The 60,948-nt window shown below is 43.0% G+C and overlaps 4 protein-coding genes across 5 annotated transcripts in view; 1 reads left to right on the top strand and 3 right to left on the bottom strand.

Moving 5' to 3' along the window:
- Positions 1-1,263: 1,263 nt before the first annotated feature.
- Positions 1,264-20,679, bottom strand: D2HGDH (D-2-hydroxyglutarate dehydrogenase). The gene is made up of 10 exons (XM_066598622.1): positions 20,627-20,679; positions 17,997-18,289; positions 14,143-14,200; positions 11,529-11,668; positions 10,201-10,394; positions 9,942-10,110; positions 7,147-7,290; positions 6,926-7,068; positions 2,470-2,635; positions 1,264-1,686 (listed from the first exon to the last, which is right to left on the bottom strand). Exons 2-10 carry the CDS (start codon positions 18,280-18,282, stop codon positions 1,427-1,429), a joined length of 1,560 nt encoding a protein of 519 aa, XP_066454719.1. The 5' UTR covers positions 18,283-18,289; positions 20,627-20,679; the 3' UTR covers positions 1,264-1,426.
- A 4,180-nt stretch (positions 20,680-24,859) lies between these two features.
- Positions 24,860-44,245, bottom strand: ING5 (inhibitor of growth family member 5). The gene is made up of 8 exons (XM_066598604.1): positions 44,039-44,245; positions 38,899-38,970; positions 38,135-38,301; positions 36,878-36,989; positions 36,672-36,759; positions 36,450-36,585; positions 35,555-35,616; positions 24,860-34,151 (listed from the first exon to the last, which is right to left on the bottom strand). Exons 1-8 carry the CDS (start codon positions 44,073-44,075, stop codon positions 34,115-34,117), a joined length of 711 nt encoding a protein of 236 aa, XP_066454701.1. The 5' UTR covers positions 44,076-44,245; the 3' UTR covers positions 24,860-34,114.
- Positions 44,246-44,391: 146 nt separating this feature from the next.
- DTYMK (deoxythymidylate kinase) lies at positions 44,392-56,797 on the top strand. Its single transcript, XM_066598611.1, has 5 exons — positions 44,392-44,591; positions 45,951-46,059; positions 50,945-51,035; positions 51,777-51,974; positions 55,341-56,797. The coding sequence occupies exons 1-5, from the start codon at positions 44,462-44,464 to the stop codon at positions 55,455-55,457; spliced, it is 645 nt and encodes a 214-aa protein (XP_066454708.1). The 5' UTR covers positions 44,392-44,461; the 3' UTR covers positions 55,458-56,797.
- A 2,645-nt stretch (positions 56,798-59,442) lies between these two features.
- The window catches only part of ATG4B (autophagy related 4B cysteine peptidase), a 22,895-nt gene continuing 21,389 nt past the window's right edge, over positions 59,443-60,948 (bottom strand). The window contains exon 13 of one of the 2 annotated variants that reach the window (XM_066598597.1): positions 59,443-60,948. This exon is cut by the window's right edge and continues 1,382 nt beyond it. The gene's annotated coding sequence lies outside the window, so the exon portion shown is untranslated. The other variant, XM_066598590.1, reaches the window with a different exon arrangement.

Raw genomic sequence — 60,948 nt, 5'->3', positions numbered from 1 at the left:
AATGCAGCCCCAGTGCATCCTGAAGTGTGGGCAGCAAGTTACTTTAATTCAGGCCTATTCACTTCAATGGGACGGCTATATCCAGTGTCTCACTGAAGGGAATAGAATGAATGTACACATGTGCATCTTTACTTCTAACACTTTAAAACATGACAGCCCTGCATTTTTGTGATTGGTGGGGTTTCACCCGTTGCATCTCCACCAATTAGCAAGTTATTCCCTATCCTGTGAAAATACATGTTTAAAGTTAAAGCGACCCTCCGGTCCTGGACAAACAAAGATGACCGCACCACTTCTCTGACTACCCGCTGTACACTGTACATTAGGATACATTGGTAGTCTAAGACACTACATGCTGCTCTAACTAGGCAGGATTGGCGAATCAAAGCAGCGTGTAGTGTTTCATACAAGTGATGCATGTTAATACACAGTGTGTATCAGGTAGTTTGAGAAGTAGTGCGGTCATTTTTGTTTGTCCCAAGACTGGAGGCTCGCTTTAAGATTACCTGTTTCCCTGAAAATAAGCGCTGCTCTGATCTTTGGGGATTTTCTGGGAGGCTGGAAATATACATCCTTCCCCAAAATAAGCCTGAGCAGCATTACATAAAAAAAAAAGCAATACATTACCTAGCAGGAGTGTTCTGGGTCCTCCTACTGCTCTCCAGAGCTCCAGCGTGTTTGCTGCAGTCCTCGGCCGCCCACAGAAGAAAATGATGCCTCCAGGAAGTGATGGCTGTGATTGGCTGAGCAGTGCTTGAGAACCAATCAATGCAGCGCTCAATGAACCAATGCAATGGCTGCGATTGGTTCATCGAGCACTGCATTGATTGGTTCTCAAGCACTGCTCAGCCAATCACAGCCATCGCGTTGTGGAGGTGGGATTTATGAATTGGCCAATTAATCAAGCGGCTCAACCAATTCATAAATCCACAACGCTGTGATTGGCTGAGCAGCGCTCGAGAACCAATCAATGTAGCGCTCAGTGAATCAATCACAGCTATTGATTTCTGGAGGTGGGATTTATAAATCCCGTAACCAGGAAGCGATCTTCTGTGGGTGGCCAAGGAATACAGCAAGAACGCGGGAGGTCTAGAGAGCAGCGGGAGAGACCACGCTGAGCCTGCTAGGTAAGTATAATAAGACATCCCCTGAAAAGAAGACCTAGCGCCTGTTTTGGCGCAAACATTAATATAAGACAGGGTCTTATTTTCAAAGAAACAAGGTAGTCTCTGTGTAGGATGGTCAATAATGGCATACTCCAAGTAAAACTGCAAAATTAATTATTTAACTTTACAAGTTATATACAATAATTGTGTATATACATTATAAAAAGATAGGCAATATATTGGGGAAGGATTAGAAAACCATCGGAATTTCATTATATCCATTATCAAGTTCACTGCTAATTTAGATGTCAGCGGTTTGATCAGTCAGTTGGAGGGATAGTCTTGTATGGGTTCATGATGCCCTTTGGATCCAGCATACGTTTAATCTGCTGCATGATGTGTACTGCTCCTCTGGACTTGCTGTAATAAATGTGGTCCCTCTTTTTAAATCCCAGTCCATGCTCAGCACTGATACTGCCACTATGCTTAGATGTCCATTCATACACAAATGGCTCTAGGGCCGACATCAAGGCATCACTGTGCGACTTTGCTGTGATATTTAAATGCAAGTTTCCATCACCTGTAGAACAAACATGTGATATATAAAAACAAGTAGCTATGATGAGGTTGGCAATTACTACCGTAACAGATCAATTGTATTGCAGTATAATAGTAAAACATATCCATTAATACAGACCCATCTGGAGCTCTCTTACAATAAAACCTTTTCCTCTAAATGTCATCTCAATAAACTGGTTTAAAGTGACACTTTGCCCTTGTTCCTTGAACAAAGGGGAGTCGGGTTAGATTACCTGCCATTGGTCGTCCATACCACTGCCCCTCCAGTTCGCCAGTTCCAGACCCCATTTTCAGTCATCCAAGATGGGCGTCACAATCTTCTACATACCTATGTACACTCTGTGTTGCTTTGATTCTCTGAAGGGCCAGAGCTGATGACGTGAACAGCGCTGTCCAATCAGAGAGCAGGTATAGTTCATCTATAGTCTAACACTACCAATGCATTGTGTGGATTAGGTAGTCGGAAAATTTTGATGGCCATTTTGGCCTACTCAAAACAGGTCCAAGAGTGGTAATGGCACAGAAGACCAACTGAAGGTAATATAAGTAGCCAGAGGGTCACTTTAATTTAGAGGTTTATGTATTTAATTTTTCCCCATGAGATCAGACATACTGTAGCCAACTTTATTCTTGTCAAGGACTTACGGTTGCCATATGTAGGCAAGTGTCTCACCTGGTTCTGTCAGTGGTTTTATGCTTCAAATGTGTAGGACTATCCTAATTCATAAGTGCATGTGATAAATCTATACCAACAAGGAAAAAGCACTGCAATGAGATATCTCACCTAAATGTCCGTAACCAACTACACATTGAGCAGAGGACCCTAAACGAGTCCTTATTTCTTCAACCAGTGCATAGAGTTTCTCCACTGGCATTGACAGGTCATATTTGTAGACATAACCATCATGCGCTAGTGCCTCTGTGATACGTTCCCGGAGGGCCCAGAGGGACTGTGTGAAAAGAGAGAAATGAAATATATAGAGGGGAAAAAAACAAGTTAAATGCAGCAAAATAGTTGAAATAACTAGAACATAAAAAACTACATGGCTGCAATATTAATTAATACATATATAGCAACAGCATATTCTGCTGTGCAAAGATGGTCATCACCCACATCAGTCCCAGTTCCCTTTCTCCAATGCACAAACATGAAAGTGAAATTTATATTAAGCGAATAAAACAATCAGGTGTTTTTCTGTTTTATTTTGTAACATATGGTTCCTAGAGGTGCCGCCCATGGGTTGATTTGAACCCAAGAACCCAGTGCAGCATGTTAACAGTGCTAACCTGCAGTCCCTCATGCTGGAAAAGTACCTATAAAACTTATTTCTACTATACAATAAAAATACTGTAATGTTTCTGATGTTTCCATTCACTGCAGGCATAAAGTTGAGGGAGTGCTACCCCCCTTCCCTCCCTGCAGCTTAAAAACCCTTCTCAGGGGAATGATCGAGCAGAGCACTGACAAAGTGCTCTGCCCAATCAGAGAATTATGAGTCTGTTAAATTACATCTACCCAATCCTCTCTCTCCCCTCCCAAATCAATGCAGGGAAGAAAGAGGAAGCTGAATACCAAGTGTTCAGTTTACGTCTATGAATGGTAGACTCACTGGGAGTGTGAAAAGTGGGTGCAGGGAGCAGTCTGCGAGAGATGGCGGCATGGGGAGTAGTCTGTGCAGCAGAGGGCACAGGGAGCAGACTCTATGAGTGAGGAAAAAGTCTGTGTGGAAAAGGGGTGCATGAAAACAGTCTGTGTTAACATAGGGGGCATGGGGTGCAGTGAGTGAGACACAGGAGCATAAGAATAGTGATAAGTCTATGTGGAAGAGGGGGGCCATGGGGAGCAGTCTGTGTAACAGGATGACTATAAGGAGCAGTCATAGCGGCATTACTATGTTGGGGTAGAAAGGGGGCATTAATATTGTAAAAGTTAAATTATGACTGTATAGGGAACACGAAAGGAGCATTATTACTGTGTAGGGGCAGAATAATGGGTATTATTGTCACCCCCCAAAAATGGCACTATTGCTGCTTGTGGGTTCTGAGGAGATCACTATTATTCTGTACGAGCACTTTTACTGTTTGGGGTACAAAATATAACACTTTCAATGTGTGGGGGTGACATCTATTTTTAGGAATAACTGTAGTTATGGCACAATTATATCTGTAGTACAGTATTTAGGGGGCACTGCAGTTCTCTGCATACTGCACTCCGCCAACTGAATGTGACTGTTTAGTTGGTGCAATATTTCAGCCTTTGGGGCCCCACTTTTAACCTGTCCCTGTCATATGCAACTGCAGTATTTTCCTGTCATTTACGCATTTAATCGAGTATGCTGACACATTCCTCATAAACATGCGCCAAAAGGACATTAGTTGGCCCACTATACCTTACAGACATAATCAGCACATAGCAAGAAATTCTAGGAGTGGAGTCAGTGGACCCTAACTGTGCACTGCAGACATGACATGATGTAGCCATTACATGGTTCCTGAAGAAGAGATGCCTTATATCAGTGATGGCTAACCTTTTAGAGATTGAGTGTCCAAACTGCAACTCAAAACCCACTTATTTATTGTTAAGTGCGAACACGCGAGGGGGCGGGGCTTATCACAACATATGATTTTTACCTCCGTTCTTAAAAGGACAAGGCTGTTTCAAAATAGACCTTTTGGATGCAGAAATGCTGTGGAATTTGCCACGGAAATTTCCGCTGAGGACATTCTGGAGCATTTCCACCTCGTGTAAACATATCCCAGCAGTGATATTGCCCCCCCCCTCCCCCAGAGCGGCCCTAGCAGTAAGGGTGACCCCCCCCCCAGAGCAGCTTTAGTGGTTATAGTGACCCCGCACAGCAGCCCCAGCGGTAATAGTGACACCGCACCGTGGCCCCAGTCATAATAGTGACATCCCACAGTGGCCCCCCAGTAGTAATAGTGACACCACACAGTGGTCTCAGTGGTAATAGTGACATCCCACAGTGGCCCCAGTAGTAAAAGTGACATCCCACATCAGCCCAGTAGTAAAAGTGACATCCCACAGCGGCCCCAGCGGTAATAGTGACACCCCACAGTGGTCCCCAGTAGTAATAGTGACACTTCACAGCGTCCCTAGTAGTAATAGTGACATCCCACAGTAGCCAGTAGTAATAGTGACATTCCACAGTGGCCCCTGTAGTAATAGCGCCCCCCCCCCTCTGAGACCCAAATTCCCCCCCCCCCATTTCCTCTGCTTGGCGCTGTTGCTGCCACTGATCCTAGGAGCACACTGTGACGTGCTGCCAGACACCTCCTCCCCTCCCCTGCTCTCGCTGAACCAAGAAGGAGACGTTGGAGGAGGATCCCAGCTGCACACTGACATCACAGTGTGCGCCGGAATCAGCGCCTCTAGCAGCGTTGCTGAGTGAATACCAGCAGGGCAGCTGCGGCACCCCTGCAGGTATTTACTAATGTGGTGAGCAGCCGACGGCGGCGAGTGCCAGCTGGGAAGGCTCTGAGTGCCGCCTCTGGCACGCGTGCCACAGGTTCGCCACCACTGTCCTACATGGTGCAAAGTTTAATTGGATATCTGATATTTTCTAGTATTTATTGTACATAAATGGTATTCCCCTTTAAATAAAACCTGTAATTTTTATTGCCTTTGCTCAATACAGATGGTTCTATATATCCTATTGAACGTTGGTGAATTGCTTGTTTTCCGATAGGAATACCAATATGCTATTTACCATTATAACTTTATGGTCAAGTGGGGCTATTGCTGCCTTTTTTGGATTTGTGCACACACAGAAAAGTTTTAGTCCGATACCCCTTACCTACAGAGTAAGGCTAGATTCACACGGATGTATCTGCGCATGCAAAATTTACATGCGCAATACACAGAGAATTGAGCCTATTGATTTTAATAGGTGCATTCACATGCACATATTTTTCCTGCACATTTCGGTTGCGCAAAAAAACAAAACAAACAAAAAAACGCAACATGCTCCATTTTCCTGAGTATTTGCGCACCAAAGATGTCAATGGGGGCTGAGCAAATAAGTGTGCAATGCGCTAGGAGATGTGTGATATCTTGTGTTCTTTTTCCAGCAGAATTACACATCTAGAACTCATTAGACTAATTAGCCATTTTAATCAGTATGTCTTAGTTTGCCACGTACAAATGAACGTGCCTTGCAGTCGCAAAAAGTACAATAGAATAGGATAATGCATGCGCAAAAAAAAAAAAGAATAGTTAATTCCGCACAATCGCTACGCTCACGCGCAAGCAAATACACATACACTCCTGTAAAGGGGGCCTTATGCATAAAAATCACTGTATGCTGATAAGCATCCAGGAATATGTAGACTGCCCTTCCCAGGCACAGATTGGTGGCAAAATCAATTCCTGTGCCATCGGGGCATTCACTTTACTAAGTTAAAATTGGGTTCTTTATTAGGCTGGCTTAACATCTGCATTAGAACCTCCGGACGGAAGTTCCGTCGTACACCTGGCTGCAAATAGCAGAAGAAAAAGTGCTGCATGCAGTGCTATTTTTTCAATTCAAAAGGCGGACAGCTGGGTGGAAAGTGGGGAGACCCCATCACAGTCCATGGGGTCTACCCAGCCATTCCCTGCTCCCTAAACGGAGAAGGAACGCGGACTCTCCAAAGCAGATGTGAAACCACCCTTAGGATCTAAAGGACCGCAGCCATAGAGTGTTTAAAGTAGTCCATACAGGACAGAAGAAAAAAAATTTTATATACACGTTAAGGGCATATTCCGACGTGTGTATATCGGCCGGGTTTTCATGCCCGGCCGAGATACACTGTCCCTCTCTGCAGGTGGAGGAGGCGGGCCACGCCGGGTGCAGTGCACTGAGCTCCCACCCCCTCTACACTATTTGCAATGAGGGGGCGGGACAGGACTGAATTTAGCTCCACCCTCATCCCGCCCCTCCCATTGCAAACAGTGGCAAGGGGCAGGGAGGGCGCAGGAGCTCAGTGCACTGCTCCCAGCTCACCTCCTCCCCCTGCAGAGAGAGACAGCGTATATCGGCCGGGCGTGAAAACCCGTCCGATATACGGACGTGTGAATAAGCCCTAAAGCTCATCTACAAATTAATTCTACTTGGGCTGTTGTAAGGAATACATAGGTAAACTAGGAAGCATCTATACAGTACAAACAATAGAATTACATTGTTTCTTAAACATGGAAAACCTCTATAAGGCCGCAGGTAGCATACTGTAGATAAAGACCATACCATTATTTTACCCTGATCTGTAGCTACGGTCCCCGATGTCACAAATCCAGCGTCCATCGCCTTCTCCAGAAATATATCGAGTTTCTCTTCATCGTGCTTACCACAAGATCCAGACGTTTCCACCAATACGTAGAATGCATTGTCTGCAATCATAAAATACCAACATTAACCTACAGTTATTTACCAATATCTGCACTGCTCATCCCATTGGCATCACTGACCTGGTAAGGGATTAATAAGTTTGAGATGTTTTTGCACAATTCTCATAGACTCCGAGTCCATAAACTCACAGGCAGACAGAATCTCTCCAAGTTGATCTCTGCACAGTGTGAACACCTGCAAAACTCTGCTGAAATCTTCACACCCTGAAGAAAATGATAACAACTATCAATTAAACAGCATATAGTGTTTCTCAAACAGTCAATGGCTTATACCCCAATTACAGAAATAATATATAACAAGGTGCACAATGAAGTAAACTTTTACCTTTATTTGGTCTGCACAATAAAGTCAGTCTTGCAGAAATCTTGCAAAAAGTAAGGGTGCATTACCACTAGGGCATCATATCCACGTGCACGCACAGTTTCCAAGTGTTGAATCCCGCAACGGTTTCCACCCGTGCCCGCAGTCATGAGGCGAAAAATGACACTTTACTCACCTGTCCGGACACTGTGGGGATCTCCTCCGTCGCGGTCAGATCTTCGTTCTTCTGCCCGGCGGATGCGCACAGCTTTCTTTTTTTTCTTGAATCTCCTGTTCTCCTGCAGATACGCGGCACAGCCACAATGACAGCTGTGGCTGTGCTGCGGATATGACAGCTTCTATTGACTTCAATGGAAGCCGTCCCTGCGGGATCCGCAGAAAAATGGAGCATGCTGCGACTTCTTCCCATGTCTGCAGTCTGCACGCTGGAAAAAAATATAAATATCCGCATGCATTAAATTGCCCCGTGGATGCTAATGCATCCCTATGGGTTTCTAGATCTGCAGATCTCCCGTGCAGATATTATAATTGACATTGGGCCTAGTTAATCTCTTAATAGCGAGTTGAGGGGTTTAGCTAAAGTAGTACACTTAAAGGGATTGTCCACTTTGGAAATCCCTTTTTGTTAGAAGGGTCACCTGATAAGCAGATCACTGGTTGTCTCAACAATGTTCCGCCCCAGTATTCAGCTCTTATCTTTGGTATTGCAGGCTAAATTCTCATTGGAACAAATGAAAACTTGAACTGCAATACCAAGCTGGTCACTGCAGTGGGAAAAGAGCTGTCTGCTTTTAGTAGAAGTTAGCTACATGCCTTAGTGCAGCTGATCAGCAAGTGTCCTGATCAGCAGCAAAACTGCACCAAAATCAGTGACAAAATTTGGTGAGGATTTCGATGTTTTTGGTGCGGATTCACAGCAAATTTCACACCTTCAATTGGTGCAGATTTTGAAGTGGATTCTGATGCGAATGTGCTGCGATTTGTTTCCGCTGCAGAAAATCTGCAGCAAATTTGTTATGTGTGAACATACCCTTAAAGAAGAGATTATGAGCAGGTCTGATCAGCATGTGCAATCGTACAGTATGCTTCAACTGTGCCTGCTGAAGCGGGCACCACAGATGGTCTGCCATCCAAGGCCTGTGCCCACCATAAATTGCATAGTACGGTTATTTGGTTACATTATATATGAAGCATTATTATTTGAGCACTGTATGGTTCTATTGTTCTGCCCTAATATTTAGGTACCGTGTACTATATTAACCTGTACATCATCATTATTATTGTGCATCATAATGTATGCTGCTTATAGTTAGGCCCATTTACACAATTTATGACTATATAGCAGTTCGTGGGTGGTTCCAACAGATGGCAGTGTGCAGGGCATCATTCAACATAAGGCCAGCCCTCAATATGTGTTGCTAGTTTGATGAATTTCTTAACAGTAATCCCTATATAGTAAAACAGCCAACATGTTGTAAACTAGAGAATCTGGAAGCAAGTAAGGTCAAAATTAGTAGATTTACACTGATATATAATTTGTATAGTCTCAAATTACAGGGTGCATATGGTGACGGTTTAGGTTGGCATCAGCAGTGGGTAGTTTTCTTTTCAATATATACATTTTTATTTAGTTTTTTTTTAAACTTATTTTTATAACAATTTTTTAACATCTATGTTCCCCATGACATCATATAAGACCTCTGGGGATCATTCACATTTTTTTTTCTTAATTTCACACTTTTCCACTGAAACTGGGGCATCTACAGGAGCAGCATCCATAGGAGCCACAGTTAGAGGGGCACACATCCCCCTGTAGTAACAGTAGTCACTAACAGAGCTGGTCTGGGTCTGCAGTTCAGCCTTAGCATGGGGCACCCAGCGGTCAAGTGATAGCCGGGTTGAATAGTTGAAGTGATACTTCCACTTTCTCTATTCTCATTGAGCACTATGTAACCTGCAAGAGAGCAGAAGCGGTTAAAAACGGCTTTTGACTTCTCCAGGTCCTGACCTGCTCCTGCTACATTGGCGGGATTAAAGTCCACAACCAAGAGCCATACATTTACGGTTCTTAGTCCTTATCGGGTTAAAGGACCACTCCTTGGAAACTTTACTGTTTACCTGGGGTGCAATTGGCATACAGCTCATATTAGAGCAGATAATCTAATTACGGATCCTTTTATTTATGAGTGAGCCACTAAGGTCCTCTGTTGTCACGCTTGACCTGCCGTGTGACTACCTGAATACTCCTGCGTCTGCTGGGTGGATCAGAAGCGCCTTCCTTTATTCATTCCTATGAGAGCTGCAAAGCCAGTTTCATAGGAAAGAATAAACATTGTAACTTTCGGACTGTAGTAATATTCGGCTAGTCAGTCAGATCACGTTGGATGACAGGGGACCGGAGAACTTTCTCATCAACAAAGAAATTAGTAGGTATGTTATCTGTCTCAATATGTCCTGTATGCCACAATAAAAACTCAATGACTCAAACATTTCTACAAAAACATTGATGAATTCATAGAATCAGACACCTTACCTAGCAGGGCTACATTTACTGCACTGGGCTTGCGTGGGCAAATAATAGATAGGGCAGTTATGATGCCTAAAGTTCCTTCTGATCCAATGAACAGCTGCTTTAGATCATAGCCTGTGTTGTCTTTGCGCAGGGAGTTCAGACAGTTCAGAATAGATCCATCAGGAAGGACCTGACAACAGGTAAAAGAGGACGATGAAGGACTAAAAAAAAAAAAAAAAAAGGAGAACAAAAGATTTTAGACACCTATTAAATCTCTTACGGCTTCTAGTCCCAAAACTGTTCCTCGTAGGGATCCATAGCGCAGAAGTCTGAGACCACCAGCATTTGTAGCCAGGTTGCCCCCTATGTGACAGCTTCCCTTTGCTCCTAGATCTAGTGGCATAGTGTAACTCCGTTCACCCAGATACTGGTTTAGCGACTCTAAGACACATCCTGCCTGGCACACCAGGGCACCTAAAATATAAATACACATGATCAATATACAGTGAAACCTCCCCAAATGACCATCTCTTCAGCATGCCCACGTTCTGTCTAGGCAAGATATTTTTGTGCTGGACTTTCAATTCTCCTATCTTTGGTGTATCTTGACCTCCTCTTTGAGGGGACCACCACCTAGACAACTGTTTCTTAATGCATTTGTGGATGGTGGTGTCAAAGAGGTGTCCCAATGATCCCAAAAATTTAGCATTTACTATAACAGTAGTTTTTAACATTCCTAAGCCAAATACCAGTACTCAAATAAGTTATATCAATAAGTTATATCAGTGTATCTCCAATTTATGTTTTTTTTTAAATTCTCGGGTGGAAGACACAGCTTTACTCCTTCTCCCGCTCCTCTCTGGCAAGGCAGCTAATGGGAAGTCGTGGTCGATACTTCCATCTGGCTTCTATTGGACAGCAGCATTGTGATGAGCAAGCAGAGTGGCACTGATTCTCATCATTTCCAAGCCTGAGTGCCATGGAAGCTGCCACTCTGGTTGAGAATCACTACCTTAGAGACATAGCTTGTCACATATACCAAAGGTTGAGAACCTAGGCACTATTAAGATTAGATTTAGAAAGAAAGTGGTTGTGTTTACTATTAAAATTTACTATTGCTATTAACCCTCCACGAAATTACCTATTCATGTTTTGCACACTCAGTTGCAGAAACTAGAATGGCCAATTTCCTCTGTGCAGTATATCTTCCATGAATTACTGACAGCATCCTGAATTTCAAAGGGGCACATTTTCAGAGGCACACATGACTTTCACTGGAGTACCTACATATAGCGCCACAGATCAATATGATTTTTATGAAGGTTCCCTATTATTATTCACAATGCAAAATCTGTAAGCAGGCCCCCAGGTGTCATTTATACTACCGGTGTTTTCCTATGCGGCTGAAGAGCCTTAGGCCTCATCAGATACTAGGACCTGAGTACTACCGCCTCATCCTATGTAGTTACACCCTTGATTCCTGTCACCATTCAACAATTTAGGTATACAATTTACCCAACAACCACTTGGTTCAGTAGAATGTATTTCACAAGATCTCAGAGAATAAAAGATGGCAGAACTGAACTAGAATTGAATCCAAAAACTCACCAGAAACATCATCAAAGCTGATCACCTGGTCCATGAGAGCAGTAGAGATGAGGATCTCATCAAACACAGGGACGCTACCCCCAACTAAGCTTGTGTTTCCTCCCTGAGGCGTTACAGCCAGGCCCCTTTCATTACAATACCTGCAGGCACAAGGAGAGAAGTGGAATAATGTGACTATAGACTTTTTGTAGAAATTAGATGTATTCCAAAGAAACTTAATGTGATTGTTCTCAGCAAGAGAAACGACGTAATCTTGTAGATATGATACCTTTTAATGGCTAACAAAAATACATGATGTAATAATAGCGAGCTTCCGAACCAACGCAGGGTTCTTCTTCAGACTTATGGATTGGATCTGAAGAGGCATGCATATTTATACACACTTATAACATACATACTTATGACAAGGCACAGATATGGATGTGATTGGTTCGCACTTAAAAGGAATTCTGCAACAGCAAACAAACTTTTTTTGTCTAGGCACTGATAGCGGAGTGAAAGTTTTATGGTCCCTAAATTACTGTTGGAGGGGGAAAAGTCAGCAGGCTTGAATTGCTACAAGAGATACACAAACATTTTTAGCTAAACACTGATAAGGGAGTGAAAGTTAATGGTCCCTGAATTACTGTTGATGGGGGTCTTATCTGTGCAATAAATGTCTCACACTTCCCATTCACGCATAAATCCTGGGGAATAATTTAACCCAGTAATCAGCGTGTCAAAGGTTGTTATCAATTTATATTCCCAAATTCTTCTGTGGTTTTGTGACTTGAAACCACCCTTCAAAAACCACAGAATATTGAAGGGTGGTTTCAAGTCACAAAACCACAGAAGAATTTGGGAATATAAATTGATAACAACCTTTGACACGCTGAATACTGGGTTAAATTATTCCCCAGGATTTATGCGTGAATGAGAAGTGTGAGACATTTATTATACAGATAAGACCCCCATCAACAGTAGTTCAGGGACCATTAACTTTCAATCCCTTATCAGTGTTTAGCTAAAAATGTTTGTGTATCTCTTGTAGCAATTCAAGCCTGCTGACTTTTCCCCCTCCAACAGTAATTTAGGGACCATAAAACTTTCACTCCGCTATCAGTGCCTAGACAAAAAAAGTTTGTTTGCTGTTGCAGAATTCCTTTTAAGTGCGAACCAATCACATCCATATCTGTGCCTTGTCACATGTATGTTATAAGTGTGTATAAGTATTCATGCCTCTTCAGATCCAATCCATAAGCCTGAAGAAGAACCCTGCGTTGGTTCGGAAGCTCGCTATTATTACATCATGTATTTTTGTTAGCCATTAAAAGGTATCATATCTACAAGATTACGTGGTTTCTCTTGCTGAGAACAATCACATTTTGCTCTACTGGCTAACACGGTACCAGATCTTTGTTTTCATTATACCAAAGAAACTTGGAATGGTCATTATATATAAGGTTTTGTTCACATGTTTGTCTCTTACATTCAGCATACAACCAGTGTAAATCTTCCAACCTATACTATCTTAGCAAATGTAAGAGGGCACCTGAGCAAGAATTAATAGCATTTATTTACATATGTTAATACAAAATGGAGGCTCTTTTGACCCTAATGACATAGTATGCCACAGACAGTATCCAATCTACTAACATCTAAAACACTTCAGCTGGTATTTCCCTTCATTCATCTTGCAAATTTCTGGCGACTTCTTTCAAAGAAGATGCATCAGTCCATCTACAATAGTAAAAGGAGCGTCATTATTAGCCAGTTGAGCAATGGAAGAATGTTCTATGGAGTGATGAATCACACTACTCCATCTTCACATCAGATGGATCCACCTGGGTGTGGAAAATCCCTTTTGCCCGAGTCTGTTGTGCCAACAGTTAAGTACAGCAGAGCTTCTGTTACAGTCTGGGGATGTTTTATATGGCATAGTGTTGGTCTGTTGGTTGTAGTCACAAGAACTATGAACACGGAGGTGTACCCTACCATTCAAGACAATAATGTGCTGCTGACGATGTGGCAATACTTTGGGAATGGTCAGCAATACTTCCAACAAGATAACGCGCCTCGTCACAAATCCAATGCCGTTTTATGTCGGTATGAGTATATGGAATTTCCACGATTAGACTGGCTGCACAGAGTCCCGACCTGAACCCTACTGAACAATGTCTTGTTAGGAAATATGAACAGCATCCATCTTCTTTAAGAGAACTCACCAGACATTTTCAGGATGAATGGAGGGAAACACCAACTGAAGTGTATCAGACCTTTGTAGAAAGTATGCCAAAGAGTATCCGATGAAATTGGGGCCAAAGGAGCCTCCACTAAGCATTAATATATGTAGATAAATACTACTTTTCATTTTTGCTCAGGTGTCAAATTACTTTTGGTAGGACACTGCATGTACAAAACATAAACCTCCAACATATGCATATGTACACCAGTTTAACACACAATCTACCATAATAATAAAAAAACTACTTTTTTGCCGTAGCCAATTGGATAGGGAAGAGCAGCATAAAAATGTCTATTGACATATACCTGCTTGGTATATCACACAGTACTGCCCACTGTAATGTTTAGTAATATTATCTCCACATGGGAAACCTACAATAGAAACACTTACTTCAGGATCTGGGAAACCTCTTCTGTAGTCTGAGGCTTTAAAAGTACTTTGCTATGTCCTGAAAAGGCATAAAATACTGTTACATAAAATAAAACCAAAGTCATATTTCCAGCTCTATATGTATTCTCTTCTACAGCTTTACAAATGCGAACAAGATCTTCACATTTGCCAATATTAAGGAACTCTACCACCAAGAAGGAATAATATAAGCTTCCATCTTATGGACATGGCTATGTGGCAAGAATAACACTGCGGGTAATTTTGTGATGACCTTATTACTGTGCTAGTGCTCAAGAGTGTACTGGCACAGTAATAAGCTGCAAGGTGACACCAGTATGAGACTGGTGCTCCAGAGGTAAGTATTCCAAGGGTCTACACTCCATCTATACCGAACATGAGCATGTCCATTTTTAATTGTGTCATAAACTTTGTAGGCTATTTGTGGACATTGTGCAATAACCCTTTCCAATCCAATTTGTATCCTGGTTTTCCTAGGGGGCTTACTCTTATTCTGCTGTTATACAACAGCGCTATCTGCTGGCTAAAGCCAGTACTGCATGAGGTGACACGTTGGATAGGCTCTGACAGCAGAGAGGCTGGGAATATACAGTAAGAGAACCCCAACGGACATCTTCCAACATCGGAGCTGTACAGCCTTAAATCATAATGTCTTCACAGGTCAGACAGTGGATTGGAAAGGGTTAAAAATGTATTGCACCCCATGAAATAGCTGTAGGGGAAACAACTGTTGCTGGGACCCTATGCCAGGGGGGCCCAAAGGCCTCTCTCATCACATCAACATTCAGGGCTCCCATCACTGAGCCCTCACTGGACCCGATAACTGGGCAAAGTTTAACTCTTAGCCACTGCAATCTTACAAAGCGTGGCAATGTCTTACCTCCCCTAGCCCAGTCTCAGAGTATGTGCTCTAAGTGCCGAAGACCTGGAGAAGTAGTCAGGTTATGCTCACTGGAACACTATGTAAGTCAGTAGCAGCTAAGTGAAACTTTGTCCTGCACTGTTGCTTTGGGTCTGCAGTGGTCGTGGACTACAGGAAGACACAAACAGGGCTCCATTACCATGGGGAAACTATTTAGTTGCTCAATTACCTTTAGGGAGCACTATTACTTTGGGGGCACAGAAAGGGTACTATTTGGAGCTCAATTATTTTAAAAGGGCACTATTACTTCAAGGGCAGAGGGATTTATTTGGGGACTTAATTACTTTATGGGGTCACTTAAGTGAAAAGCTCAAAAGGAGCATTATTTGGGGTCTCAAATTACAATGTGGGGTATAAAGGAAAATTATTATAAAGGAGCGGATTACTACTGTAGTGCACAGAGGAGGCACTTTTTTATTGTGGTGGGCACAATGTAGGAAGTATTACTGTGTAGAGGCACTATTACTTTGTAGGGTACAAAAAGGGTCACTAGTGCTGTATGGGGCACTATTGCTATTACTATGGAGAGATGAGAGGGGCATTGGTGTAGCAGCAGGATGGGGAGAGTGTGCAGACAAGTCTTGACTAAAAGTCTTCATGGTAATCTGGGTTTGGATAGCGAAAAAAAGGAAAATTGACTCTAATAAAACGTTATGCCATCTGTGGTCACTGGAGGTAACTGCACTGCAATCACTAATCCTGTCTAGAATTAGTATCAGACAGTATTACTTGGTGACTGTATTATAGAGGTATACTAGAGCTGAACTGCTGTATTTGAGCAGCTGTATTTGTTTCTGGTGTGTAAAGCATATGTCTTGAGGCTTGTGCCCCTAATCTTTTGAGACCCTAGCAACACCCCTGTTTGCCAGTACTGCATCAATGGCTTATTTAACCCCTTCCCGCCCCAGGACGTACCGGTACGTCCTGGGAGCCTGGTACTTCCCGCAACAGGACGTACCGGTATGTCCTGGGGATAGCGCGAGATCACATAAGATCCCGCGCTATCCCGCAGAGGGAGCCGGCTGTCAGTCACAGCCGGTGTCCCGCTGCAACAGCGATAAAGAGTTCACAGAGGGACCGCACTCCCTCTGTGTCTCCGGCCGACACTCGCGATGTCATCGCGAGAGCCCGGCCTGTCACCATGGCAACAGGACGCCAGACACTGGCGTCCTGTATTGCCTATGATCGCTGTATAAGCGATAAGGCATGGCAGAGCAGTAGCTCTGCCATGCCTTATAACAGCGATCATAAGCACAGTGCTGCAAGTCCCTCAGAGGGACTAAAATAGTGTAAAAAAAAAAAAGAAAAGAAAAATGTAGAAAAACCCCTTTTTTTATGCTTTTTCTAATATTAACATAAAAAAAGGTAAAAAAAAAATTAAAACCCCACACATTGGGTATTGACATGTCCGTAACAACGTGTACAAAAAGTTGAACATGCATTTTATTTTGTACGGCAAGAAGCGTAACAAAAAACGCTAAAAAACAGAGGCAAAATGCAAATTTTTAGCATTTTGCCTCCCAAAAAAATGCAATAAAAGTGATCAAAAAAGCCGTACATTCCCCAAAATGGAACCAACAAAAACTACAGCTCGTCTCGCAAAAAATAAGCCCTTATAGAGCTCCGTACATAGAAAAATAAAAAAGTTACAGGACTTTGAATGCAGCTATAGAGAAAAAAAAAAAAAAAAAAGATTGCCAAAAAAAAGGGGTTTTATTGCAAAAAAGTGTAAAAACCTAAAAACATATAAGAATTTTGGTATCGTTGTAACTGCACCGACCCGCAGAAAAAATTGTGTGTGTCATTTATGCTGCATGATTAACGCTGTAAAAAAAAAAAAAATCTATGGCAGAATTGATGCGTTTTCTCTCCCTGTTATCATAAAAAAAAATAATAAAAGTTTTACAATATAGTCTATGTACCCAAAAGTGGCACCGATAAAAACTACAGCTTACCACGCAAAAAACAAGCCCTTATAAGGCCACGTCGACGGAAAAATTAAAAAGTTATGGCTTTTGAAAAATGGAGATGGAAAAATACCAAAAATCGCTTGGTCCTCAACGCCAAAATAGGCCGTGTCATTAAGGGGTTAGAAGGGATTGACCAAGTTATTTTTCACCCATCCACTGAATGGGTTAGAACTGATAGATTGGTGGGACCACCACTGATCCTGAGAACAGGGAACCCATGTTGGGTGAAAACTGATAGATCGGTGGGGGTCCATCCGTTAGGACCATTACTGATCTAGAGAATGGAAGACCTGTGTCCCTCCTATTTCTCAGTGCAGAATCACCTATTCCTATTTTCCTAACGCTGCAGCACACATGCATGGTTGCACATGTGTGGCTGCAGCTTCATTCATCTTAAAGGGGCAGACAGATAACAGTGCTATGCTTGGCTGTTTTTGTCGCCCCATTGAAACGAATGGTGTGATGCCACTCCATTCATTTCAATAAGACTTACGGAAATAGCAGAGCGCTATGCTCGGCTATCTCTGTCTGCCCATTGGAATGAATGAAGCTGCGACCATGCATGTGCACCTAGCGGCCTATTCACTTCAGCGTAAGGAAAATAGGAATAAGCAATTCTACATGGAGAAATAGGGGTGGCACGGGTCTCCTTTTCTCGGGATCAGTGGGGGTCCCAGTGGATAGACCCCCACCGATCTATCAGTTTTCTCCCATCCAGTGAAAACTTGTAATTTCAAATACTAACGAACAACCTCCTTAAGAGACCCAGTAATGCAGAGGAAAATTCTGAGTAGACTATAGCCAAGAGTAGCTGTAGGGAATGGGGACCCAAGCTGATCTCTTGCACTACGGCCTATGAGCTTTTAGCTACTCCCCTTAACTTACCCAATTATTGCCCCATATTATACCCTTTTGAAGCATAAATAAAATAATTATTTCCTTACCTCTCACTGTCCGTAACCAGTCAATATTATGAACTTTTAATTCACCTTCCTCAGTGACAACTCTACCAGGGATTATTTTTTGGAAGTACCGAACATCATCGACTGAGACTTCTGAATAAGGCAGACGGGACACTTGGTACCGCTCTGCAGTCAGTGGTGGCTCCTTTGCTTGACTCATAAATCTATAGCTTAACAATGAGGCAATCTGTCCACATCGAGGGTAAACCATCTTCGCTGCATCCCAAAATTTTCTGGAGGTCACCACCTTGAGCCCAAAATAGCTCATGTTTAACCTATGGGAAATACACATTAGTTCTATCATGTAATACCTTCCACATTGCGCTCTACAGCACAACATAGAGCAAACCAAAAGAGATATCAGTGGCACTCACAGAAACCATCAAAGCATTGCAGACACCTCAAGTCCCAGGTCTTAAGGATTTCTATCTATTATCATTGGCCTGTGGCCAGTCTTAAAGGGGTTTTCTATGCAAATACTATTGATGACCTATCCTCAAGATAGGCCAGGGTCCAGAGTGGTGTACCTCAGCTAATCAGCCTTCACAGCGCCTGCTGTCAGCGCTATAATACACAGGGGTCGAAGAAGTAGTAGTTGGTTCCGACCCCTATGTAATGGATGACACTTGTTATTGCAGGTACAGCTCCCATTAAAATCAATGACTGCTGCTCCTGCAATTACAAGTGCCAGCCACTAGAGATGAGCGAGTATACTCGCTAAGGGCAATTGCTCGAGCGAGCATTGCCCTTAGCGAGTACCTGCCCACTCGGGAGCAAAGATTCGGCTGCTGGCGGCAGGCGGGGAGCTGCAGGGGAGAGCGGGGAGGAACGGAGGGGAGATATCTCTCTCTCCCCCCCCCCCCCCCCCGCTGACTGCCGCAACTCACCTGTTACCCTCGATCGAGCAATTGTCCTTAGCGAGTATACTCACTCATCTCTACCAGCCACTAACAAAGGGTCAGAGCCAAGTGCTTCTGCTTCGACCCCTGTGTTTTGTTGCGCTGACAGTGGGTGCCTGATCAGCTGGGGTCTACCACTTTTGAGGATAGATCTTCAATAGTAATTTGCATGGAAAACTCCTTTAATACAATATCTGCAGAAATACCACATTCTGCACTACTGAAGTAGTGCAGTATATAGTATAAGCAATCAAATGATCGCAAGTTCAAGTCTCCTATGGAGACTAGAAAAAAAGTAAAAAAATAGTTTTGATGATTGTAAAAAAGATATTAAAAAGTAAAAAAAAACAAAACCTTTTTCTGTATTAACAGTAAAAAAAAGTCAAAGCAAAAAAACTCAAAACGTTTTTGAATTGCTGCTTCCATAAAAGTCCAGCTATTAAAATGATGCATTACTTATCTCGCACAGTGAATGTCAAAAGAGAAAAAATACACAACACTAGAATTGTATATTTTGGTCACCCCATCTCCAAGAAAAGAATTTTTAAATGAGATTTCATGAAATTATCAAAAAGTCACATGTACTCAAAAATGGAACCAATTGAAACCACGGGGCATTCTGCAAAAAATGAACCCGCACACCAACCCATCAACAGAAAGTTATAACAGTCAGAAGATGGTGACAGAACGTAATTTTTTTTTCTTTTAGATATTTTATATTTTTAAAGTAGTACAGCCAAAGAAACACTGTATACATTTAGTATTATCGTCATTGTACTGACCCACAGAATAAAGCTACCATGTCATTTTTGCCGCAGTGTGTAGGCTGTAAAAACAAGACACTTCTTTACCCAAAAATAGCAAAATAGTTTTTTCTGTAGATTTTATGGTACATTAAAAGAAACCGGTCACATCCCCGCAGCATCATAAACTGAGTTATGGTGGTATTAGGGAATGTGACAGGAAGCCGGGTGATGTATTTTTTATACTTACCCGTTCCCTGGATCCAGCGGTTTGTCCCTCCTCTGAAATCCTGGCACAGGCATAAAATCTGACTATTTTCCAGAGTCCCGTATGCGCGCGTTCTTGCATAAGTCTATGGGAAATTGCGCACCAGTCTCTGAAAAGATCCGATTTTCCAGCGCTGCATGATCTTAAGAGGACGACAGTGGTGGATCGCAGGAGCATAAAAAAATACATCACCCATCAAGTTAGTTTACGGTGCTGTGGGGACATGACAGGTTCCCTTTAAATTGTACCATTGAAAAATACAATTTATTCCGTAAAAAACAAGCCCTCAGACAGCTACCATACAGCTACAGAAAAATAAAAGTGTTATGATTTTTTGAAAGTGGGCAAAAGAGTCCAGAATATTTGCCTATTTCATGCAAGATTAAAAGGATTTTACTGTATTTTCTCTCCTCTTGACCCCCCGATTATAAAAATGCACAGACTGAAACAGAGTTCGGACTTTTTCTTTAAAAAAAAAAAAAAAAGCAATGAAATAAGCTTTGTGTGTGATCCCAGCTGCAGGTTGCTGACAGCCTGACCTGCTGCAGTCCTGCACAGAACACTCACTTCAGCTGCTACTATCAGGCCACCTTCCGGGCTCTCTAGGCTGCAGTGATACATTTGGGAGTGCATCTACAGTTAATTCAGGCAGAAACAATTAAAAACCAAGCATGAAATCATTAGAACACAGGCTAAATATACCTGCTTTCTGCCTCCACTGGTTTCTCTTTCCTGTAGGTGAATGGTATGATCCTGCTCCCCCTACTGTTGAGAAAATGGTTGGATCCGTTTGGGTTTTTTTTTTAGTCTAGTGGAGGCCATCTTTATTAAGGGCAAACTAGACAATTTATGTTTATTATTTTTTTGCAGCATGAAAGGATAAAAACTATTTAATTACAAACAAAAACACCTCATATTGTTTGTCACATGTAGGGCTCATGCCCACAGGCGTTGCGGGATATGCCTGTGGATTTACGCCGTGGGAGTATCGGCATTAAAAACAAAAAAGTGCTTGCTGGTGATTGCGGAATTCCGCAGTCTCCATTAATTGTATATTAATGGAGACCTCCCGCAGCAAATAGAACATGCCACGATTTATTTCCCGCTGCGGAAATCCACGGTAGACTTCCGCATGTGGTATTGGTGTATCTTGTCTCCACCAGATGTATGGGTGGAGACCTGGGTTGGGTGGGTTGAGATTCTGGAGGTGCAGTTGACGCCCACAGTTGCCGATTGGCTTAACCCGCTGTCAGTCCAATGTCCACTGTTATCTGGCCCGGAAACCCATCTGCTATATCGCCTCCCATATGCACTGCCAATGCTGCTGCTGTCAGTTTCTAGCCTGGCATCCTTGCAGCAGCTCCCATGTCCCAGTGTCTGTTCTGGCATCTGTGCAGCGGCTCCCATGTCCCCTGTTAACACCGATGCTGTACGTATCAGATAGTGACCCCGCTGCTGTCAGTGTGTGGCCTGTCATTTGCGCTGGGGAACCCCGCTGCTGTCAGGGTCAGCTTAAGCGCCGGCTGTGCTCCTGGCCCCAATGTCAGTGTTCCTGCTGAAGTTGCCTTACTACCTCCGCTGTGACAGTCCTAATCCACAGCGGTCCCCAGGCATGTCTCAGCCGCAGTCTTGTGCTGGCTGGACGCCGGCTCACACCTCCATCCCCCGGTGGCTTTCAGTCGCTGTATTCTGCTGCCTATCGCCGCTGGCTTGCAGAGGGATGAATTGATAGAGAAGTAAATGTGAGGACAGGACAGCAGACAGACCATTAGCCAATTAGAAGCTAGGGGCGTGAAGGGGGGGGGGGGGGCGTCAACTCCAGCTAAGGCCGGTCAGCCCCTAGCTTCCGGCGTAGACAAGATACATCAGTACCTCTGCATGTGAGCATTGGTAGGCAGAAAGCTATTAGGTTCAATAGAACCTAACAGCTGCGGAATTCTTGTGCAGATTTCCGTTGCGGGAAACGCGGTAGAAATCCGTCCGTGAGTATTCACCTTAAGGGTGAATGCAGACGGCCAGGTTAGATTCCAACAGCGAGATTCTCCCAGCGACCCTGTGCCCCTGCAGTGACCCGTGGCTTACCTGTCGGGTGTCTTGCCTCTGCTCTGTGGATATGCTGGCTGGTGCACAGTTGCGTTCTTTCTTTACCACTTAAGGCAACAGAAATGCTTTTGAATCCACCTTCATGCCCTTTGAGAATCTGTTTACCCAAGAGTCCCCTCCAACACATAACAATAGCCCTGATATATGGGCTTTTGATACATGCTTGGGATTAGGTGCAGGGTGACACAATCTCATAAAATGACTTGCAGAAGGAGTTTATCTTTCCACCTAAATTATCCATGCCCTGTGCTGCTCAAGAAAAAAAACAAAAAAAAAAAACAAACTAAATTTTGATTAGTTGGTACAAATATCCAACCCACCTTCCTGCTATTTTCCCTTTTGTCCCTGAGGTGTGTTGGTGTTGTGGAACTGATAGGGGCACTACAACACGTCTGGTGGAGTTGCAACCTGTTGAGGCCTTTCTGGGACAAAATATTCTCTCATATAACCTAATCAGCCAGAAAAAGATTGACAATACCCCACAGGTTGTGCTTCCCATACTGTCTAGATCAATTAATGTACAAAAGAAGGCCTTACTTCGCTTTTGTCTGACTGCAGCTAGAACGGTCATTCCGCACCACTGGCGAACCACCGTTGTTCCCTCAATGTCAGGATGGCAGCAGGAATTGTCCCACATATGCCATATGGCGGCCCTATGCACAGAACACTCCAGGGACACAAATAAATTTCTGGTCAGTGTGGCAACAGTGGATTGGCTTTGAATTCTCACTGGAGTTCCGCAACCTATTTTCTTGATACTTACTTAAGACTCAGGGTAGACTTGTATTCTTTGCTTTACGATAGAGGTTCCTATTTTGAATCCACTTGCCCCGCCCCATTACTTATTTTTATCTCCTCTTTTTCCCTTTTGTAGTTATTGGACGGTGCTACGATAGATTCCTACCTCTTTGCCGAGAACCCCGAGCACAGCGCATTTCTGTAAAAGATTGGTTATGTAGGTTGCGGGTTTTTGTACATTAAATGGCTCAAAACACTATGAATATTATCAGGCGTAAGTAGGAGTATAACCTACTTACAAACACGAAGGAGTCTGGTGGTATGAGTCTCCAGGACTTCTCTCTATACTACAAAGTCAATATTTCTGTGTTCTAAACCTAGTAAACCACTGATCTTCTAAATTGTGTGTACAAATGCACCAGGGTGTGTTCTGGATACCTGGTAATTTCCTCGGGAAATATCTATCCCATTCCTTACTCCATTAAAAGATTTGCTCCGGATTCGTCCCCAAAAACAATTTGATTCCCTCTCCAGGCCCACTTACACCTCTTGTAACGAATCCCCAATTTGAAGCCACTATAGATAGTTCCACCCTTTTTTCCTTCCCCAGTAACCTTATACCGCAGCGGAGAAAAACTTACCCTGGTTGAGTCTAAGCCCTCTGATGGACTTCTTTGCAGATACTGGAGTTCCACCTGGGGCTTGGATGCAATATTTTCAGTTAAGGGACTTTGCACATAAATAAGTCACTCACTCCCTTCAAAGAATTATGCTTGTCCTCAGATTCTCCTAAGCATCTGATTTCTTTTGTTGCTGTTGATTCGTGAGACAGAGGCCGAAGTCCCAGGTTTTATTAGCACATGGGAGAAAGAGCTTTGAGTGCGCTTCCCTCAAGAGCTCTGGCAAAAAGCTTACGGTATATTTTAACACACGGTGGTTTTACGTAAACTACTAGAACTCAATTATAAGCTTCTCTCTGAGTAGTATAGGACATTTGGTGGAAATGTCCTCCAAAAGCTGCCCTTTGGCGCAATATTATGGTCTTGTATAACTACTCAAACTGGTTTATCGGATATATTTTATATATATGTATATATATTATACTGTTTCACAAATCAAGGGCTTACTGCGATTTTTTTTATTCTTGTTCCAGACAAACTATTCTGAGGTGGTAGCGTCCCACTAGGGAGATGTAGGTCGAAGCAATGAATATCCTCATCCAGTATGAGTTATGGATAATGTGCACTAGTCTTTCTACCCTACTTGGCAGGCGTGAATTTCTAGCCGTCTCTCTTCGAGATTTAATGACTGGATTTCAACAGGGCTAATTCGGACAGAATCAAATATTGTTTAGAGAGAACAATACACTTTCCGGCCTTTATCTTCCCCTTGTATAGGATTTTATATATTGTTTTATCCTTTGAATAGTTCAAGACAGATGTGACACTTAAAGCAGGTCCTTGTGCCGTTTTATTGAGTTAGAGATAATCTAATATGTTTTCGCATTGGACTTTGACATCATTGCCTTTATATAATTATTTGAGACACACTTATCTTCAAAATGTTTTTATTAAACATAAAAAGGCCATTGATCCCACAAACAACAAGCCCTTGTGCAGCTCTCTTAATAAAAAAGTTTGGCTGTTGGAATTCCGAGACAGGGGAAAAAAAAGTTGAGATTTGTGGTCTTAAAGTGGTTAATCACTATTTCAATCACAAATTTTGTTTAATGTATGCGGTAGGAGCATTTTCCAGTATATACTCTAAATGTAAGCTGTGTGAAACTGGCCCAAAGCCTCATGTACACAGATACAAAAGGGATGTTCCGCACAGCGCTCTTGTGGGTGCAAAACATGCTGAATATTCTCCTCTAGAAATAAAAAAAAAGTGTTGAGTTTTTATGGAATCAAAAAAAAAAACAAACCTATGAAATTGGAGGTAAAGTATATGGAGGTACTAGAAGGTTCTGCTGTCTTCTAAGGAAGCCTTATTGTATCTCTAAAAGAAATAGAGCTGTATTACAGCCATATGCATGAGGTCTAACACTAAAAATTGTGTACATTTTTAAAAGCTGGTAAAAAGGAGTTTACAGAATTTAGACGATATAACACAAAATACTTTATTTATGAATGACAAATTCAACAAGATTCAAAAAAAGAAAAAAACAAAAACAAAAAAACAGAAATCTTAGTCCAGCTTTTTAAACTCTCAATAAACTGCATGCAATCCTTTTCACTACCAGAGTGGTCTGTCTACTAATAGATTCTCTCTTTAATAAAAGTTTCCACACATATTGAGAGGGCGTTACATCTGTCCAACTAAGTGACAATTCCCGAAAACCTACACTGCCCAAGATCACGCAAGACCAGGATTGTGCACCGCTATGATTTCTTCATCTACCAACGAGAATGCAATATGGCTCTGTCCACACCGCCAGTAGTCTCTGTTCTGTTTTTTTAAGGGCAAGAATAGTTTAGAAACTGATCCATCAAATGTTGCAAAGAAAAGAAGCAATGACAGCAGTTTGTAATCAGCCTTAGGATGGCTGCTGTCCCAGCGATAATCACTCCTGTGGTTTCATACAGGAGCGAGGATCGCTCAGCGAGTCGAGGCGAAACGGGCTGGAGATCATTCCAGTTAAGTATACACTAGATTGGCATTTGAGGCTCATATAAAGAAGCTGTTCTAAAACTGCTTTCACATAGGTGGCAGACCTGGCCAAAAGGTGCCCTCTCTATAGGAATCCTCAAACCGTGACCTGCTGGGAAGGGGGAGGAAATTTGGGGCACTGATATACAAAATATGCAACTGCAATATAAAAATAAGCATTTTACAAATCTTATTTAAACAATGGCAGGCATGGAAGTTGTATCACTTACATCATGAGTCTCCATATTAACTCTGGTCAGCATATTACTCTGGCATTGGACTTCTGTGACAGTGGTTGAGGATCTGCTGTCTATACAGAACATGTGCATGTCTACTTTCCATCCTAAATTATGAGATTATCATTGTATACAAGTCTTAAGAGTTTATTTATAAGAAATAAGAATTGTCCCTAGCAAAGGTCACTCTTACCCCATATAGAAATGGTCAGTGGTTTAGACGTAAAAATATGGATGCAAAACACTGACCAAATCTGCACAGTGTGAAAGTGGCCCAAGTGGTAAGTGGTTAATGGATTGTCTTTTGTTGGACATATGCAGTCCACTGTCCAACACAAGGACTACTGGTGGGCCAATCTAATCAAACTCATCTACATATTATATATATATCTATCTCAAATCATTAAATGGGGATCTCACGACAAACCCCCACAAATCCTTAGAACGGGCTTTTTTCCCCACCTGCTCCTCATTGCATGGTTAATACACCTCCCTCCACATTGAAAAAGAAATTGAGTGAAGCGGCAGTCATGCCTAAACGGTGCCGCTCAATTCACTGTCAGTGGGACTCTGCTGGAGAGAGCCAAGTACAAGCAATTTCCATCAGCCTCATCGAAATAATTGGAGTGGTGACTGCACATGCGCAGCCAGCACTCCATTACGTCCGATGTCACCACAGATAGAAGCAACCCCACAGTGATAAACCAACGTGTTTGAGACCTCCATTCTCAGTGGTGAGATTTCAACACATCATAGGTTTCTGAATATTCTCAGACCTGGACTTGTTAGATGAAGTAGCGCTGATGGGAAAAAAAGTTTGTTTATGCCGTTTGGGATCACAGAAAAACAATGCAGCAGTAGGCTCTATCTTAAGATGTATGTTTAAAGGGGAGTTGGTCACCAGATCCATTTACACAGAGTGATCGCTAAAGAAAACAAGCAAAAACCACTAAAAAGCGATCGTTTAAGCGATAATCGTTGTGTCTAAACGCACGGCCATCGTGCACTGCAAGCTGATCATTAAATTTAGTCCAACCTAAAAATCCTAGTCCTTATCAGCAGTTCTCCACGGGGAGTGCTGGTAGCATTGTTTCCCGCTGGAGAATAAAAGAACTGAAAGCAGATAAGAGGCCTCGGGCTATTAACTACTTTCAGCTAAGGCTTCATTTGCACACTTAATTGCTCTTAAGAAGCTGTGTAGCTTCTTAATAGTTTATGTAACATGATCGCTCAAAGCTGACACTCAAACTGCCGTTTGAGCGATCATCGCTCCATGTAAATGGGCCTTAAGTCAGGGCATCTGTATTATCAAAAGAAAAGACAATGGTAGGTGATCGATCTAAACAAAAGACAATGGAACTGATGCAAATAAGTGAAGGGATAACCGGATGAAAATTGATGCAAGGGTGATGCATGTCAATTTGGTATTAATTGCAGAAAGGCTTAAATGTGAACCTAACCAAAGAACCCTTGTAGAACAAGACTACTGGAAGGTGTAGAACACTGCTATCCGCTTACTATACTTCCATACAAGACATGATCATCTACCAGAGTAAGACAAAGAAACCAAGCAGGGTGATGTGCACTTACATTTATATTTCATATCAGTTTAATAAATTCACTCTGTATCGTCCCGCAGCTTTGTGACGCAAGGTGCTTTTAACCATTTAAATAGAACATTTATACCAGTCAAGAAGTCTTATAAATTAAATACATCTGTTGAAGTTTCAAACATACATAAGATTGTAACCAACCACCTAGAAAACCTGCAGAAATAAAATACACATAGTTTACGTTCTGTGAATAGAGCTATAATATTCCAACACATATCACACCAGAACTTTGGTCACAGTTATCAGGGTTATAATTAAATATATCACCACAATATCGGCTACATTCAAACTTCTAATACAGTCAGATTACAGAACACTAATTGAATGGAAGCAAAGAGGATGTGCATTACCAAGATGAATGCCAACAGATAACTAGCTGCTAGATGTGTGAGATAGGCATTCAATGGGGCCTTTGCTACAAGAGAAAAGGAAATACGTGCGTGTACATGGTGAGGTCTACATCGGCGTCGGTACCCCATTTGCCCACTAGCTAATGATCGGGGCAAATCAAAATAGTTAGGAGGGTTGGATCACAGCTGACTTGTAACTAGTACATTTTCAGGACCCATTCTTCCTCACCAACAATTCCTCTTGGACAGTAGACCTCCCCATTGTTCCTCAGGGTAGTATCCTTTACGCCAGGTTCACACATCATGCATTTGTTGCAGAACGCTCTAAGCACAACCATAATATTAATTGCTGCAGTACAACAAAAAACAACACGGCCTATTTCTTGCAGATTTTCACAGAAGGATTTCATTCAATGCTATGCCAAAAGATGGAAGGTTTACCAAATCCCTGTATAAAAGTGGCAGGTTTCTTGGTTGTTGCAACAGTGTATGGGTAATTTTACACAGCTGCTTTTATGTGGAGTTGCTTCATTATTTTTCTTTTTTTTGGGAGGGGGGTTGGATAGTGGCATTCCCTCAACACAGCATACTCTAGATATGTCTTTCCTTTGGGAAGGGACAAGCAAAACAAAAACACTTAAAAAAAAAAAAACGACCAGCAAGAAGCACTATAAAGTAAAATTACGGTGCTCATAGTGCAGCTCCCAAGAAGTCCAGGGATGTACTTTTTGTACTCTCCTGTCACCCATGGAAGTCGTTGCAGAGTGCAGCAGGCCGAGCTAGTACACCCCTATTATTCCGTATGGAAGTGCACAGTCTGCAGAGAGGAGTCATGAGTAATATTAGGGGATGTGGATCTGTCAACAGGTCAGACTCTAAAATGTATTCAAAAACTAATTTGGAACTGTAGCATAAACATGAACAGATAGCATTTTGAACAAGCTTCCCAAATAACCAGAACCATGATATTAAAGTTACAAGTCCATCAGCAGAAAAGAGATTTGCCACAGTGGACATTGGCGTGTTATAAACAGAAGCAGTGATGCTTGTGAACAGAGCCTTATGTGGACTAAACAGTCCTCAAAGTTCCTGGACTCAAGGAAGTGCATCCCATTTGGTTTCCCACTCTGAGGAAACAACTCATATCTGAATGGTTAAAAAAAATATGCATGCATACCTGTAGAAGGTTAAATAACGCAAGATATCTAGAATTACTGAACACCATGTAGATTGTACCCAGGAAATATTGTAAATAGTTTAAAATAAGTTTTCCTGTCATGCGAATCCAGCCACAGATGAAGGGTGCCTGTAAAAAGTGTCCCCAAGCTGTGGGTAGCTTAAAGCCAAATGCTGTGCTTCACCTGTAGTTGCCTTTGCTTCCGGCTGCAAGTCCAGGTGCAGCCCAGCAATTAAGCGGTGACACACCGTTACGTGAGCCTTCACACTTGCGATATTGCTGCGTTTTTTTAACGTGAAGGTCAATAGGACTTTCTAATGTTAACACATCTTACAAATATTGCAAAGCACAAACTTTTGGATTTTTGTGCAATGCGTTTTTAATATTAGAAAGTCCTATTGACATTTGTGTTAAACCGCAGCGATCTTGCGATCACCAGTGTGCAGGAGCCCTAAAGCACATCCTGCTTCTAACCAGTGGCAGTGGTGGGGCAACAATGCACCTCCGTATTTTCGGCCTTGCTAATTGGGCAGTAGAACCTGTGTGGGAAACTTAACTTTTGGGATTTGGCAATGTGCCCACAATACTAGTATGGATGCAGCCCAAGAGAACTGTCACTATCAGATTGTCATATTGGCTAGAAAATTCCCTTGGACTTTAAGGGGTAGTCCAGACTTTTTTTTAACCAATGACCGATCCCCTGGTGACCTAACCGATCGATCAGCTGATCATCCTGCCCGCTGGACACCACACAAATGCACAACTGTTACGGCTGCTAAAGGCTCTAGCAGTGAAGGGTGCCATTACACCAGTGTTAGCAGCTGAGGGTAACACTCACGACCGCCAATTGATGGGCTGCACCTGAACTGGTAACTTGGAGCAGTTACATGTCTGGTGCAGCCCAGAAACTTACTTGTAAAATCACAAGAGCAGCTAACATGTGTACTAGCATGCATGTCATTTTAAAGGCACAGTCACAAACATGACTATTACGAGTGTTACAATAGTTTACTGCAACAGCCACATGCTACACTGTTGTGAGTGCACTTTATAAACACCCACTCATACAATGCAGCATTATCTTATTAGAATATGGTCTTTTTGCAGTTTTCATTTTCCTGTGGAAAACTAAATTTTTTGTACTATGGCTTCAAAGAGCTATTCCCATCTCAGCTTTTTATAGCAGAGATAGGAAAACTCAGAATTCACTTCAACGAGAGCCACAGAAACAGCCCTAGCCCGTCTCCGTATGACCCGGCCAGGTAGCAGGAAACTATAGCAGCGGATTCCCATCTTGGCTATGAAACGTCAAGATGAGAAGAACCCTTTAAGTATAATTGATTGTACATAATTTTGTTGATGCAGTGGTGGCATAGTTTTCTATTACACCACTAGGTGTGCACAACATAATATTGTAAAATGTCACATGTGCAAGATTGCATAAACCTACATCTAAAAGCTCTAAACATGCTACAAGTGTTAAATCAAAACCTAAAACACTGTTTATTAAAAATGGGAATGAGATGGTTGCTCTATCTTTCCAGAAACTGTCTCAAAGTCTTATGAACTATTAAACATGCCTGATCCAAAATAGAAAGGGCTAGTGACCGTTTTCCATTACAATTAATTGGGAATGGGGGGGGGGGGGGGGGTTACAGAAACATAAGGGCAGAAACAACCCCACTTAGATTAATGGACCAGTGTCAGTCACAAAAACTTCTGCAACAAATCATTAACCAAGACCAGTGACACATGAGCGTATTTTGGACACATTTATGTGTCTTTAATACGAACGAGTGTACCGGCTTGACTGCAGGTATTCTAGCCCGAACTCCAAAGCATCATAGGAATCTGTGATGCCTGCAGTTCGTGTCAGCAGACCCTCAGTCAGGCCCGTACACTCACCCGTATAGTAGACACATAAAAAGGTGGCCAAAAACCACGCGTGTCACCTGCCTAAACCCAAGTGTGAATTCAGATGTGGTGTATTTGCTGCTGAAAACCCACAACAATTTGCAATCCGAGGCATGTGGATAAAGTTTTCAAAATCCCATCTGCATGAATTGGGAAAAAAAATTTCAAAAGGATGTTGTAGATTTGCATGTCAATTTTACTACGAGTTACCGGTAGTCACATTTTCAACAGCAATTTCACCCTTTGCAATGCAAACTATATCATTTAATCTTTTTCTTTTTCGAACAATGCCTAAAGAATAATGAATTGAGTAAATGAAATAGCAAAAACAAACATCTGTAAAAGCGTACTTAAAGGTCACCTGCTTTATATACAGGAGGCCTGATCCAGGTAGGTGTATTGTAACACTTGGAACCCCTGCAGTTCTACTGTACTAAACTTATGCCCCCTTGATTGACTCCAAAGTCATGGGGTTCAAAAATACATTGTTAAACTTGGGTAGTATACACCTGTCTAAATGAGGCTGTAAACAGATGGATCCATCTAGAGCACGTGCAATGGTCAAAAAAATGAAACTGTGAAATCCTTTAAAAATAGCAGGCATTGAGGTATGAAATTTATGACTTGACATTAAATGATTTCCCCATGGAAGCCCTCCAAATAAATGGTTTCACATCTTTTCAACAACATCAAACTTGGCATAATCACTACTGCCCACAATAGCTGATTTATACATATAATCTGATCTTCATATAGATATACATCTTTTGTATTTACATGTAAAAATAAAACTGGCACTCTTACAATATAGAGGAATTGTTTCATGGGGCAGCTACACACAAGCCCCCAAAAGCAGTGTAATAGATTTTAATGGGCTCTTTAATCAAATATATTATCCACATCTTTATCTTCTCTGTATATTTATATTTAAAATATATTTTCAATCTAATTGGATTGGAAACAGATCTTTGGTGCGTTAGAAATTAACCAAGTGAGCCAGGTCCCATTTATGTTAGAACACAACACGGTCAATGGCAACTCTGCCGCAATTGTGCTGCGCAGTTTTAGCTACATTTTATAGCAATGACCCATTGAGTTGGTAAGCTTCCCTTTTGTAGTGAGCCTGTCGCCTCTATAGCGAGGTCATCCATTCTGTGGGATGATGCAACATGCGAATTGTCAACACTACGTAAAACTAGTATCACTGAGACACTGCATGGCTAATGGTCTCTGGAAGCCTGACTCCTCTGATGCACAGGTTGTTATAGTCTACATTCTCTTACTTTATATTATCCCACAAAATAAAGAAATCCACTGAGAGTAAGCCAGGATCACTTAAATCAGAGGCCACTTTTACAATATGAGCTGGAGACTGCATGATTGTACTGCTTGTAGCGTGAACCTTTCCATGTGAAAAAAAAAAAAAACACTACAAAACTGCATGTGAAACATATGTAGTATAACCAAAGTACAAGACGGGCCATGGAAAAGTAGTCCTCCAAAGAGTGTGAAGTGGGATGAGGGGTGGAGGCCCTTTACCTTAGCATTATAAGAAATTAAAGCTGCTGTGCTTAGTTGCTTTGGGTAACAAAGACAGACTTTCTTTTAGACAGCTTTCATAGATCTGCCCCATTGTGTTCACCCTGCAACAGCAGATACTGATCGTGGAAAGCCATCTGCAAAGCTGATCAATTAAGGAAACGCAAGGAGGCCCTCACCAAAAAGTACCTGGGTACAAAGCCACCTGTTAACGTATTCGGAGCCCGGTTCAATAATGCTGCCAAACCGGGTCTAACGCAAACCTGAAGAAACCAAGGCCTCAGTCAGTCTGGACAGCATACTGGTCATGACCCCCTGACTTGTCCACATGCACTTTTTATATCCTGGATGAAGTCAAGGAACACATTGTGACTGCCATCTGCAGCATCACCACTGAAGAGCTGCAGGCAGTATCAGCCAACATGCGTTGTACCCCGAGGTGCATGGAAGTGAGCAGGGACCACTTCCAGCATTTGTTGTAACATGTGTAAATCAAAGCTTTTTTAAACTTGCTTGTTATTCCTGTTGCCGTATATCATCAGAGGCGGGCTACTTTTCCATGGTCCATTCCTTAAGAGAACTAATTCTAGAAAATAGTCTTATAAAAAGGAAAACACTACAATGTCTACTTTCATAATGCAGTTTTGTATGAAAGGAAAACCTAATGGGTGAAAATTGATGTAGGTATTTATGCAGCTCAATGTAACACAAAAAAACACTTAAAGGGAACCTGTTACTTCCCCAACAGCACCATAAACTAAGTTATGGGGCTGTGAGGGGACATGACAGGGAGCCGGGTGAGGTATATTTTATAATCACCTGCTCGTGCGATTCAGTGGTTTCCCCCTCTGAAGTTGGCACAAAAATCTGACTATTTTCAGAGTCCCTTGAATGCGCTTTCCTACACAAGTCTATGGGATAGCACGCGCATGGCACTCTGCACACGGCATTAATATCAGGCTCTTTTCAGACTTCAGATAGGCACATTACTGGATCGCAGGAGTATATAAAAAAAAAACAAATAAAAAAATAGCACCCGACTCATTAGTTTATGGTGTAGTTGGGGATGTGACATGCTCCCTTTAAAAATATACAACAAAGCAATACAATCATTTGCATGAGCCCAAAATGTTCCCCATATATCATAATTGCACTATGCGTATAGTTCTATAGCCTTACCTGAAGGCCGGATTCATACAGCCGTATGCATATTTCACCAAAGATTCTCAGGTGCAACAAGCATTGGACACAACATTGCACGCGCCATTCTCATCTATGATTAAGGATAAGAATAGGACATGCTGCGATTTCTTACATACAGACCACCGATCCATGTGACAGATCGCTCATCTGAATAGCCTCATAGGTTAGAATGGGTCAGTGTGCTGTCCGGGAAATTCACGGCCAGCATGCGACCCCACTATACACCCTTAGAGTTAGCACTGTGCACATATGGGTGTCTAACAATATCTCCATAAAATACATTTACATCTCATATAACTAACATTTTGTTTTAGCAGATCATGTGCGTGAACATTTCAGAAACCATATATAGGACTTCATGGTATGGTTAAGCACTAGTCATGGAGTACAACATGCTCACTTTACTTTGCTCTCCCTTTCAGTAACACAAGATGAACAAAGATTATGCTGTGAAACAGTCAAAGAGAAAAAAATATATATAGCAGTACCAATCCAAAAGTGCAACAATCCTCTTCCTAGGAAGAGGGTTGTAGATTTGGTAAAATAATCTGCTGCTTCCACCTTTAATCTTTAGGAAGCCGTCCAGTAGCAATAAAAAGGGTAGGGATGATGCAAAGGACAAAATTATGTGGAAGTAACAAGGACGAATCTGAAAAGAGTTGTTGTGATCATTTCTTCCGCTCCTGAGTGCAGCGTGGGCAGAACCTGGTAAACAAAAAAACACTGCTGTGAAAGGATATTATAGGGGAATATTCACAATTGGCAGAACTATAGTAATTTCTGCAACCGTCACATTCATCTAAATAGGACTTGCAGAAATCCACATACATTCTGCAGAAATGTTCTCAGGCACACAAATGGAGCAAGCTCTCAGGTGCAGAACTTTCTTCAAAAACATTTACCACATACTCTAGAATTCAGAGAATAATCTACAACTGAACTATTACCCTCAAGTATGAATGAGATGCAACTTACATCCTATATTCTGACATGTCACATGGCTCCAGATGGATACTAAAATAGTCATTTACACTCTAGAGTTTGCAAATGGCAAAAAGAATTTGCTATCTTGTCGCCATTTGCATCTAACCCCAGCTGCTGTTACATCATCTATCAAATGTGTTGCACGATAGGCACCTAGATAGACCTACTTCTGACACACAGCGTACACCCACACGCTCCTGCAAAGCTGCTGTAACAAGAGGCTTTATAACCTATGCAAAGTCACGGTGTCAGCACTCCTGAACTGTGTGGAGGGCAGGGAAATAAAGGCTCAAGTTGTTTCCTCGAACTGCATCTTGAAACATTCCACAAAGCCATACCCTTCTTTGGGCTGGGGGAAGGGGGGGGGGGGGGGGGGTGGAGAGTAGAGTACATGCTGAACACTTGGGGGAGGTTGACTATAGTACATACTAAACACATGGGCGGTATAACCAAGTACATGCTGGGGTGTGTGGTATAGCAAAGTATATGCCGAGTAGTACAGGGCTCACCAGGGAGACCAAAATGGTCACCACATCCAAGATTTTGCAAATGGCAACAAGATTCTTATTTTGTTGTTGACATTCATGTCTTGCCACTGCATCAACAGGCTGTGCGAAAAGAAGACTATTCTGGATGTGTAGATGATTACCGTTGTATCTACAAACCTATCATCATCTCTATATGCCACCAACTCCCTGCATAGGTTTACATCTGTGGGAATGAAAAGGGAGGCACGGCATGCAGTAAGTGCCGGGGTTGCATCTAGAATGGAGTAGCTCCTGGCAGGTGCTCCCTTTAGCAACTCTATTCTAGACACCTCACTGATAAGAATGGAGTTGTTTATGGTAGGATCCACCAAGAGCAACTTGATTAAAAGCAGTAGTGCAGTGAACTGTCTAGACTGAATTTGCTAAAAAGAGAGGGACCTGCCAAGAGCAACTTCCTGCTATAGCCCTGTCCCCATGATTCAGAAAAAAATCTGACTCATACGGCATTAAAGTGGCGAATAAATCAAATTGATTATTCGCCAAGCTCTACATAAGAGTATATAGCACTAAACAGATTAGGAAAATCTCAAAAAATTATTTTTTAGGCTTTCTGCAGCAAGAACATTTCATACTTACCACTTCCCTTTTGGTTTAGTGGTGAGATCTACACAGGCAAAATGGAACCATTCAATGGGACACTAAAAACAAATGATTTTGTTAGATTATGGTCCAAGTCCTTATCAAACATATATCACATTTTTTTCCTCTTGTTATTCGGTCATTTATATACATTATAGTGCAGCAGGGAAGAACCCCCCCCCCCAAAACTAGCAGTCTCGGTATGTGTATAAGACAAAGAATTTCTCTTCCATTCACTTGCAAGTCATATATCCGGTAATTATCAGCACACTTGGCTAAACCTTGTACTTTAAAATAGAACTTAACATAAAATGACATTAAAGGGGTTGTACTACAATCAACTTATATATTCTCAGGATAAGTGATAAAAGTCTGATTAGTGGGGGTCTCACAGCTGACCTCCCCCCCTACTGATAAACCCCTGCAGTGAGGAGGAATTTGAATGGAGCAGCAGTTGCACATTTAGTGCCAATCAACTAATTTTCAATGGGACTGCCAGAGAACGCCACCAATCCCAAGAACAGAGGTTCCAAAAGGTCTCCACGTGAATGGAGCGGAGAACACTCATGCACATCGCAGCTCTATTCATTTCAATGGCAGCACTGGAAATTGCCAAGCACTTGTACAACTTCTTTAAAAAGGTAGAGAGTTTTACTTCCCTTACATTGCCCATCTCCCCCCACCCCTCCCCAATTATGTAATTTTTTTATGGCAAGATTATCCAAAAAAAAAAAAAAAGACTTGCAGCCCAACCAGGAACAACTAATCTAGTGTATTCACAAATTAAGGTCTTTTAAAATGCAGTATAGGTATAAAAATGTCTAAAGAGCTCCAAGGTCACTCAATCTGTCAATGAGAAACTTATATACAGGTATAAAAGTAGAATTCTTACATCTGGGTTATCGCAGCCAATCATTTCCCCATAGGACACCTGGTGACACAGGCAATACGTGGGTTCATTAGGATCTACAGGCATATCAAGGACATCTGAAGGATGTACCGCTAGGACCGCATCTGAAAACACCGGCCTGTCAGATAAAACATAAGTGTTAATCACAATTTCCAGAAACCAGACAAAAAACAGTGTGTTCTAGATAGTTTAACAAGGCCTTACCCTCCCTTTAATTTCTTTTTCTTTACAGTATCTTCTTCAGAAACTCGGCGGCCTCTAGACCCGCGCTTATCCTTCTGACCACGACTCTCTGTCAATCACATAGTAAAAATAGATCTTCCATATAATAAAAAACAACCAAACTGAAATGTAGGCACTTATTCATGCACATGACTGGCAGTGCCAACTAATAGAAACAAGAGTCTCACTTTTTATACTACGTCCAGATGGGCTGTCGAACTCTGCGCCTTCTAATTTTTCCTTGAGGTCAGCTTCAAATCGTGCTAAGTCAGCATCCAGACGTCTGATGTGTTTGTCCACCTTAATTACATAAGAGAAACACACTACTTATTTTCTGGGCTGCACATACCAATTATGATGTGTGCAGTTACCGCATCTTTGTAGAGTGGGTACCATTTTTAGAAGAATTTCATGAAGAGCAGACTTATACTTCACATTATGCAATGTGTAAATACATTTTTGATAATGGAAAGAAAAGGAGAATTTTGCATCATCTGAATTTGTGTATTCACAGAATTGTAATATAGAAACCCGGAGCAGAGATGATCAAATTCACCATTTAGGTTGAACTATGGTTCTGTATTAGCAACTAAGTGAGATGAAGGCTTCAGTACAGATACACGTTTCAAGGTACCCATACAAGTTAGGTTTAAGTTGGCCAAACATGTCAATTTAAGAGGGGTCTAAAATATATATGCCTGATTGTCCCAGATGACAGATGTTGAAAGAAAGTAATATTAGGCACGTTGGATTTTAAGCTATCCAATGCTTTGTTAGCACACAAGAGAAGACTAGTAGTGGCCTATTCTGCCTTTCCCCATTTAAAATACAAGCACTTTCAACCAAAGAATAGCTGTTGGCTGTAAAAGTATAGAAAGTAGATGATTTCATAGGTCAGCGAATCTGCACTCAGGCAAATTTATACACGAGTATGTGCAAAGACTGAATCTCCATAGTTCTATAGAGGGCAGCGTTGTCACCCACCAGTCTACAGAAATATAGGTAGCCCAGATTGATTATGTGCTACCAGAATTTCTATGGATTCAATAGGTGCATTCACACATTGCCGATTTGCTTCAGATTTCACTTCAATTTGAATTGAAAAAGGTGAACACTACTGTAGATCCACATCAAACTCCACAGCAAATCAGCTGCGTGTGAACACACCCGAAAGCCTCCTGCCCACGGGTGATATTTCACTACGTTACCTGCGGCGATAATCCACACGCTGGTAACGCAATGAACGCTTTCCATTGGATAAGCATCCCGATTTTCAGCTCGCGTATAAAAAAAAAAATAAAAAAAAACACACATGCCATGATGAACCTATCATTATGATAGGTTAATCGCGGTGACATTAGTGCTCCCCCGCAGCAGCATATCGCAACGCCTGTGGACAGCCGGCCTTAATCTAAAGTAACGCATTCCCCCCTGCCCCCTCTTACCATTTCATAGGTCTGCATGGCTAACTGCACTTTGTCATCACTGTATTCCTTGCATTTGCTGTAAGCATCCTGGATGCGCTGCAGATGTTGCACTCTCTGTTCTGGGCTTAGGTCCCGCACGTTGGCAATATACTCGCCGGCCAATGCATCAATTTCTTTCTTTTTATCTGTAAAGATACCAAAAATTAAATTAGAAAAAAACAAAAACCTGTAAAAACAGAGCTGTAAACCAAGACTTACATATAAGCTATATGGTAACAGTTAACACGCCAACAGCTCAGCAGTCAAAGCTGTTGCAGAGATTCCTTTTCTTATTATGATTGAGCATTGGGTTGTTATAAGGCTACATAGGTGCCTTGATGCCTTTCATAATAGCATGGACTGATACATGTCTACTGTGATTCACATCATTACATGTTTTAATGTACTGCTATACTTTAAAAATGAAAAGGGACACAAGCCAAATCAGTCCTGTGATGTATAGAGAGCACTTCATCAACTTTTATATTTTATTGCTGGAAAATGTACCCCTCATGTCTTGGATCAAAGTGGAGAAAGTAACACATGGACAAGAGTAAGCGAGCAAGCACTGGTACATTTGGGGGATCTGAAAAAAAAAAACTGATGCTCCAGCTCTGGTCAAGTTACACCCATCAAAATGATAGTGTTTTTTATTTTGTTTTAAATCACTGGAAACTTTGTAGACTCTAGAGATAAAAATCCCCCAACCCCCATATCATTATAGCTAAATATACAGAACATACCCTCTGTCCTCTGATCCAGGTCACTCATAAGCTGGAAATTCCTTTGGAGATCACATGGCAAGTTTTCTATACCTGCAAAGCAAAAAAAAAAAAAAGTTAACTCACGGCACTTTGGGTTATTTCTATTAAGTTTAAAAGGGCTGTCCAAGATATTGCAAAATATCAGAGGGCAGGGAATGTATTAAAATAACAAAAGAAGGTATACTCAACAGTTCAATTACTCATCACTAGTACTGGATGGGTTTACACGATTGCAGCAGTGTCCTGCCTGTATACTATGTGACCACTGTGTGCAATCACTGGCCTAAGCAGTGTATGGCATGAGACTGCTGAGGTCAGTTATTGGTTGCATACACAGACACCGCTGCAGTCATGTACACAAAGCCTGGAACGGATGAGCAAATAGGAGATTTTATTTTAATTTAAACACATTTCCTGCTCTTACTGAAATTTTTCAATATTTCCATAAACACCTTCAACAAATAATATACAATAATATTTATTTCCATTTCATAGAACAAATACATTCTTAAAACAAACATGTCGGAGGTGTAGCTAAAGGCTCGCGGGTCTGGATGCAAAAGTTCAGCTTTCGGGCCCTCCCACAACTTTTGTCTGCATCTTTGGGTCTCTCAAAGAAGCCCATCAATGCAACACTAGCAGACAGAGGCATTGCTAGAATCTTAGATTAGGCATGTGCCATTTAAAATATTGGTGTTTCGTTATATGATAGAGGAGTCTTTGGGCCCCCTAAGGCTCCAGGGCCCAGTAGCGAGTGCCACCTCTGCACCCCCTATAGCTATTCCCCTGCAAATAGGTCTCCATGATGAACACGTAGAAATGTTGGGAGATCATAATGAAGGTGTAAAGGTGGATATACAAGTGGTCATTAAGCTTTTTCAAAAAAAAACTGCCACAAACAACGCCGGAATAGATATTTCCTCACAAATTTAACAAGGAGAAATGCAGAGTCCTACATCTGGGCAAGAAAAAAATAAAAAAAGCATACCGTATATACCGGCGTATAAGACGACTTTTGAACCCCGAAAAATCTGCTCTGCAGTCGGGGGTCGTCTTATGCGCCGGTAATACAAAAAAAAAAAAAAGTGTAAAAAAAAAAATTTTATTACTCACCTCCCACGGCGTTCTGTCGCGCTCCGGCAGGATGTCGCTCACTTCTCGTCCCCGGCGCAGCATAGCTTTCTGAATGCGGGGCTTGAAATCCCCGCTTCCAGAAAGCTAATACACACGCCGGCAGCCATGACAGCATTGAATGGCTGTGATTGGCTAAAGCACACGTGGCTTCAGCCAATCACACTATTCAATGACATCATTGAATGGCTGTGATTGGCTGAAGGCGCACGTGTTAGCAATCACACCCATTCAATGATGTCATTGAATAGTGTGATTGGCTGAAGCCACGTGTGCTTTAGCCAATCACAGCCATTCAATGATGTCATGGCTGCCGGCGTGTGTATTAGCTTTCTGGAAGCGGGGATTTCAAGCCCCGCATTCAGAAAGCTATGCTGCGCCGGGGACGAGGAGCGAGCGACAGCCTGCCGGAGCGAGCGACATCCTGCCGGAGCGAGCGACATCCTGCCGGAGCGCGACAGAACGCCGTGGGAGGTGAGTAATGAATTTATTTTTTTTTCTCCACTGTATACCGGCGTATAAGGTGACAGTTGGGGGGTCGTCTTATACGCCCCGTCGCCTTATACGCCGGTATATACGGTATACAGAATGAGAGGAATTCGGCTAAGCAGCAGAACATGTAAAAAAGACTTGGGTATACTAATAGATCATAGACTAAACATGAGCCAACAATGTGATGCAGCAGCCAAAAAGGCAAAACACAATTCTGTGATGTATTAAGAGAAACAGAGTCTAGATCATGTGAGGTCATTATTCCTCTCTTCTTCTTAGTCAGACCTCATCTGGAATACTGTGTCCAGTTCTAGGCACCCCACTTTAAAGAAGACATAGACAAACTGGAGCAAGTTCAGAGAAGAGTTACCAAGATGGTGAGCGGTCTGCAAATCATGTCCTATGAGGAACGGTTAAAGGATCTGGGAATGTTTAGCTTGCAGAAAAAGGCTGAGCGGAGACTTAATAGCTGTCTACAAATATCTGAAGGGCCGTCACAGTGCAGAGGGATCATCCCTATTATCATTTGTACAAGGAAAGACTAGAAGCAATGGGATAAAACTGAAAGGGAGGAGACATTAGAAAAAAAACTTTGACAGCGAGGGTGATCAATGAGTGGAGCAGGTTGCCATGGGAGGTGGTGAATTCTCCTTCAATGGAAGTGTTCAAACAAAGCCTGGACAAATATCTGTCTGGGATGATTTAGTGATCCTGCATTAAGCAGGCAGTTGGACCCGATGACCCTGGGGGTCCCTTCCAACTCCACCATTCTATGACAATAGCCGCCTGTGATTTTATTTGAATGGTATATGCATTTATACTTTTAGGCCACTCTTACACATGCGCTTTTTACCGCAGAGTTTTTAACGCCGCAGTAATTGCGAAGCAACGCTCCCATTGATTTTGATGGGGCCTCACGAGACCTGTGCTCAAATGCAGCGTTTTCCAACACCGCAATTTTCAAGCACTGTCTGTTCTATTTTGGCACGTTTTCAACACACTTCATGCCCTATCAGCACTCAATGAGCACTGTGTACTAAAAAGTCAAGTGACCGCCGGAATACCCTGTCACAGCAGAGCTACAGGGTCCCAGGAGACCCTGATCAGCTCTGCCAGTGACTAATGTCACTACAGGAGGATGTTTTCCCTGTAACTGGGGCTGCTATGGATGTGTCAAATAAAAAAATCAAAAACATTTACACACATGGGAAGGTCCTCCAGTGGTCTTATATGACATCATGAGGGGCATAGATATAAAAAAAAAGTGAAACAAGATTACAGAATAAAATAAAAATATATGCATTTAAAGAAGAAAAAAAAACGCCAACCAAAACTGTTGCCATAAGCGCCCTGTAATCCCCCCCAAAAATAGGGCAGTTAAACAACGATATGGGTAAAATCTCTAAAGAGTGTCTGGTCCTTAAGGTACAAAAACAGCCTGGTCCTTAGATCTTATTCACACGAGCATTTATTGGCCGGCCGATATACGCTACCATCTCATGGACAGGCTCAGTGTATATTCCGTTGGGGCAGGAAGACAGCTTAGCTCTGCTAAGCGGTCTCTCCCTTCCCTCACTGACTCACCTCCTCTCCGACTGTTTGCAATGGAAGGGCGGAGCTTAGCTCCACTCCCATCCCTCCCCCTCCTATTCCAAATAGCCGGAGTGCAGGAGAGAAGTGGGAAGGAGTTAAGCAGTAACTCTGCTAAACTCCCTCCCCTCTCCGGCCGCTGTCATTGGCTCCAATGGGAGTCTATGGCAGCGGCCGTAGTCTGGCCAGGAAGATAGTTCCAGGACTATCTTACCGGTCGGGCGCTTTTACGCCGTAGGAATACGCCTGTGTGATCTGATACATTGGAATCCACTGCATCAAAGGGTAGCGTGTATCGGCTGGCCGTGAAAACGGTGACCGATTTACGCTCCTGTGAATAAGCCCTTAAGGGGTTAAAAAAGGAATTTAACCAGCTAGCCAGGTGTCAAAAAAGAAATATTAGACTCGTTTCTCTTCTTCCCTGGGAAAAGCACATACTGACCGCCCCCCATGACTATCCCAATCTCTGTCAGACGTCAGATGACGGCTGCAGCTTCACCATGAACATGCAGCCTGGGATGTCAACACTGACGCCAAGAGAACATGCGGCGACGCTGTAGCCTCTGATTAGCTGCGGCGCTCACCTGACTCACACTGTTGGCAGAGACCGGGATCGTCCAGGGAGTCGTACACACTTTCCCCGGGGAAGAAGAGAGGCGAGTAGAGTAGCTTTTGTTTTGACAGCGTGGCCAGCTGATTAGTTTTTGTTTCAATGGAACCCGCCACGTTCCCACAGGACTATAAACCAAGTTATGGTGTTAGAGGACGTGACAGGGAGCCGGGTATACTGCCCCCTCTGAAGCCAGCGCGGCACGAGAATCTCACTCTTCAGAGTCCTGTGTGCTCCCTCACTGATGTGTATAGGAGAGCGCTAACACAAGACTCCGAAGAGTCAGATCCTCGTGCCGCACTGGCTTCAGAGGGGGAAGTATATTGGGCTCACTGTCATATCCCCTACGCCAGATTCACATGGGCGCTGCGTTTTTTTGCGCGCATCAATGCGGTCTCTACTGTATTTTCTGCGCACACAAATTGTAAGGTTTATGCATTCCAAAAGAACAGTCCCCCCGCCATTGAAATGGCCCAATTAATGAAATTAGTTCCATATGTTCTATTCCCCTGTACAAATGTGCAGGAAAATAGAACATAATGTATATTATTGGGCATGATGGAAAATATGCACTTATGAACCAACCTATTCAAATCAATGGGTTCTATTCACTGGGTATTGCGCATGCAAATACGGTTGTGCGAGTCCGGCTAACAGCAGCATAACGAAGCTTACGGTGCTGTGGGGATGCCTTTAAAAACTCAAACAACGTGTGCCTTTCCCGTGTAGAGATAACTAACGCTTAGATTTAAAGGTCGGCATTTGCATAAATTATTCTGCGAAGATCTATCCGGCTTCCGCCATGCTCTCTGAAATTTTCTCCAAAAATAGCGCAGCGCTTTATACTGTTTAATATGGATTTTTGAGCAAACGTGCACCAGGGGCTCTTAGGACAAAAATAAACAAAAATAAAAGTATACATCAGAACTCCACAAGGAAGAGTGTATTAGGGCACAGGAGTGACCAGAGGCATCTCAGCAGGAGCCTCCCTACACGACACCGCACTCAACATTCACCTTCCATGATGAAAACTGTTATTTTTTTCCCTGTGGGTGTCGCAATCAATTACATACGCAGTCATATAAGCCGTTATCAATAAAGTTGTCCTTGTTCAAATCCGTTACGTAAGTCCTCGTGCGTCATCACGTGCAACTGCATGCAAAGGAGAGCGCGCCCGCAAAGTGGTGACGCAGTTTTAATAACACGCTCCGTGGCTTCTTATTCTAAACCTCCCCGCGTCCCGCAATAACACCTCGATCTACCCGAGCCGTTCACCCCTCCCGCCCCCGCACTCACTGTCCAAGTAGTGTTCGAGGTACATCGCCGTCGCCATATTCGCAAAGTGAGAGCGTTTCCCTTCCTCAGATCTCAATCCCGCTCAGCGACTCGCTGGATTATTCATGAGCAGTGCATTTCCGGCGCGCCGAGTTGGCTGCCTGCTTGATTAATATTCATGAGGTTTGCACAACCTCACGCGCTATGCTGGGCAATGAGGGTTTTCCGTTTGACACCGCCCGCTGCACGATATGCTCTGCTCGCTGATTGGTGGGTTGTCTGGGCTGTCCGCTGCTCCCATTGGCTGAGATCTTTGCGTGGTCACTACTAGTCCTGCAGGTGATTGGAGCGCGCCAATTAGGCTCTTCTGTGATTGGCTCTGCAGTGAGGGCGGGAGTTCTGACTAAGCTTTCCCAGTTTGTGTCCTACAGCGGTAAATCGATAATGGCTGGACGTCGTGGTGCGTTAATAGTTCTAGAAGGCGCTGATAGGGCTGGGAAGAGCACCCAGGTCCGGAGACTGGTGGAGGCGCTGAAGGACCAAGGCTACCAGGCCGAGGGCATGCGCTTTCCAGGTAGGGGCAGCTCTGAAACAATGGAAGCCATTATTACTTTGGGCAGGGGACCTGCTTTAAGGGCTGCTGTGATTCTGAGCCCGGAGTGAGGGTTATGTTTGAGTGCTGGTATACAGAGCACCTCCTGCCGTACACTACAGTATAAGGCCGGGCTCACACAAGCGTAATTTTATCACGTATTTCTGCGCGCAATCTATGTGGCGAATGGAGTCACGATGATCGCAGCTCCATATGCCTGTAAACCGCTCATGTGCGCCTGCCCTAAGGGCGCTCTCACACCAGCGTATTCTGCGCTACCAATCTTTACATTACTGTCCGTCGTGCCTCTCACACGCAGCGTCTGCAAAAAAGAGCACAACATGCACGATCTTAGTGCATATCATGCCAAGACGGTATATGGAGATGGCCGGCACACTGCAATACTGTAATGGATCGGGTGTTCCTGCGAGGTGCGCTGGTGTGAGGGAGTCCTACGCAGGGTGTTCCACTTGAAGCACAACCCTTGTCGGGGACAATGACCTCACAAGAGGGACTGCTGACACCCACTGTGGTCCTGATGAGCTCAGAGACGTCACGGAAGGTGTTGAAAGTGGTCATCACCAACCCCTCAGAACTTCTGAACCCGCTGCTCCGTATCGGTAAAGTGCGCTGCGATATGCCCACCTCAATGGCGCCAATTTCACGTCTGCTGTTCAGTGCAGTAATGGCGTGGGGTCTGTTGGTAAGTACTGTACCCTTTAAGTAGCCCTACAGGAAGAAGTCTGCCAGTGTAAGGGCTCCTTCACACGGCGTATTCTGCGCACCGAGTACATTGTACCAATCTGCCATAGGCTCCCATGCTGCTGAACACACACATTGCGCAAAATACGCGGACAGTAAAGATAGCGCATGGCAATCGGCTGCCCTCAGTAAGTATGCAATATCATGCATGTGACTGTCACATACGGGTGGCACGCAGCGTATCACGCTCGTGCGCAGCCGGCCTAATATCCAGTGATCACAGCCCCCTTGAGGCGATCCTATCCGTGAAGAAAGAACGTGTTCCCACCGCGCTCTGCTTGGACGTGTGATAAGGATGATGCCAGGAGTTTGGGACGGTACAGCGGTCAGGTGATATCCGGTGACATCAGCAAACACCGGAGAATGGCGGGACTGCAGCGCTGGATCGCCGCAGTAGAGGATGATGGGTAAGTACAGCTCCTTCTGTTATTTTAGGACCATTGAAGCTAACGGGGGAATGTTGTCTGGTAACCGTTTAGTTTGGGGCATAGCCTGTGATTCCGCAGGGTGTTGTCACTCTGACAGCCTTCTATAGCTTCTTACATAGGGACTCATTCTTTGGTTTTTGTTTTCTTGCAGAGAGGACAACAGAAATTGGTCGTCTTATTGGCTCGTACCTTGAGAACAAAAGTAATATTGAAGACCATACGATTCACCTGCTGTTTTCTGCCAACCGCTGGGAGCACGTGTAAGATGGGTTCAGTGTTTTATTGATTCATCACGGCCTCCCTGCATTTTTAGTAGTCGTGTAAAACACTTCATAAAGGTAAACGATCAAGCCAGTACAGATGGTCCCCGACTTATGAACAGGTTCCGTTCCAGCAGGCTGTTCCTAAGTGCATTTGTTTATATGTACGAACAAATGCACATTCAAGTAATAGAATCATTGGGTGTAAAAATAACAAAAATAAGATCTCACCATGATAAGGTGACACAGCCAGAGTACGTGGAAGGGCTTTCTGTGGCGAGTTACTGACTGGAAGTGGAGAAGGCAGTGGGCGATGGTGGAGCATCAGAAACTGGAGACAATGGTGCATCTACAGGAGAGGATGGGTCATCAGCACTGGGTGATAATGGGACGTCAAAATCAGAGGGAGGGTGAGAAAGCTTTGGCGTGGATGCTTTAACAGCTGACGTCAATGGCACTGGTTCAGGGTCATGGTGAGATTCATCACATTTTTCCACCCTCTTAAAGAACCGGTCTAAGGATGCCTGGGTGGTGGCCTTCTTTTTCTCGCCATATATGGCCCAGTAGCAATGAAGTGCATCGTGGACAGATGCCGCAACCCTGGTGTACCGTTCCACATTTGGGTCCTGTGATTCAAAGAGTGATAGTCTTCAATCATCTGAAATGCCTGTGCAATCCTCTTGGTCTGGGCCTGCTTCGGTGCTGGTTTCACTTCCAGTTCTTTTTCCTTCCTCTGGTTTTCCAGTTCCATGTGGTCTTCATTTGTCAGCTCTTGGTGGTGCACAGCAAACTATTTATGGAAGATCTGTTCCTCAAGGTCAAGCGTCTCCCTGATGCTCACTAAGTTGTCAACTACATTTTGTTCTTCTGCCTGTTGCTTTTGCTAAACTAGGGGAGTCATGGACAAACATGGGGCACAGTTTCTTCCACTCCTCATTCATGGTGGAAGTGGTAAGTTCACGCCATGAAGCATCAGTGTTCTTTATGGCATTATAGATGGTGAAGTTCTTCCAAAATTCATGCAATGTCATCCCTGAATCACCCTCAGTTATCTTTAGTGCCCTACGAAATGTGCGATGGAGATATTTTTTGAGGGTTGCAATGCCCCCCATGTCCATTGACTAGAGTAGAGAGGTAATGTTGGGTGGCAGGAGAACTACCTTCACATTTGCATGTCAAGAGAATACAAATAGAAAAATTGTCTCCAAGGAAGGGACCGCCTACAGAAGTAACTGCTTTATTTAAATTGAAGCACTTTATGCTTTACCCCTAAAAGGAGCGCAGGATCAAAATTTTCTATTTGTATTCTCTTGATATATCAGCCGGGGTTCGACTGGCATTCGGTGAAAGTATCCTTCTGCTCACCAGTACTCCTCTGGTTAAAGGGAGCGAGTTTGAGCAGAAGTTGGAGGGACATTTCTCGAGGTGCAGCAGTCTGTTCCCTAATGGGGGATTAGACCGCAGGCACCAGGTGAGTCCCCTCTTCTTAAATACTTTTATTTATATATATATATATATATATATATATATATATATATATATATATATATATATATATATATATATATGAAATTTAAATACCTTGAGCGCTGTTCCTGATTGATTGTTTTCACATTTGCATGCAAATCATCCAGGAAAGGAGGGTGGCCCGCTGCATTATCTAAAAGGAGGAGAATGTAGAAGGGAATGTTCTTATACTGGCAGTACCTCTTCAGCCCGGGGATGAAATGGTGATAAAATCAGTTTTGAAACCTAGCAATAGTGACCCAGGCTTTTTGATTACTCTTCCACACAACAGGAAGCGAGGCCTTAGCTATATTTTTTAGGGCGCTTCGGTTTTCAGCAGGATATACTAACAACGGCTTCATCTTCATATCTTCTGCAGTAATTCACCGAAGAAGAATCTATTAAAACTTACTAACTTTATTAGAAAAATTTAAAATCTTGAGTGGACAGAACAAAACCTATACAACAAAACTAAGGAGCCTTTAGTGATGTAGGTTCAGCCCGGCATCTTCTTCCAATAAAGGCCTGTTTCGTCAACATTAAATAAATGCTGAGGTAAAAATCCGCCTCCTTCGATGATTTCCTTAACCCATTAATGACAGCCCCATTGCCTTTTTACGTCCTGCCCTAAGTGGGCTTTAATCCTCAGGGATGTAAAAACATGCATCCTCTGAGGATTAGAGCCCTGTAGGCTGTGGATGTAACAGCTACATGCTGTCGGTTACCGGAGGTAGCCAACAACATGGAGCTGCCGCGGGAAGCCCTGTCCCCCACCCCCATCTCCGGCAATGCGATCGGCGCTATCCCATGGGACCTGACGTTGCTCCTCTGTGCATGCGTGCCAGACGTATGATGTCACACGCACAAGACCGGGAGCCCCGGCAAATTTAAAATCTCCTGACGGTAGCCGGGAAGCAGGAGATGTCACCGAGGACCACGGTAACTGGTCCCCCAGGCCCATGATCGCCTTTATCAAATGGATACCGGCGATCACGGAAAAGTTTTAAAAAGTTTTTTTCAGCTGCCCTGATAGATCAGATCCATGGGGCAGCTGAAAATACTCACCCTGGTCCTCCGTGATGTCCTGTGGTGATCAGGATTATGTGCAAAAGGACGGTGAACTCGGAAAATTTAAAATCTGCCTGCACCCGACTGTCAAAGATAGCAGAGTGCAGGGAGATGTGACCAGGGACTGCTGTATGTGGTTCCCGGTCACGTGATCACCGTTATCTATTGGATAGCAATGATCATGTAAAGTTTAAAAAAAGTTGAAATAAAAAATTTAAAAAGTTCGTTTCATCTCCCCTTACGAATAGTATCCGTGAGTGAATATGAAATTGCATAAATAAGGTCCCCAGATTTCTCCCACAATGGGATCTTTATCTGCGTACCTTACCATAGCCTCTGCGCATGCGCCTGTCAGCAAAATGGTGGACGCATACGCAAAAGTCAAATATTGCCCAGAAAATTTTTTAAATCTCACAAAAGGTAGCAGAGAGCCTGGGGATGTCATAGGGGGCTGCAGTGAGCGGTTCCTGGTTACATGATCGCTGTTATCCAATGGATAAAGACCAAACCGCTGGTCGAAACGTCTTTGTACCCTTTGCTATGGGAAAATAAATACATTTGAAACTGTTTTGCACCAATTGATGCTGCCACCTCATCTTTTTTATTCTGTTAAATATATTTATTGAGGGGCTGCGCAGTAAAATATCAATATTTGCAGACACAAAATTATACAAGATAATTAATACAATGGAGGACAATGTACGGCTACAAAATTACCTAAATAAGGTGGGGGCTTGGTTAGAAAAATGGCAAATGAAGTTTAGTGTTGATAAATGTAAGGTTATGCACATGGGCAGGAAAAACGGATGTCGCCAATATACACTAAATGGGGTACTGCTAGGGAAAAGTGATATGGAAAAAGACCCAGGGGTACTAGTGGACTGTAGATTTAACTCGATCAACCAATGCCAGTCAGCTACTGCAAAAGCAAATAAAGTCTTGGGGTGCATTAAAAGAACATTACTCTTCCACTATATAAGGCACTAGTCAGGGCTCACATGGAATACTGTGTACAATTCTGGACACCAGTATTCAGGAAAGATGTTGCAGTGTTTGAGGGGGTTCAAAGAAGGGCAAGGGCAACTAAATTAATAAACTTAATGGGAGGACTGGAATACCCAGAGCGGCTATCAAAATTAGGATTATTCACCCTTGAAAAAGGACGACTAAGGGGCGTTCAAATAACTATGTATAAATACATTAGGGGAGAATACAAGGATCTCTCCCATGATCTGTTTATACCCAGGACAGTGATGGTAACAAGAGGGCATCCTCTACGTCTAGAGGAAAGTAGGTTTTATCACTAACATAGAAGGGGGTTCTTTACTGTAAGAGTAGTGAGACCATGGAACTCTCTGCCTGAGGACGTGGTGATGGCAAAATCAATGGAGGAGTTTAGAGAGAATTCCCCCTATTTCTTTTAGCCGTAGAACAGTATTTTATGCATGAACATCTCGCATAGGATTTGTGGGCGTTTCACACTGAGAAGAAACTCGAAACTTCCGGGGAATTTATAGTAAAAAATGTTTTAAAAAATTCCCATTCAGATTGGATTCATATTTTGGTTGAGGGAGAATATATTCATGAAGTGTCCCAAGGAAAGGAAGGAGAATTAGGGAGCTTTTCCTGCACTTAAAAAGACACAGGGACTAATCTACATCCAGAGGTGGAATCGAGCCTATAACTGAATTGAAGTCACCTGCAAAGTGCCCTTTTGTATCCTAGCGGTTTCTTTTAGAATATGTAAAAAATCTTACTTGCCGTTTTTATACGGGAAGAATACATTGACTAAAGTGAAAGGGACATTAATCTCACAGACAAGTATTCTAAAACAACCCAAAGGATCTAGATAGAAGCCCTGCTTGGAAAATTATACCCAATTACTTATTGCAATTAATACTCCTCTACTAGCAGTGTTTTGAGCCAAAAAAAAAATGCAGTAATTTAGAATGTGAGCAGTGAGGGTGCCTGTGATTTTATGACATTTGTTTCTTGAGCGAAGATTTCATCTGTGTGTAGTTTGAGCCTCCTGCCAAAATGACCTGCCTTTAAAAAGGACTGTTCAAACCCATTACATTTAAAGAAGTAATAGTAATAGACATAATATATCTAAAAGCTGCGTTTTAACGCTTGACTGAGAAACTGCATTGAAATCAATTGTTGCGATTGACAGCGTTTTGTGCTGTGCTAAAAACGCAGCATTAAATGCAGAAAAAAACACCTGTGAGTGGCCCTTTAAATTGCGGTTTTGAATCTGTGAAATATTAACTATGTATTTAAGTACTTTTCTCCTGTTTTTAATGTTTTACAGTCCTCTGATAAAAGAGAAGCTGAGAAGTGGAGTCACACTTGTGGTGGATAGATATGCATTCTCTGGTGTTGCATTCACAAGTTCAAAAGAGGTAATGTGAAGCTAGGCGGAAAATTTTATATATATATATATATATATATATATATATATATTGTGTGTGTGTGTGTGTGTGTGTGTGTGTGTGTGTAAAGTAAAATATTTGTAATGGCTTGATCAAAGCGCAGGAAGAGCAAATAGTTTGTCAACAAGTTCTCGAAGTGTCCACTGTTTAATGTGAAGGAGGCATTGGCGCTCGGCAGCAAATACTATGTCCAGTGTCAGTTATCGAACCTTTCTATAAGGCCAATTTAAAGCAACCAACTGGTCCTTGACAAGCAAAGATGGCCACACCGCTTCTCCAACTACCTGATGCACGCTGTGCGATAGTATGTATCAGTGACCTAAGAAGCTACATGTTGCTCTGGCTGATCAGTTCTGCTCCTGTGGGCAGCACTTGCGAATCAAAGCAGCGTGTAGTGTCTTAGAGTAATGATGTATACTAATGCACAGTGGCTGCAGTAATAATTTTTGGGTGTCCTTTCCCCACATTTTCTATGCTTGAAGTTAAAATAGCTTTGAGAATGTTTCCTATTGCAGTAAATCCGTTCAGAGCTTATCATTGATGATCGTGTTTATGTGAAGAAGTAAAGGATCCTTTCTGTATTATTCCTTTTAGATGTAGAGCCTGTCACTTGCTTTGTGTGTGCAGTGTGGGCACTTTGAAATGTCTGTGTATTTAGGTTTGGCTCCTTTTACTGATTTTTTTTTTTTTTGAAATTTTTTTTGTCTTCAGAATTTTTCCTTGCACTGGTGTAAGCAGCCTGACGTTGGACTTCCGAAGCCAGACCTTGTTGTATTCTTGAACATAACTCCCGAGGCGGCTGCTAAACGTGGCGATTATGGAAATGAGCGTTATGAGACAAGTGCTTTCCAGAAAAAGGTGCAAAAGCGCTATACAGAACTTATGGAAGACAAATCTCTTAATTGGAAGGTAAGGGACGTGTCCAGATTCCACGCGATATGTGAACTCAAACCTACGTGATAGAAAATATACTTTTGGTTTTTAAAGGGGTTGTCCCGCGGCAGCAAGTGGGTCTATACACTTCTGTATGGCCATAATAATGCACTTTGTAATGTACATTGTGCATTAATTATGAGCCATACAGAAGTTATAAAAAGTTTTTTACTTACCTGCTCCGCTGCTGGCGTCCTCGTCTCCATGGAGCCCGCCTAATTTTCGCCGTCTAAAATGGTCGAATGGCCAAATTAGACGCGCTTGCGCAGTCCGGGTCTTCTGCTTTCTTCAATGGGGCTCCGTGTAGCTCCGCCCCGTCACGTGTCGATTCCAGCCAATCAGGAGGCTGGAATCGGCAATGGACCGCACAGAAGAGCTGCGGTCCACGGAGGAAGAGGATCCCGGCGGCCATCTACACCGGTAAGTATAGAAGTCACCGGAGCGCGGGGATTAAGGTAAGCGCTGAGCGGTTTTTTTTTTACGTCCCTGCATCGGGGTTGTCTCGCGCTGAACGGGGGGGGGGGGGGGGGTTGGAAAAAAAAAAAAACGTTTCGGCGCGGGACAACCCCTTTAACACCTTGTTGCTGTTTTAGGTTGAGTTCACTTGTGAAATGTGCATGAATACGCAGTGCTAAAGGATTTTATGCTCTGAGATATATTTATAAACAGACCTTCCCAATGTGTCAACATACCCCGCTAATCTCCAAGACAGTTTATAGTTGTGCAAACTTTTTGGTGCATTATATCCACTGCTCTGTTCTGGTTTTGTAAACCTACATTAAAAAGAGCTTATCCCTTCACATTACAATTGTCATAAGGTGTCAAAAACCTGTAAAGAGAACTTGTTACAACTCCTAACATGTCTGCTTTAGTAAGATACCTACATTCCCTGTGAGAAGGTTGGAAAATCTCTTCCCATAATGCTGCATTACGCTGTTTATTTTTCCAGAATATGAATAATTCTATTATAGGGTGTGATGACCTGCTCGTCTTTCTGCCTTCCAACCGACCTTCCCTCAACATCTCCATTCCAGTGTCTGGCACCATCATAACCCCCAGACAGCACACCCGCTGCCTTGGGGTCACACTGGACTCTGACCTCTCCTTTACCCCCTATATCCAATCTCCCTTTTCTATCCAGCCCTTTCTCAGACGCCTCTGCACTATGCCAGTCACTGCATTGGCTGCCCATCCACTGCAGAACTAAATTTAAACTCCTCACCCACAAAGCTCTCCATGGCGCCACACCACCGTACATCACTTCCCTCCTGTCCGTACACAACCCAGCCTGCACACTGATCCACTAATACACTCAGACTAAACACCACTCTAGTACGAACCTCACATGCTCGCCTACAGGACTTCACCAGAGCAGCACAGATCCTCTGGAACACTCTACCACAAGATATATGAACAATTCGTGATGCACAAAATTTTAGACACGGGAAGCATGCCAAATCGCCTGACTTAGTCCCCCTCCCCATGGCTGCATACGACCCCTACCTCTGCACCTCCTTATCGCCCCACCCGTTTGATTTCCATATGTAACTCCCATACTGCCTGTGTTCTCCTATGCCTTATCTCCCCCACCCCACGTACCTCCTGTATCTCCCCACACCCCGTTGACTTCAAACTGATTGTATATCACATGTTGTTGTTGTATTGTCTGTGTACTCCAACAAGCTTACACACAACATGGAGAGGGTGATGTAGGAAGTGTACACAGTAGGCAAGGTGGAGAAGTGTGGGGTGTTGTGGGTAGACCATAGACCTGGTGTGCGGGGGGGGGGGGGGGGGGGGGGGGCAGCGCATAGTTCAGGACACTTGGTATGCTTCTTTGAAAAGGTGTGTTTTCTGGGCATGTCTGAAATCTGTGCGTCGGGGATTGTCCGAATGTTTTGGGGTAGTGCATCCCAGAGGACCAATGCTGCTCTGGAAAGGTCTTGGGGGCGAAAGTGTGACGTTCGGAGTAGGAGGGCTTTTTGTCCGATTGTGTTAGAGGAACGGAGTGCGTGGCTTGGGTGATGTATGGACAAAAGGGAAGCGATGTGCGGTGCCATGGAGGCCTTGTTGGTAAGGGTAAGAAGTTTGAATTGAGTTCTATAGTGGATGGGCGGCCAGTGTAGTGACTGTCAGAATGCAGAGGCATCCGAGAAGCTGCTACATAGAAAGAGGAGTCTAGCTGCCATACTTAGTATGTATTGGAGAGGGGAGAGCCTGATGTGGGGAAGGCCAATGAGGAGTGAGTTACAGTAATTGAGTCGGGAATCGATGAGGGTGAGGTGTCTTTAGCAAGTCTGTGGTGAGACAGACGGATTTTAGCAATATTCCTGAGGTGCAGGTGGCATGTTTGGGCCAGGATTGGATGTGTGGGGGTAAAGGAGAGCTCATAATCCAGTGCGACCCACAAGACAGTGGGCGTGTTGTCTGGGGAGAGGGGGTTGAGGTTATGATGGTACGAGATATTGGGGGGAGGTCGGCTGGCAGAGGGTGAAGAGATGAAGAGTTCAGTTTTTGAGAGGTTAAAGGGGTAAAGGGGTTGTCCCGCGCCAAAACGTTTTTTTTTTTTTTTCAAACCCCCCCCCCCCCGTTGCAGGCAGGGACTTAAAAAAAAAACGCACAGCGCTTACCTGAATACCCGCGCTCCGGTGACTTCTTACTTACCGGTTGAAGATGGCCGCCGGGATCTTCTCCCTCGGTGGTCCGCAGGGCTTCTGTGCGGTCCATTGCCCATTCCAGCCTCCTGATTGGCTGGAATCGGCACGTGACGGGGCGGAGCTACACGGAGCCAGCATCCTGCACGAGTGGCCCCATTGAGAAAACAAGAAAACCCGGACTGCGCAAGCGCGGCTAATTTGGCCATTAGACGCCGAAAATTAGTCGGCTCCGTGGAAACGAGGACGCTAGCAACGGAGCAGGTAAGTGAAAAACTTCTTATAAGTCTGAGAAAGAGGGAGGACAGGCAGTCGGTGATGTTTTTAAGGAATGGTGAAGATGTTGCGGGAAGAGGTGTAAAGCTGGGTGTGGTCAAAGCTGGGTGTGGTCAATCAGCTGAGCCCTGGGGACGGGTCACTGTCAGTATGGACCTGTCTTTGTTGCTAGAAGCAGACTCTGTACATTAGTTAAACTGAATTGGACTCTGCATGTAATACCAACCAGGGCCACTGCACACTGTATGGCTTTCTGCCGGTCTGCTGTGGACCTATCCTGACAGACAATCCCTTTAACTGGAAGAATAGTACTGCATGCAGCACTATTCCTTTTGTCAAGTCTTGAAGAAATATTTGCCAGTGAACAGAGCAGAATTCAAGCCTGGTATAATGCTTATTTGTGTTTTATCAGGTCATTGATGCAGCACAGAGTATAGAAGACGTTCACAATGCTATAAAACGGCTGAGTGAAGCAATCGTAACAGAAGCCAGAGATCAACCAATTGGGAAATTGTGGGTTGAGGACTGAAGAAGAGATGATCTCCTGTGATTTTGTTTGCTCAGATACAAGACGTGGGCACTTTAAATGTAAAGCTAGGGCGTGTTATGGAACACAACTGTATTTTGGTGAAAATCACATTATCCATATGTAATGTACAAGCTTCGCTAATTCCTGTAAACTGATTGGCTTTTAAATATACCAACACCATTATGCCTTTCAACCCAGAATATTTATATGTAAACAATAAGTTGCACATTTTATCCAGGTAAGTATGTCTGTGTAATATGCTGTCCACTGTTTGAGTATGCATGGGAAAATATTCTATAATTAATATATCATTCAGCGATATGAAAACTTGAATTAGATGAGCAAGTCCTCATAATTTCACTCCTTTTGTGTGAAAAACCCAATGTGTGACAATCGGGGAGCAAATATGTTCTCCGATTGATGAGTGATAGTATGAACAAAAATTCATGCCACACCTTCACTGAGATGGAGGCAGAGACAGGAGAATCACAGGTCTTCTCTGGTGATAGTCTCCTCTTCCACTCTCTCTTCACACACTGAAATGGGATCAGAAATACTGAATTTACAGATGTAATTTTAAACTACTGTAGCTCCAGTCCTGTAAATGATCGCAATATACTTTGTGTAATTTTAAAGAAATCTTAACAAGCTGAGCCTGCAAGTATGAGCACTGGACACTACATGGGTCAGAGCAGCGACTTCTGCTCCAACCCCGATGTATCCCGGCACTGACCGAGGGTGCTGTCTGGAAAACACCTTAAGTCCGGTGTCTGAAGCACCATTCCTAGTCTCTCTATAGGGTTTTATGGAGGAGGTTTCAGTAATATGTGGTGCACACATGGGGAGGGTTTACTTACATATTAAATGCCAGTCTAAAGTGAAGTGTAACAAGTTCTTATGAAGAGGTGCATGCCTCTTAAACTTGGTGCATTTCTGGCTAGTCAATGTGCCAGCCTGAAATCTACACCAGGTATCAGCTGGTATACATTCAATTATAGTAAATTTAATAAGCCACTTTTAGAAGTGCCAATATGGGACTTGTGCCGAATGCATGTCATTTGTACTTCATGCAAGGCATCTAGCGTATAGGGGTTGATATCTTTTACCCATTGTATTTGAAAGCTAAATCTAGGTGTGGGTCCAGAACACAGAAGTATCGTGTAAAGATTTGTACCTCTTCTGTTTGTTCCACTTTTGATTTTTGACTTACAAATACTGATGCAAAATGGTATGCATGCATGAAATGTGTAAGTATTTACAGCTTTCCCACTTTTGTCTATTAATTTTTTTTAATGCTACAGGCTATATAATAAATAACTTGACCAACAACTCAAACTAAAGGATGCTTTAAGTTTATTTGGTGAAGGATAAAATGCTGTTCAGCCCTTCATTCCCCTATGTGGAGTAGTAATTGTCCTCTTAGCTTCTCAATCAACCAGCTGAATACCATTGTCAAGTGAATTTAGTTAGCTGCACCCAGTAATGGTTACTGTCAACCTGTTGAATCTGGTTGTTTTACTGATGTTTAGTCTGTCAATGTGAAGCTGGTTGGAAGAGCACAAAATGCAGCACATGATAGCCGTTCTAAAGAGATTCAAATATGAAACAGTCGTTGCACTCTGCCAGTCTGGAAAGGGGTACAAGGCCATTGCTATGGCTCTGAGACTCCAATGAACCACATTGAAAGCCATTATCCATTTAGAAAAAACCTGGAACAGTGGTAAACATTCACTGGAGTAGTGGCCTACTAAAATTTTGCCAAGGGCGCATCAATTACTCATCCAGCAGTTTGGGCTGGGGCTGTCTACAGAGCCATGGCAGGCGAATTACACCTCAACCTTTTTGCCGGCCGGGTCTTTGGCCTTTACTAGCAGGTGGTTACAATGCCAGCCTAGCCCGTGAGTACCAACATATTCTCTAGGATCACTATTACTTCCAGTATCTGCATCGTTTAGTACTGGCTCTCATATACAGGAACCATATGGTCTTACTACACCATCACATCCAGCGTGATACTTTTTATGACTTTTTGGTCGCTCTCCTGTTAACTGCAACCTATGGTAGACTCCGACCCCCACCCCTATTGTCTGCTAACAAGTGCTATGCTGATTAAGACTATGCTTGATTTTGTAGAGCACATGGGTCATTGGGATGAATCCCAGAGTGTTCATGTAGGCTATGCTCCGGCCAGACTTTTGCACAGCTTGGCACTAACCTGGGAAAATGACCAGAAATAAAGGGAATCTCTCTCCATCTCACCCCTCCCTCCCCAAGGTATTCACAAACCCCCAATGTGGGGGACACTTCCAGAATCATTTATCTCAATTCCAGATTAAATTAATCCCACTTTCTGGGTGCTGCCTCTAGAACAAGCTCTATTCATCTTTAGCAGAGCCAGGCTAATGAAATGTCTAATCTTACTGGACCACAGTCTGCTTTACTCCTCCAAATTGAAGCCATCTTTAACGCTATATGACATAGTTACATCCTGCAGGTTCAGGGTGTGCATGGAGGTGGATCACAGGGTACTGCACCCCGCAATAAGGTCAGTGGTTGCCGTGCAGTTGCCATCTATTCAATGGCAGCATTCCTTCAAATCAATGTCAGACCCTTAGTTTTCAATTCCCAATCGTTATTTTAAAGATTTGCTTAAAGGATCTGACATTGATTTGAAGGAATGCTGCCATCCAATAGATGATGCTGCAGAGGCATGGTTTTATCTTCCTTATTTGCATATATTTATATATAATTCCCAGAGGCGCATGCATGGCCTTATAAGTCTTCTCACTCACATGCTAGGTGTCTCCACACACCATCTAGGTGCTCTCCTCAGTCATGGTACACTCTTGATACTGTAGTTTGGGAATCGCCAACAAGTGGACTGCTTAAGAAATGCTGGCACCACACAACATTTTGCCAGTTATCAAAGTCACTAAGTTTATCCCCTGCTGCCTTTTGTTGTGCCGAGGACAGATCAGCACCTTAACAAAGAACATAGTGGGAGGTAGCCATCACATGCTACCAATGAAGTGATCGCTCAGCACACTCTTTAATGTTTAATGATAAGATAGAGAATATGACTGCAGGATCACAGAAAAAAAAAAACCCAGCAGAACCTTATGTATAACTAGAAATGAGAAGTGGCATGCATTTAATTATAGGATAGCAACCACGAAATCCGAAATATTAAAAGCAGACGCAGTACTGTAGCTTCAACTCATTTATGGTAGCCTCAATATAATACATATAAATAGTGGAAACTGTCGTACAGTACTACATTACACATTTGTACACACCAGACTGACCTCTTACAGCTGCAACAGACAATTGTAACATACTGTTCAACCAGCTTCTATACACAGTGGATCTTACAGTTTTACACTTTACCCCCCCCCACAAGGAAAATATGGTGACAAGGAAATATCCAACTTGATTTAGAAATGTGAATTTTTCGTAAAGACCAGTTTCACACGAGAGTATTATGGTCACATTTATGTACCCGTAATACAGAGGAGTTGGCCAGGCCGACCACGGGTCTATGGACCAGATGGATGAAGCGGACTTGAAGCATTCTGACAGCCCACATGGTGTGGAAATGGATGTTTTGGGAATATTTATCAGAATGTATGTCATGGTGTAAAACAAAGTAGAAGTCATTATCTTTATTTATTCTTGTAATGTCTGTTTATTATGGCAGGAAGAGTTGAGAAAGAAAGAAAATAAGTATATTCACCTTACACATCATCATCTATCTTGTGCCAAGGCTTCCATGGTCCTCTGACAAGTCTCTGTTAAGTTAGAAAAAGAATGGAAATACCCACTCGGGGTCAGACTAGAGGCTGCAAGAGCCAAAAAAAAGAGGAGACCCTAAACCTTTATCTCCTCAAAAAGTCCAGATAGCGAAGAAGAGGTTTTGGCAGCATATGTAAGTGCTACGTATAAATAGACTTTATTACCCCAACACAATTTTTTTTATTGTGATGGGGTGATAAAGTCTATTTATACATAGCACTTACATATGCTGCCAAAGTCTCTTCTTCGCTACATGTCAACAACTTATCGCTGAAGCCAGAAGTAGAGATTGAGGAAGTCTCAGCATTGGATCAGCAGAAGGTTAGTAAGGAGGGTATACAGATTTTTTGTCAGATGGCCAGCTTTTGGAATTTGCATCGGCAAAGCAAACAAAATCTGCAAAAGCTGGTGCAGATTTTCCTGCATATTGTGATGAATTTGCTGTAGAAAATTGCTGCAGAAAATCTGAGTAGTGTGAACTTACCATTTTGCAGCATATTGCTACCAACAGCTCTCTCAAGTGCCATGGCTAGGTTGAAAGGGGGGAGCACATGGAGAGTTAAAAGGGGTTGTGTCAAGATATAAATTATTACCTGACCAGAGGGTAGGGAATAACTTTATGATCGGTGGGGGGTCCAAACTCTGGGACCCCCTTTGATCTGAAGATCCCCATTTATTTCAGTAGGAGTGCCAGAAGTTACAGAGTACAAGTGCTCAGCCATCTCAGTCATTCCCACTGAAATTAAATACATGTGACCTCTGCTCAGTTATCCAGGCACCTTTGGTGGATTGGTGGGGCTCCTGTAAGTAGGAGATAACGTGACATAAGCCCTTTAAAGGGGTATTCCAGAGAGTGGGCAAAGATTCCCTACTGCTTCCACTTATTGCCATTACTACAAATGTCCATCTAAATTATCAAACTAATCTCCAGTTCTTTTTGCCGACCTGTGCCACCGCTGCTTTCCAGACAGATTCATATTACCACGTGCTTATTTAAAACGTCTGCTTGGGAGTGCAAAAACTACACTTCCCACAATGCTCCATTTCAGCGACTGAGGAGTGCACATTCATGACTACAAACTGTCATCATTACAGAATTTGAAGGCACTGAGCATATCTGACCAGTAAAACAGTACAGCAGACTGGTCAATCATTGGACACCAATGGAGAACAAAACAGGGGGGCACATATGACCTAATGAAGCATAGGACATTCACTTTGAATCCCTGGAATACCTCTTTAAATCATCGAATTTCACATTAAGTTGTAAAAAAGGAAACTAAACCTTGAATGAAATAAGCCATTAAAGCTCCTATTTTCGTAGAGATTTCTATCTTCTGGTCCCTAACATCTCTAGCTGGGGATCATCTTACCTGATTTACATTGCAGGCAGCAGTAAGGATATATGTTTTTATCTGTATAAGCTGCCTTCCAGCCAGAAACTTAGTAGTCACACACCCTTATGAAGGGAATCTATCAGTCCAAACTGCAGGCATGGTGTTATAGAGCAGGAGGAGCGGAGCAGATATATAGTTTTATGGGGAAAGATTCACAATAACTTGTCATTTATTTAAATAAAGCTGATAGCTCCGCCCATTGGACTGTTCAGCTCAGAATAAGCAAACGTTTAAATAGGTAAGTTATAAATTATCTTGAATCTTCCCCCATAAAACTATATATAATCTGCTCAGCCCCTCCT

Source organism: Eleutherodactylus coqui, chromosome 1, assembly GCF_035609145.1.
Source record: "Eleutherodactylus coqui strain aEleCoq1 chromosome 1, aEleCoq1.hap1, whole genome shotgun sequence".
Classification (NCBI taxonomy): Eukaryota; Metazoa; Chordata; class Amphibia; order Anura; family Eleutherodactylidae; genus Eleutherodactylus; species Eleutherodactylus coqui.
The sequence above is the reverse complement of the archived record's forward strand: the minus strand, read 5'-3'. Positions and strand labels throughout refer to the sequence as shown.

Excerpts from the sequence above, each read along its gene's own strand:
- D2HGDH (XM_066598622.1), bottom strand. The coding sequence starts at position 18,282 with ATGAGCTATTTTGGGCTCAAGGTGGTGACCTCCAGAAAATTTTGGGAT. Across the intron at positions 14,201-17,996 it reads CTGGTTACGGACAGTGAGAG|GACATAGCAAAGTACTTTTA; the intron begins GTAAGGAAATAA and ends ATGCCTTTTCAG. Across the intron at positions 11,669-14,142 it reads GAGGTTTCCCAGATCCTGAA|GTATTGTAATGAAAGGGGCC; the intron begins GTAAGTGTTTCT and ends TTGTGCCTGCAG.
- ING5 (XM_066598604.1), bottom strand. The coding sequence starts at position 44,075 with ATGGCGACGGCGATGTACCTCGAACACTACTTGGACA. Across the intron at positions 38,302-38,898 it reads CCTGGATCAGAGGACAGAGG|ATAAAAAGAAAGAAATTGAT; the intron begins GTATGTTCTGTA and ends GTATCTTTACAG. Across the intron at positions 36,760-36,877 it reads ATCTGGACGTAGTATAAAAA|AGAGTCGTGGTCAGAAGGAT; the intron begins GTGAGACTCTTG and ends TGTGATTGACAG.
- DTYMK (XM_066598611.1), top strand. The coding sequence starts at position 44,462 with ATGGCTGGACGTCGTGGTGCGTTAATAGTTCTAGAAGGCGCTGATAGG. Across the intron at positions 44,592-45,950 it reads CGAGGGCATGCGCTTTCCAG|AGAGGACAACAGAAATTGGT; the intron begins GTAGGGGCAGCT and ends GTTTTCTTGCAG. Across the intron at positions 51,036-51,776 it reads CATTCACAAGTTCAAAAGAG|AATTTTTCCTTGCACTGGTG; the intron begins GTAATGTGAAGC and ends TTTTGTCTTCAG.